The sequence below is a fragment of the Emydura macquarii genome, unplaced genomic scaffold, assembly GCF_026122565.2.
Source record: "Emydura macquarii macquarii isolate MOO-44397 ecotype Brisbane River unplaced genomic scaffold, CSIRO-AGI_Emac_v2 contig_1041, whole genome shotgun sequence".
In the NCBI taxonomy this organism is placed as follows: Eukaryota; Metazoa; Chordata; order Testudines; family Chelidae; genus Emydura; species Emydura macquarii.
The window spans coordinates 453069-525157 of NW_027131178.1; the positions used below are offsets into that span (position 1 = coordinate 453069).

The window sequence follows — 72089 nt, forward strand, 5'->3', positions numbered from 1 at the left end:
AGTATTAAAAACACCTAGATGCACTTTTTATTCCATGTAAGAAACTAAAAGTTAAGCACATGCTTAAATTCTGCTCTGGATGGAGTGAGCAACTTGTAGGATCAGGCCCACTGTCATTAAACAGGTGAAAACATTCCATATACATTTCTATAATTTCATTTTATAATTAGGAATTATTGACAGTCAACATTTCACTTCACTGCCCTGGAATAATCATCCTGAAATGTTCAGTCTCTAGGAATAGAATAAAGGTTACCACTGAAAGTCTTAAATGGGGCTAGATATGTGTCGATTATGCTGTTCATGGTAGCTATGATCTATAATGGTGATTTTTATTAATATGGGAAGTAACCAAGGAACATTTTTTCAATGTTCTTAAAATTTAGGGACTTTCAGCTTTCAGTCCAAGAAACCAACATTGATAAAAGAAATGTCAACAAAAATTCCTTTTCCACTGTGAGAGTATTTCTTTTCTATTGACTCCTTGATTTTTGTATTTGAAGCACAATAGAAACTCAAAGATTTGTGCAAAACCGGATCCAAAGCCCATTGGCATCAATGCAAAGAAACCTATTGACTTAAAATGCCCATTGGATCAGGCCCTTTATTCAAGAGAGCACCAACAGCCTAGATCTTCGCCCTTTCCTCTTAACTGAAATCAGCAGTCTCATGGAGGACAGCAGGACAACTGGTTTAAATATGGATTACCTGCATGAGCAGACTGGAGCTCATAGTTAGCACTATAAGCATGTTCATTATGAAACTCTACTAGCTTTTGTCAGGAGCTTATGAATAGCTCCTCCTCCAGCCAAAAACATCATGCCAGAAATATCAAATTTTGCAGACAAAATATCATTGCTGGAAACATCTTTCTCTTTGCCAAATAAATGTTAATGGCCAATGTTTAAGCAAGAAAAATGGGAAAAATGAATTTATGCATGAGATATTATGACCAATGGGGAAATTAAAATATGTTTTTAAGACATAAATACATATTCCCCTGGTGGACTCAACTGTCTCTGAAGTAACTGGCTTCAGTTTGGGGGATACAGCATATGCATTTTAATAGTAATGCCTGAATATTGAATCAACCTGAATAAAAATGTAGAATGATTCTTTTGCAGCTATCCTGGATTCTTGGGTCAATAAAATCCCATTTTAAAATGCATGAATAAATATATGTGTTCAATTAAAATATATATATTATTTAACCTAAATACTGATTTATTCAAACTATTCAGAGCAATTCCAAGCTCTTGAGGAAAGAATATCCTAAAAATATTAATAATATTACATCTAAATGTAAAGACTATAAATGAAGATTGGGGGGGGAAACAGATTTAAAATGAATATCCATAAATCGATGCATTGCGTGCACACACAGAGACTCACACACGCACTGAGAAAAGCCATCAAGACATGACTCATAAGTAAGGACAGCCATGTCAGCCTTACCTTTGAATTTACTCTTTTAACTTTGTGTCACAACCTTAATGTTATTTAAACATACTGTAGTGCTCTGTGTTTAATTAGGTAGGAAACGTGCTTGCTATTACTGCCAGTGAATAAATATATGAGCATGGTAGATTATACTCAATAATCCAAAGAACCTGACACTGTATTATTTATTGGAATGTCTGCATTAATTATGGATGATTCTAATATAAGGTACATCTTTAATACATCACAGTCTACAGATGTTTTCATTCTCCACTACCAGAGAGAAGTTTAATGATAGGATTCTGCTTCAAATATTGAAATGCATCCTGAAAATAATGTGGATAGTGTCATCCTGGTTTAATTTAGCTAGGCAGTGCCTCTGATTTTGGGCATTTTCAAGGGCCTATTTGATTCTATTCGATTGGGTGAAATATACAGAGTACATGGTTCAAAACTCTCTGGAAACCTGAGGTTGGCTTGAGAGTTGTTGTAATTGGGTTTAATAGCTAATTTTCAAGCATTATGTTTTATAATCACTGCTTCCTTCTAGATACCACAGATGTTGTGGTTTAGGTCCCCATTGAGAAATGGTGAACTCCAAGCACCTGATCCAAAGTTCCTTGATGCTAATGCGAATCTTTCCTTTGACTTTAATGGGCTTTGGATCAACATCCAAAATTAATCTTGCTCTTATTAGACCCTCTGCAGAGGTGGTCTTTGGCACATTCCTGCTAGAACTGGTAAGAAAAATGTTGATGATTTTTTTTTCTATTGAAAAATGCTATTTTGTCCCGCCCCCCCCCCCAAAAAAAAGCACCCACCTGGAATTTGGAAGACCCAGGTAAAGGCTGCTACTTAATGAGGCAGAACAAGGATTTGAACCTAGGTCTCCCCATGCCAGCTAAGGGTGCTAACCATTGGCTATTCTGGGGACTCACTTGCATGCGCCCCTCCCCAAGGAAAAAAAAAAAAAATTTGAAAGATCTCATTTGTTTGTTCCACATCAGAATGAGAACAAACCTGGAAACCTCAATTTTTTTCAGAAACAACATTGTTGTTCTCCATCCAGCCCTATTTCCTCCGACTGGGTCATTCCCTTATTAATTACAGGGGGGTAGACTGACAGTAGAAATTATATACAGAACATCCTGCCAGAAGGCAAAAGAAATACAAACAAATGCCTGGAGAAAGGGAGGGTCTTAGCTTGCTATTTGGACATAAGTGCCCAAAATATTACTGCGACATCTGTGACCACTGCCCTTCTCCAAACTTAAAAGAACTAGAAAGACATCAATCGTTAATTAGCAACAACAACAAAAATGTGACTGGGGAACTAGTGATGGAGGGATAGGCACGGATCCTGAACAATTATAATCTAGGTTGGTTTGTAATTAGAACATAACATTACTTTTCAGAAGAGCAGCTTAGATGGGGAGGGGGGGGGGGTGAAATTTAAGGTGACACAGCAATAGGTCAACAGGCGTAGGATAAAAAGATCCAAAGAAATTATCGTGATCCTATGAGCCACCTGTTACATCTAGCAGCCAATAGACAGGGAGTAAAGAAAAGTTGATTTGGCTGGACAAAAGTTCCAAAAGTATCCAAGGGTAGGAAAGGAGAAATACGTGAAGGAAAGAGATCAAGCAGAGAGTGAAGAGGCCTGAGAAGATTACCCAAAGAAGGGAAGAGAGTGTAAGGAATATGAGACTAGCATAGATGAGGAATGAAAGGATGATTGCACAGGAGATTACGGTAAAGTAATAAAACAGTCTTCAAGGACAGAAGAGGTCAAAGGAAAATAAAAATGGCCTCTAAGAGATGGCAGAAGTAATTGACAGAAGAGGTAGCTTTTGCTATTTAGGAGAGGGAAATAGGGGGAAGCCTTTATTGCCTCAGTGTCAGACATGGATGGAGGCCAGATGACACAAGAAGTCATGTTCCTCCTAAGGGACGCAGGAGAAAAATTGAAGGAAATTAAGATCATGCAAGAAAAGAAAAACTGAGGTGTCCTAAGGAGGATAGTAGAGACAGCCTAGATCTCCTGATGGATGGACTTAACTAAAGTATAGAGAAAGAACTAGTATAGACCTATTTAAACTGTCTCCAGAAAGGTAAAATCCATAAATAGATCAGAGATTGTCAGTTATCCCTCGAAAAAGGACTATGTTAAAGACCTAAGAAACTACAGACTTGTGTCACCGAGGAAGTAGCAAGAAGGTGTTCATGAAAAAAGGGCTCATGGCCATTCTTGATCATTGTGTAGGAAAGGGTCCTGTGCAACCCTTCACAATAGAGACTGCGGTCTCTCCTCAGCCCTGCAGCAAAGCTCCCCTTGAAGACATTAGGAAGTTCACTTGAGGAAGGCCCAAAGGGATTTGACACAAAGTAGTTAGGTACCGAAGAGAGCAAGATGTTCGCATGACTAGGAAGCTGGTTTGGAGAGAGAGACGGATCAGGGGGAGCGAGCAGCGAGGCTCCACCAAGGACCAAATTAGGGCCAGCCTGGTCTAGTTCCTGATGTGGAGTAAGCGACACCAATTAAGATGAGGAAATGAGTTCATGATGCCAGGCAAAGGGGTGGCAGCCAGTAGGAAGGAGGAGAGCACGAGAGTCTGTACAAACATTGCAGTCCCAGGAGTCAATAAAGAACAGAAAGGGGAGAACAAAGAGGGCGGGGGGGGGGGGTGACATAGGGCAAAATGAAAGAGGGGGGGTCTATTCTTTGTGCTTTCCAATGAAATCTGCTTTGAGGGAAGGGTCTCGGTTTGAAACCCCGGGGAGTGGTTTGCCCCCTGTCCTGGGCAGTTGAAGAGCTCAGCCTATGCGAGGAATGTTTCAAAAGGTCGCTGCAGCGGGCTGAGCCGTCCTGCCAAGGAGTCAGTCTGAAATACTGCATTGGGGGGGGCAGGCTGCATTCCGCCCCACCCCTCTTTTCTTTTTTTTTTTTTTGCACGAAAATATTGACCGAGCCCCCGGTGTGAACCATGCTCTGCTAGCTTCTGAACGATGGCAGGCACACGGCTTGGAGTAGCTGCCCCCTGCCTCAGTCGAAACCTCAGCGAGAAAAAATGTCCGCTGTTATCAGTGAAATTACTGGAGACTCGAGTCATGCCCTCTAATTTTAGACTAATGTAGGCGCGGAGGTTTCGTTGCTTGCAGGTGCATGTTCTCTGTCCCGTGGTGTTGCCTCTCGGCCGCTGTGCTGAAGCAGAATACATGTGGCTAGAGATGATGGAATGTCCTGGCGGGTACCAGTGTCATTTGGGGTTAAAAAGGGAAGAGGGGGAGGGGATCAGTGTCTCATTTTAATCTACTAGGAAGGAAAATTCTTCCAGAAATGTGAACTTGGCCACAACACCCTGCAAAAGGATATTTAACTTGTTTCCTCTAGCAGTGTAGGTGAATCGGGGGGCAATGTTTATTACCCCCCATCCCAGAGTAAGAAGAGGGGGGAAAAAACAACGATGTCATATGAATTAAGGTCTTAAAACAATGATCTTTAATAGGGAAAAAATCCAATATTCAAAAGGCACTAAGTGTTATATGATTTTAGAAGCATAGAAGATGAGGGTTGGAAGGGACCTCAGGAGGTCATCTAGTCCAACCCCCTGCTCAAAACAGGACTAACTCCAACTAAATCATCCCAGCCAGGGCTTTGTCAAGCCGCACCTTAAGTTTTCAGCATATTTACTTGGTTTATCCATCATCAGCACGATAGATAGATAGATAGACAGACAGACAGACAGACAGATAGATAGTGTACAAATCCTGCAGCGTTTTACCTGTGGTAGTGTTTTCAGAATTTATGCCAAAAGAGCTGTAATGGGACATAGCATCATCTAACCTTCTGATACTGATCACTTCCAATTGGATGGCTTGAAGGAGCTTTTAACACCTTTTGATAAGCCATATGCATGCAGGAACTGGGACCAATCCTGGACCTGAAGTCCCTTCTCCAAGAAGTCTAATGAATGGAACTTTTTGCCGGGGAACGACCTGGAGGTGGGAGCTCAGAGTCTGGATTTACCCTTCTGCGTCCAGCTTTCACTCTGTAAGGAGTCAAAAGTCTCGAAGTCTCAAAAGGAGTCAAAAGCCTGGCGGCTGATGAGACAAAGGATCTCAAGCAATCGGGCTCCCGAAAACAAGGGGTTATGAGGCTAAATCTTATTCGAAGGGAAACTAATGCAAGAGGAGGGTCCTCGAGGCTCACACCCTTAACACTTTAGAACTGCATAAAAAGCCACGGGGAAAAGCAAACATGCACTCCGTAAACAGCCTTTGTTGGCCAATGAAGGATAAAGGCAGGTCTTATGTAGGCGTGTAGCTACAACCCTCACAAAAGATCTTAAAGTGAATCCCTGCTGCTGAGTATTTCATCACATTGTTCATTCAAACTCCCTTTGAAAAGATAATTGGTCCTAGGACCTGCAAGTCTTGACTCGGGCAAAACTCCCATTAAAGTGACTGGAAGGTTTGCTCCAGTCAGGACTGGAAAAGCAAGCTCCGGATTAGGCACCAGAATAAACACTCCTGCTTGACTCTTTTGTGCAGTCAGACTGCCTTGTTACCAGAGGAACCAGGGGCTCTAATTATTTGGGGAAGGGAAAGGAACATTTAACTCCGGGCTCGTCTCTAAATACCTGGGAACATTTTTAGGTCAACCGCCAAGTCATTCTGCTCGCCAGTTCTGGGGACTTGTTATGGTACAACTGCCAGACATCCACACCCAGCTTTCTGTTACGGCAGCACCAGCTTTCTACAGTTCAGTGTGCCACCAGATGAATTAAGATGAGCACAGACAAGGAGCACTTTTTTTTTTCCAGAAGTCCAGGCTGTCTCGCCCAGAGTTCCCTCCGAAATTCACCATCTCTAAACCAACCGTGAGGCTCGGGTCTCCTGAAAGAAGAAACCTCTGCCCGATTGTCAATGGGAGAGCATGCTCTATTAAATAATTTACCCAGTTAATTCAATTAAGCCTCACGCTAACGTCCGTTGTAGCCATTAGCTTATGGCGATGATAGGAAAGCAGAAAGACACCAATTAACTTCCCTGAAAGAATTTCTTTTGGGGTAATTAATAAGTGATCTGCAGCTTGACTCAGCCTTTTAATTGGGTTTGGGGGAAGGCTAAAAACAAACTGTCTATATGATGTTCCTTAGAAAAGCCTAGGGGACGTCACCAAAAGTAACAGATGGAGCTGACCGGTACGTACATATGGCACGTTGAGTTCTGAAACTTTTCCTCCAGAGACCGCAACATTTTTGTTGTTGTTTGGTTAATTGATCAAACCTCCCCACGCGGGCGAAGTTCGGTTCCCACTTCGGTTCGTTGAAGACGGTGCGTTTTTGCGTGTGGTGGGGGGAAGGGAGGAGTCACTCCCTTTGTTAAGCGAGTACCGAAGGAATCAGTCCTTGTTTCGTGAACCTGCGTCCCCCTCAACTCAATTATGTGTGCGTTCCCAAAACGTAACAGCTACGTCCTATTTCGGGTGCAGAAAGTAACTACGGCCAATGAGACTAACAGAACTCGAAATAAAATAACTCCCCCCACCCCCATATGGAAGTTTTCCAAATAAATAAATAGAAGGCTGTGTTCTGGGGAGAAATAGCTCATTAAAAGCATTGATCTAAGGAATGGATTTACATGCATACGAGAACAGGAGAGAAAACACTGTATAATCGTGTAAGAAAATTGACTCCCATCCACTCTTTTCATAACCCAACGGCCCCATCCCCATGCACAGCCTACTCTACGGCGCTTTCTTTTTGCCTTTTTATTTGTTGTAGTTGTTCTTGGTTCCACCCTTTTAATATCATTTATGCTGAACAATAAACAAACGTATATGACAAAACAGGATCCTTCGGCGTGACTGTGTTTATAAACAATCGTTTGGAGACGATCTTTACGTGTAAAGAGTGTCGAGAGATCGGTTTCTGTTTTCTTGCTTCCTAGGTTGGTTGGCAATCCACATTCCTCCAAGACGGAAGGAAAGAGAAGCAAAGCCATGACTATATGGCAGAAGTGTTTATTCAAGATCTCAACTTTTTTAGGTACATGTCCGATTGTTTGTGTGTTTACTGTACACGCATATATTTCATTATTTGGGATCGGGCCAATAGTTTAAAGGAGTTTAGCTTGTTTATATACTCCACATTATTTCATCATCTTCTCCACCCTACACGTGAGAAGTCCAGCTATTGCTAGCGTTTGGAATAATTCCTGGGATAACATGGAGAAAGAAAAGGAATCGTTGATATTTCAGTAATTACGGTAGAATAACCACTCTCGCTATTCCCACTTAAAAGGAAAAAGTTAATAAAATTTCCTTGCGCCCGGTTATCTTCCTCCTTCTCTTTCTTCATTAGAGAGAGAGAGAGAGAGAGCTCTGCCAAGATGAGCCCGCTAATAAAATGGAGTGCTAGAAAGTGTTTGCTGCTGACCTCTGTGCACGCCTGGGTAATCGCACTTTTCCATTTCAGACAATGCATTTCAATTCTAGTCGTGTGCCTTTGTCCATTTGTATAAAGAAAAGAGGGCTGAATGACAGGTCCTGTTAGCCTGCATGAACAGATACCAGTAAACCCTCCCCAAAACCTGGACCTTAAAAAGAAGAAGAAGAAAAAAAAAAAAAAAAAGCCACATGCCTGTTTGCCTGCGGCTTATTATTAAGACACCTTCGCAGCTTAAACACTTAAAAGCAAACCAAATTAAATGGCAATTAAAAGAGAGTTACACCCTCTTCTAACTTCAGTCTTGTAATTTGTGGAAACTAGCCATCAGCAGAGACACATCGACAGGAAACGCCATTTGGCCAAGAACCTTTCTCAGAACATTTGCAACTTGCCACTGTGATGTTCGATTTAGAACGTTCGTTTATATTTTGATACTCCCCGTTCTAACTAGAACGTTTCTGCTTCTTCTTCTTCTTCTTCTCCTCTGTCAAGTGTGTTTCAGACCCATCCCAGAATGAAAACTCCTACGACTGATGTCAATAAATAAGTATATACATAAATAAAACCCTCCTATGTGCAATACAGTGCTATGCAACCTCAATTAATTTTCCACGACTAAAATGTATCAGCACTTCTTTGAAAAAAGAAAAATATATTTAAATGGGAAAAGGAGGGAAAAGGTCCTTCCTCTCACACATTCCCTTCTTTTTTCCTTGTATTATATATATATATAAATTCACTGCAAGGATATTTTATGATCTCAGCCTAGTTATTTGTTTGAAAAGCTGTTTTTTAAAACACTAAGGTTGTCTGATAGGTAGCCTTTGTAAAAAGAAAAGATTGGGGTGTGGGTGTGGGGTGGACTTAAATTCGATGTAAATGTAAGGAAAAAAATCAAGTCCAACAGCATTGTTTTCATTTGGAAAATACAGCTAAAGACACACACACAAAATGTGCAATCTTTTCTTTTGGTCAATATTTAAAAGCAGGAGAACCAACAGGAAGGAACACTTACCTATGTACAATGACGATTTAATTAATATAGATTACTATATGTATTAGATCTATAGCCTCCCGATCAAATGTGTTCAAAATGCCCCCTTCGTTCAGATTAGCTCCCATATTAGCCTGTGTAAGAAAAAAGCATTCTAAAGAGTGGAGGAAAAACTGTATAAAAATGTTGAAAGAACCTACAGTTCCTTATTAGGCGAAGATACAATATTTATTCCTTGTCTCCTGGGATGAAGCTCCTCTGTCTATTGTCCTCCCCAGTTCTCAGTGCTGATGCTTAATTTTCAAAACTTCTATATTACCAAGGGACCTACGACATCAGCCAAAGAAATATCCAGCAAGTACAAAATCTGATCCAGGGAGCTGCTTTTGTGCAGAGGGGAAATTTTGTTCCTACAGGTTTTTAAGGGGGTGCATGGAAAAGGAAGCGATCTGATCTATGCAGATACATTGCAAATTCTCTCTTACATACAGATTCAAACATTGGGTGGGAATACAAGGAGTTTGGATTTTTTTTAGATCCTTTTTATTTTATTTTATTTTTGTAGAGGACATTTTATCCTGAGCCTTTTTTTCGGAGAACCAAAAATGTCAACTACCTTCCCAGGACTAGTCCACGATGCAGAGGTATTTTGTGTGTGTGTGCGCGCGTGTGTGTGTGTGTGTGCATGGGTGTGAGCGTGTGTGCCTCTATGGTTGTTTCCATTTTTTTTTTTAAATCCATATTGGACCGTTACATTTAATTATAATCTGGCTTCAGAGATAATTTAAAGAAGTATAGGGGGAAAATTCGTTATGACATCTGTCACCAGCAAGAGCGACTCATTACTGCGTTAAAACAGTTGCCATCACGAAAACAGAATAATACCCCTAATCATATAATGAAGTTGGGGGAAATAATCAAATCGCCAGAAATGGGAAGATGTGGCACCGACGGAGCATCGCCTTCCTCTAGGAACATTTGAGGGGGGAAATGCGATGGGATTCGTTAGAAATCAGGGTTCCAAACATAAGAAGGCGGCAGCTCTACAGATAGATATGTAATGCTATATAACACGATGGCGAGATTTTCCCCTTCTGGGTGTTCCCGTGGAGTTAAAGCCCTTCTGTTTGATGACTTTTTGTTTCACTCCCAGATAGCACAGCTGTGTTCAGTATTTTTTTTTCTCTCCTTTCTGTATTTCACCAAGGTGGATTCATTTTGCTCGACTGTAATCAGGCAGGTTTGGATGTTTATTTTATTTTATTTAACAGACCTGCTTGACACCAGCCCCCGGTGCTGGGGGAGCTTCCTTGGAGTCTGTAAGCTAGGCGCCTTTCAATGGGGGGAAGCTATGCAGGAGAAGGTGCTCGGAAGAGTCGCGCACAGGGTTTTAAATGACAAACCTCCAGTTTTTGGGTCTCCTTTTCCCTTCTTCCTTTCAGATACGTCATGACGGATCAAACAGCTATCGTCTGATGCAGCTTGGATGTCTGGAGTCTGTGGCCAACTCAACTGTCGCCTATTCCTCCTCTTCGCCTCTAACTTACTCCACCACTGGCACCGAGTTTGCTTCTCCGTATTTCTCCACTAATCACCAGTACACACCACTTCATCACCAGTCCTTCCACTACGAGTTCCAACACAGCCACCCGGCAGTCAACCCTGACGCTTACTCCTTGAATTCCCTCCACCACTCTCAGCAGTACTACCAGCAGATCCACCATGGGGAACCCACCGATTTTATTAACCTGCACAACGCCCGCGCGCTCAAATCCTCTTGCTTGGACGAGCAGAGGAGAGAGCTGGGGTGTTTAGATGCTTACCGGCGCCACGACCTGTCTCTTATGAGCCATGGGTCCCAATACGGGATGCATCCCGATCAAAGACTCCTGCCAGGACCAAGCCTCGGGCTTGCAACCTCGGGAGCCGACGATCTGCAGGTAAAGAGCATGCAATATACTTTCGATGATGCACCCTCACGGCCTCTTTGCTTTAGGGTCGCTCTCACACCGCTCACATACATAGGGAGGACCCGTAAGAACCAGGGCCAGGGTCCCAAAGCATGTCGCACTCTTGCCGGACCAATGACCTTACACCTGGATTAACATTTTAGGTTGTGTCTGAGTTGAAACAGGTGCAGGTTGGTCAGCTACTCGGGAGATCTCCCTCGCTCTCTCTGTGTGTGCATCCCCTCCAAACCAACGGCTCCCGAAAGGGCTACAAAATAACCCTTCTAGAACCACTTTTCTCCCTTTCCTGACTTTGTGGCAAAAGGGCACATTTAAATAACACGAGGAAACATATCAAAATCCAAGTAGACCGCGGAAAGAGGAAGGAGAAACGCTCCAGAAAAGAATCGCTCTGCTCTGAGACATTAAAAAAAAACAAAACCCAAAATCTCTCGTGTTGTCCTGTAGATATCCTGGAGTTTTGCTTGCAATAGATGAAATATTAAAGCAAAACTGAATGATAAAATAAATGGTTAACAGTAAAATAATGAAGGTCTTGAGATATATAGATATGGATGCAGATCTATCTATCTATCTCCTGACAATCTGTCTGCTCACCATATCTCTCTACCTATGCAGATAATAATCTAGTTTATAGACAATTGGGAATCCGTTAACATCAATTTAGAAATTCATCTCCAGCCGTCTCTCTGTCCCAAGTTAAAATGTATCTTCAAACTGTCAATTATATCAATACATAACGTTTTTAAAAGTCGAATAAAAATACTTTGCCTTAAAACAGACTAAGGAGCCATGTTCACTTCAGAGGTAGCCAGGGTGAGACGTTTTGGCCGTATGTACTGTACTTACTTCCCTTCAATTCTTGCTTCCGTTCCCACATAACCTGCTATGTTGTCCTTTCCCCCAGCTGCTCTAAAAACCCAGAAGTTTGGAGAACTAAGAAGAGCCCCAGTAGAAAGCTTTTCCTCTCTATTTACCTCGGAGCAAGGGATTATTTAGGGGAAAAAATATTGTACCAACAAAAGAATATTATCTGTTCGATCCGTGAGGAGGAATGACTCTATAAACCTTGACTGTCTACATTTTAATTCACTAAATAATTGTATATGCTCCGGATATATATATATTTTTTTACATTTTCCATAAGGATCCCCTTATGTCCACCTCCCTTCTGACCCCCCCCCCCCCCCCCCCCCCCCGCCATTCACTGCTTAGCCCAACTAAAACCTATTTACTTCTTTTTATAACCACGTCTGTTGCTGATTTTTTTGTATCTGTACAAATTTTTTTCTTTTGCCGGGCACAAAGCCTTGTATCTTTCAAAAGAGGGGATTAGGAACGTTTGCAAGGCGGTGGACAATGCCTAAATCCTGTGCAAAAGAGCACCATAGTTTATCCAATTGTCGACTTAGTGCCATTCAACTGGTCATTGATGCAATGTCATCCGACCAAACATGTTTCCCTGACAAATAATAATCATAGTAATAACCCAGGTTGGTGAAAGTGGCCGATCCAGATTCATTTTTATTAAAAAATATAAATAAACGGCTTTCAAAAGATAGGGCAAATATGTTCATCCTTTGATCAAAATGCATTTAAAAAAAAAACCCTCCTTACATCTTGGCAGTCTCCTTTCATTTATTTCTTACCTCCTCTCTTTCCGTAGAGAAAAGGGAAACATATTGAGGTATAGAAAAGACTTACGGGGAGAAACTGATTATATGTATTTAATTGCTTCAAAAAACGCTTTGGGGTTTGTTAATTTCACCTCGCGTTTAGGAGGTGAGGTGGGGAGGTGTTTTGCTGGTAAACTGAAATAGAGTTACCCGGAGTACTATAAACCAAAATTGTGGTCTAACCAGTCTCCCCTTCTCCTTCATCTTTCTTTTTAAAACGTTCATCAGCATATGCCTCATTTCAAATGCAACAAATGTAAATATACTTTTCCCTGCCCAGAATTTTAAGTGCAAGCCCAATAGTTTAGAGGGTGGTTGAAGTCAGCCTAACAGATGCAAACAATCTTGGGGCTGGAGTGGCATCTTTCAGTCCCCTAAAAAGATTTTCCATGGACAACAAAGGAAACTGTCACACCTTTTCCCATCACCGCTTTAATTTATGCTCAGTCGCCAAGGTTTTTTTCATATTGATTTCATAATCACGTTAAGGCAGAACACTTAAAATAAAAAAGAGTCTTGAAAAGGAGGGTCTTACAGGCCAGCGCCAATATGGTGCAAACAGGGCAGAGAGCCAGGTCTGTAAAGGTTGTTTTGTAAAGTCGGGTTTTTATTATGCACCGACTCCCTCCGCATTTACTTAACTGTTCACGGGCTGTTGAGTAGGTTAACACCCTTAAAGGACTCTTTCATGTCAAATAGCTCGTTTGTTTGTAAAGGAAAATGCGTCTTTACCACATTTCCACTGGGCAAAGATTTAGTGTGTGTTTTTTTCCCCCAGTTTAAAAGACGGTGAAACCTTTCATGATTCCTACCAAAAATATGTATAAAACAGGACTAGGATCTAAACATAAAAGAGTAAGAGTTAGAGTAAGTATAAGAAAAAAATGTGTAGAAACACAGAACTCATCGTATATGTGCCAAAACACACACACGCATTCTCTTGAACACCGTACATGTGGGGCGATGTTATGTACACACGGCGTGTGTGTGTGTACACTCACACATATGTTTGTGTATAGATACATATATCACAGAATTATTGTCAGCTGCATTGTTGCTTAGATTTTGTTTAGATAAATAGATATTTTGGGGCATTTTTTTGTGTATACACTATTCACACACACATACACTGCAGAGAGAGAATCTAGCTAGCTAGCTATCTAGCACAAATTACATCTAAACAACAATGAACCTGACAATTATTCTGTAAAAAATACCTCTCCTCGGATGGTGAAAGATTCAGGGATTATACTGAGATTTTGTATGGAGTTGTCAGGCAATTTGAATCCCATCTTAGAAACGCGTTGCTGAAATATTATTTTACTGTTGTTACTGACCGAGCTCCATATTAAAACAAACACTGCTTTATCTAAAGAGTTTTGATATCTCTTGGTGTCTGATTCTGTTTATTTTTCATTATTTAAGGGGTCGGTGGAGGCCCAGTGTGGACTGGTACTGAACAGTCAAGGTGGGGTGATAAGGAGAGGTAAGCAGGTTAAAAAAATATTTTCCTATAATGTACATCTTTAAAAAAAAATACTCTCTCTCTCTCTCTCTCTCTCTCTCTCTCTCTCTCTCTCTCTTTTATCTGTGGGTGCGTAGCATATTACAGGTATATTGAAAAACTAGTGATGACTTGTATGGAAAGAGAAGCACAATATAACTAACAGTAATGTCCTGATGTCTGTATGGTGCACCAGTAATTTACAAATATCCCATTCCATCAGACCTATCCCAAATTAAAGGGGAACCGAGGTTTCTGTTTATTTGTTCGTTTCATTATTCCCCCTCCCCTCCCCTTTCTCAGGTAGATTTCTCGTTTTGCTTTAGAAACAACTGGGCTTGCTAGCGCCTGTTTGTTACGTTTGCAGTCTGATCTCCTATGGAAAAGGGCGAGAGTTCTGGAAATGTTAGTGCAATAAATAACTCCATGTGACAAAGTGGTTGAGAAATTCATTTCTGAGGAAGTAGTTACCTGCCTGGTAAAGACGTTCTTGATTCCATCTGCTACTGGAAATATCTGGTGTCCATGTTAGCAGGAAGATTCTGTTCTCTTTACTGAGTACCTGGCTTATGCATATTTGTGAAATATATCTGTTTTGATTACGCGAAGCCAACGTAGGCTGTATTGTCTAGAGGCCCACATATACAACACCAATATAGAGACATACTGCATCCCAATGTAATGCCTGTCATAAATCCATGCATTCAGAATAGAACAAATAGAAGGGATTTGTCCAAGACCCACCCTGCGTCTTGGAAAATATTTTCCCCTTAATTATTCAGTTTCCTCTTTGATAAAGTCCGTTCTAATTCAATCTACGACTGGGTGCAGTGTTGTTGAAGTAGAATAGAAACGCTTTTGCTATTCAGATCCCGGGACAAACGATAAATTTAAATAAAAACGAATTGCTATTGAAATCGCATTAAACTAATAATCTCTAGCGTTAAACATAGATTGCGATCCTACACCGATAGTGAGCCATTCCGATTTTTTTTCGACTGGTTTTAAAATCCGAGGCACCTACTGGAATTCCCAGTTCTAAATAGTGACCCAGTGACTGTGGGAGGGGAGAATCAGCCCAAAATGAAAGGGGTGGGGGAGGATCCGTTTACCTTTTAAGCAAGTTCGATTTGGTTAAAAATCTTGTGGGGCCAGCACACAGTTCAAGCAATGAAACCCGAACACAGAAACAGGCCTGTGCCTGCTAGTTTAAATGTGGTAGCTGAAAGAACCGAGAGCCAGGTCAGAGGCTGCTATTTGAAGCAATCTGAAGGATAGCATGGAAGGTACGGCGGTGATTAACAAGGCTGGTGACACTGGTGCTGAAAGAACAGCTCCAGTAATGGCAATCTTTCTCTGCGCTGGTGCCGCTCGCCCTTCTTTCGCTAGCACCTGAGGTTGCCTTTTGAGTCTGTCCTCTCTGTATTACACATTTCCCCTCCTTTAAAATGTAGTCCCCGCCAAACGACTCCGAGGCAAAGTCAGTTTTAATTCTGATTTCACAAAGGAACGACCCAGAGCAGCAAAAGAAAACAACCCCCCCGAACGATACAGAAGTCAGACACAAAGGGGGCGGGTGGAGGGGGGGTTAAACAGAAAGGGAAGTTGAGGGTAACCCATTCCTCCTACGGTTCTAGCTGCAATAGTATTGAAGAAAGTTGAAATGAAAGGGCGTTGCAGGGAATGTTTGTATATGGCCAGAGGCGCATGGATGTGGGTTAGCAATTCCTATCTGTCCATAAAACAGGGTGTGAGTGTGTGCCTGTTTCCCCTTGGTTCTTCCTCCTTGGAATTAATTAATTCCAAACTATTTCCAAACAAATTTCAAACTATATCTTAGAAAGTGTTTTCGTTTCTGAACCAAAATATGATCTCTAGGAAGCGTGATTCCTTATCAACGAGAGGCGGGGAGGGAACGAATCCCCATAAACTGGGGTTTATGTCTCTACTACTTAACTGGACTCTAATCTCCCGTGTGAAAGAGGATTCAAATCTCAGTTCTGTTCATATCCAGTTTATTCAATTTCTCCACCTCCTGGTAAGGAGCTTCCAATTACCTATGTGTTTGATTGTAGTCAAGACTCGCTCTTTTTTTTTTTTTTTAAAGCGATCAAGTTTCTCAAGGAATTAAAGATTGATAGTAAAGGAAATCCAGCATGGAAATGTTAGGTTTTTCCTCCACTGATCTGCAGCTGCACAAGAGTTATCTATCTCTTGGTGAAGTCAGGGGTAGATCTCAAAGACGAGTCTATAAGTTTCAAATGTATATTAAAAATACATAAATATTTTGTCCGACTTCAAAAAAAGCGATAGGTGTTAGTAATAATCAAAACACCGTGCGCCTAAGCGCTATACGGTATCACATATACATAAATCAGGCTTCTTTTCTAGTAATACATCAGTAAGAATATATTAACTCTGGGCTTCCCTAATATTCTAAACGTCTCATGTCAGATTTTTTTTTCTCGTTAAGACATACATATTTAAAAAAAAAAAAAACATGGTTGACTGTGTTTTTTGACTCGAGAACAGAAAAAGAAAGAAAGAAAGAAAGAAAGAAAGAAAGAAAGAAAGAAAGAAAAAGAAAGTGTGATTTCCCCTAGAAGAAAAATGTTATTCTATTGTTCTACCGGGGGGGAAGAAAAGAGGGTGGGGAAATCTAAAAGGCAATCCGGTTTTCTGTCTCCACCTGAATAATAATGATAATAAATACAAATAAAGCAAGAACAACACCAACAAACCAACCCCTTGTCTGTACCCAGCTCCGAACATCAGGCGTCCTGGCTGGTTGCGATACAGTTTAGTGCAATGCTTTTGTGTTTTCCTTTAATGCGGTTCGGAAAGTGAAAGACTTTTGCAGGACTTAGGTGGTGGCGAGATAATGACTAGCTAGATAAAATATTTGCCGCCAGTTCTGATGCAGAGATCCCCGTGCTATCACTTCCATTTAATGGTGTGCAGGATATAGCCCGGAGCTCTTCTACTCTAACCATCAGAACCAATAATCTTTACTCTCCCTACTGCTCGTGTATCGATAGCTTCTCTCGCCTCGGGCAGCTGCTTTGATATGTTAATATTTCTGAGTACCAAATTCTGCAGAGATCATATTAATGTTGTACATACAGAGTGGAGCTTCGCCTTAAAGTTGAATATTCAGATCGCCGGTTTCAAAAGAAATCACTGGAAGAAATGAAGTTTCTAGTTGCAGGAGTCGGCTGTGGTTTTTAATCAGGACAACAAAACAACAACAAAACCCAGACCCGCACCCCTCCCCTCTTCTACTGCCCCAGTGATTGTCTCGGGCTTGTGTTATTATAGACCCATTAAGTTGCTATTTTAAAGCACAAGAATCTGCTTCCCGTTTGATTGGGGGTGTGTGTGTGTGTGGGGGGGGTAGTTTGCTCGCCACCCCACTCCCAGCCCCCTGCACATGAAGTACACACAGCTTGGGTGTCCTCCCCTCCAAATATTTGGCTTAAAAAGACAACACGGTGACATTTGGCCTCAGCCGTTTTATGAAACCGAGATGGCAAACTCCAAAAAAAAGCGCTCCTTTCGCTTTGTGATCATCCATCGTTCCTGCCCCAGGCTAATTTCAAGAATCTTAAATACTGTTATCGCCTCTGGGCCATGAAGAGAGAGGGGCCAGGCTATCGGCAAGAGCTCTTTTTCGATTGCCCTTGGCAACGTAAAATACAAACTACTTTGAATCAAAACATTTTTGGGGAATTAATATGATCTGAACTCCGCACGTTCGCAGAGATCTTGAGTTTGTCAAATCGCTTAGAGGTGACTGACACGCGGATGCGGAGGCATTAATGCCTAACTAGGAACACTGTCAGATCTTATTTGATTAAAAAACAGTCTTAAAAGCTCAAGCATCAGTCACCCAAAAGTCTGCCAATAAAATCATGGGGAAGAAGCTTCCCCTTCCCTCTCCTGCCTTTTATGTATTTACTTATGGCGCTGCCTCCGATTTGAAAGGGACTCGCTGGAGCTTGATCATGTTCTCTGATCTTCAATTTTAATTCGAGGCACTTAACGACGCAACTGCAGCCTAATGCCTCACTCATTAAGGGTGAGAGTTTAAACAGGGGCCTGGTCGGGGGAATAAGCAGGGGACTCCTCGGGGGAATGTTGACACAAAACCCTCTTTACTTGGGGACTTTATTTTGTTCCCCAATAATGTCCCCCTGTATAATAACTCGCGGAATACGTGGAAGAAGAGGTAGACTAGAAAGAGATGGGAACCATATTTTCTAGATGTAATTTTCTCTATCATGGATGTAATATACTCTCTCTCTAATCTATGCAATAGTGTTACTGAACACTGGAGAAATACAGGAATGGTAGTATATTTTATTGCTTTCATTTAATTTAAATTGTAAACATAGGTTTGGCCGGAAAGTTAAGAGGAAATTTATTGTGCTTGCTTGCTTGGTAATTATTCTCTATGTCAAGATACATACATTTCCTATCTAATCTATCTATCTATCTGTCTGTCTATCTATCTGTCTGTCTGTCTATCTGTCTGTGTATCTATCTATCTGTCTGTCTGTCTGTCTGTGTATCTATCTATCTATCTATCTATCTATCTATCTATCCTCCCAATATAGGATATACTTATTCCTAAATTTCTCCAGTACTAAAAAGTCCTATTCTCTATCCAAAATAAAATATGTGTAGGAAAGAGAAAGAGGAAAATTCAGTCTTTAATAACAATGGACATTGTATTGTCCTACGATGATGTTGTGAAATTTTACACTAAAGCTTATTTTCTTCCTCTGATTAAGGACAAAGGATAAGATATTATGGATCTCTAGGAGCACTCTATGTTGTGGGCTAATAGAGCGCATAAAGGAAGGCAATTTCATCTTTCAGTGAATCGTATTTCCCTTCTTTTGTTGTTTTCCTGCCCCACCTCTTTTCTCCCTCCAGCTCTTATCTGTTGAAGAAGAACCTTACAATAGTCTTGATAATCCTGTAATATGTATAATTGTATCCCCAGTCCTAATGCACTGTAATTAACACTGCTGTCTCTTTTCAGGGGCCCAATTTGAATTGCATTAAACCCTAATCACTTGGTTAATGAATAGGTTTCGCGGTTCCAGCAGAGATAATCTCAAATCGAGTAACGACAACAACACGAATTGGTTGAGGAGTTCAGCTGTATGAGGCTAGAAGGAAGGGCCTGGGATCCTCGTAGCGTTAGGCGTTTGTGTTTAACAGTTGTCGGATAAACCACCCTGCAGCTTGCTTTTCTTTGCCCGGGACCTGTGCACACCGCGGGTTCGGTTGGGAGGGAGTCGATTGTGTCTGCCTGCAAAATAATCTTCCCTCGTTGTGTCAAAGCAAATGCCGCCACTGGGCAGGGTTTCCAGCAGACTTCCTGCGAAACTTTGGAAAGGCACCAAAGATCCAGTTTCCCTCCGATCTGCCTGGAAATGGGGCTGCTTTTCGGCTGTGTGGAGTACGGGGCAGTGGGTGGAGTACGGGGCGGTTAGGAAGTTGCTGGTGGGCAGGGCAGCCAGTTCGGTGCTGACCTTCTGCTATTTGCTTCACCTTCTGCTCCATTTCACCTTCTGCTCCATTTCAAAGTTGGGGGCTTTTGTGCTTCATAACGCGAGACAACAGCTTCAGCCTGGCCTGTCTGTGAACGGATGAAACAGGAGGTAGTTTGACCCACACACTCCTCCCCCCCCCCCAGCAAACAACACACACCAAGGAGCACCCATCAAGCAACACAAACAGAAAGTCCATGGCATAGACTCGGAGAGGGATCCAACCACAATGCACACAGAACACCACACACCAGAACACCACCGCAAGCAGACCTGCGCACACACGGACAGAACACACACAGCGGCCAACACACAGCCGCGCACAATACAAGCAACACAACCTTAACAGAGGAGTATCTTACACCACACAAACACACAGTCAGTACAGCACACAGACATACAATATGTCAGATACAAACCCCCCCCCCCCCACACACACACACATACACCAAGAGCACACAAACTAGCACAACGCCTAGCATGCAATCCGGCAATCCGATCAGGGGTTGGATTTAATGACCTCCTTAGGTCCCTTCCCACCCTAATATTCAACGATTCTATGACAAACCAAACGAGATGCACGGAGTGCAAAGGACAAGGCAACGGAACACAAAAGTACATAGTACAACATACGGAACACAAAATACACGACACAGCGGGTCAAAGTTTCATCAGCACAACACAAAACGCACCCGCACAGCGTGCCAAAGTCTCACCACCAAACACACACACAGCACAGCCTATAGACTACAAAACATATCACACAGAGCGTACCAAAGTCTCACCATACACACACACACACAACCCCTCCCCCCCCCCCACACACACACACACCAGGAGAGTGCACACGGAACACAAAATACAGCCGGACACATTTAAAAACTAAACCAAACACCGCCTCCATTTCCCCAAATCTCTGGCAGGATGAAGTGTGGGAACATCGACTGTTAACTGGGAACTTCAGCTTTAAACAAGCTTACTGGTTTAGGAGTTCATTGAGAAAGTTCTGCTCCCTTACTACACATTTGACAAGTAGGGCTTCAGTTAAAATTAATTAATCAAGCTCTAACCATAGGTAGGAGTTGTTTATGTGAAAGGGAAATAGACCGAGTTATTTTTTTATGGTTGAACATTTTGCATTTGAGCCCATGCCATTAAAATGAGATTTGTGTTCTCCTCACAAAGCACAAATCCTTTCAATATTATTGCATGATGTTGGCATTATCCCTGAGCAAGCTTCCATCCTCCTTCCATTGAGTGTCTCTGCCTTTTGTGCATGTTTGCAGAAATATTTACAGTAGTGTTGCTGTAAATTGGTGAAAAACAACAAAACAAACAAAAGCACAACTGTTCCTTTGTTTATTGTATTTTGCATCCTTATAGTTGCATTCTTACTTCATCTGAATTAACTTCTTAAGTCAAGATTTTCAAAACTGGGTGACCAAAGTTAGGCTTTTAAATACCTATTTAGGCATATACCTAAGGGATTTGATTTTCAAAAGCATTGACAACTCAGCAAGTCCCATTGAATTCAACCAGATTACTCATGATTTTACAGTTACACATATGCTTAAATTCTTTGCTGGGTCAGGACCTAAAGCTGGGTGAAAACCTCAAAAAATTTCCTGTATATATACAAAAGTGGCATGAATTCAGCAGAAAATATATTAATAATAATATAATAATATATTTTCTGCTGCATTCATGCCGCCTCTGTGTTTAGTTCACACAAATATTCTGGTGAATGAGTTTATTGCATGAATGTACATGGAACCAGTACATTTTAAGTGACTTTTAGAGATACGACAAAGTTTGTACTCATAAATATAAGAAGTCTGATTACACAGGCTATCTGCATCTAGTATGTCCAATCACAAATAACGAGCATAACTCAAATTTGGAATTTGGAATATTTGCAAGGAACTGCTCACAAATACACTACAGAGCAGGTGTTATTCACAGAGATTAACTGTTGAATAATCTGATGAATAATTCCGAGAAAATTGTAAATTGCCTAAAAATGACTCATAAACAGAAAAAAGAGGTGAAACAGGTCAAATAAATCACTTGTTATTTATTTTATCAGCTCTACTATTTATTTAATAAAATATAAGGATTTTATTTTCTCTATTTTATAATAAACTAAATTTGCCAGATTTTCAGAACAGGGTAAAAAACATTCTGAAAGGTGTCATGTGTTGTAACTCAGAAATTCATTTTAAAGGCACCTGTAGATATAAATAATAGAATAATAAAAGAGCAGAACCTAATGTTAATTGTTTACATAATATAAATTGTTTACATAATATAAATCCCAGACATATATTCTTTTTAAAAATGTCTCCAATGATGGCTGTAGTGGATTATGTTGGTTCTTATAGAAAAGCCCTTTTTGTTGTTTTCTTTCGGTAACATCTATTTATTTGTCCATATGTAACGTGCAGTGGGGACTGTCTCTTCTTGAATGCCTGGAAAGTGTCAACTATATTGTGGGTGCTGTTACCAACAAATATTAAATAATAATGTTATTATGTTCAGATACAAATGCTATTTGGTACAGGACAGACAAATATGAAATAACAATGCAGTGACAGCAGTAGAAATGTATGTATCACATTTCTGACCAATCAATAGTACTGTTTTCTGTTAAATACACAAATAATTAATGCACAGTATTTTAACTAATAGTGGGGGAAAGGGATCTGAGAACACGGATTTATTGATAAATGGTCACACATGTGCCCTATTCCACAAAGCACATAACCACATGCTTAACTAAGTATGCCAGTGAGATTTAAAGCTAAGCAAGTGATTAACTAAATCAGGACCTAAATTATTTCCCACTGCACTACATTGTGTACATCTTCTATTGATATTAAAAGGAAAAATTAAAACCAAAATATACAAACCTGTCTTTGCACATTAATTTGCTGACATATTCATTGTGTTGGCAGACTGAAATGTGTTTCTAGTAGGTTAGTGGAAACCACTGCTGTTCTCACTATTATTATTTGAAGCATTTAGCATCAGTGGTGGCTTAGAGTTTTGCACTGAATTGGCTCATATGGTGAAAAGAGAGGAATAAAGTACAAATACTCTCCCAAAGCTGGCACTTACTTCCTTTATGGCTACTTTGTCGGCTATTTAGCACAGCTCTTGATAGTTCTATTTCAAGAGAGGATGGTCAGATCAGGGGTCAAGGAACAAAGTCAAACCAGAGTCCAGCACAATGGAGCCAATTTTGCTCCTATTTAAGGCAATGGGAAGGAGTTTTTTCCTCACCACCTTCAGTGGGAATAGGATTGGGCCCCAAAATATTACAGCAATACCGAATACAAATCTTTCTCTGCTAAAGCACCACATCCTGCAAGTAGATTCTCAACAGGACCCTCATCTCCTAATGAAGTTCATGGTAGCTGAGGGCACTCTGTATCTTGAAGGATTGGACCGAGAATCTTCTGTTCCTCAGCTGGGTCTTATGTTCCCCAAATTATATATATATATTTTTTCTCTTTTCCTATGTACAATTGTTACTTGTTGAAATAGTCATGAGGATGACAAATAAGAAGACAAAAGTCATGTGCTAAAGAAAGACAGTGACTTAATAATCACATATATCAATGTGTTCTGCAGTGGGGGCTGATGCGCCATACACGATCCTACAAACACTTCCCCATATTGTCCCGAGAGCGGTCCCCTTGCAGTCAGCTGGTCTACTTGCTTAAGTAAAGACAGGTTTGCAGGGTCAGTTATGTAAAGAATGGGCCCAGTCCTACAAACATGTATTTATGTCAATGTCTGGCTAGCAGGGATAGTTCCGTTGGCACCCTTCCAATGGCACCACTCCCAAAGCACCACGTTCTGAGACCTTTACTCTCTAAGTATCCTAGTAGACCTCACTGGGACTACCCATGTGAATAATAGCTCCCCGGTGTGTATAAGTGGCTCACAATCTGCCACTTGACTCATGTCGAGTAGTGACTTTTCATGGGTAAAGCAGCACCTGGTCCATAATGACCACTGAAGGGAGAAAAATCACTCATGCAAGGAAGGATTTCCAGGATCAGATATTAAGCTTATGAGGGGCTTTGATTTTTTTGCCCTGTCCTCTGTTATTTCCACTGTTCCCGCTGCCTGTGGTTAGATATCAGCTAGAAGGACCATTTCTTTGAGGCTCTGTGGCAACAACTATGTTTCTATAGGTGAACAATGATGGGCCCGAGTTGCTGTCATTGCTATTTAATATGAAATAAGGCATAAACAGGCCTTTCACTGCTCACCTCCGCTTCTCCTCAACTTCATCTCTTCATTTTCATATATTAACTAAAAAAGAATTGGAAGCTAAAAATATGTGTGCATGCAGGAGGAAGCATAATCTGCGATCTTTCATTGTTGTCCTTCCCTTTCTATTCCCACCTACCCTCCCTTTGTTTACTGTCACTCCTTGGTCCCTTCTGTTGGATTTAGGGTCCAGTCCTTCAGTCCTTTCTCCCATTTGTCCCCAATGGGAGTATTCATGTGAGTAAGGACTGCCAAGAAGATTACCTGCTCCTTGAGGCCTATTTTTGGAGCGATCTTTGTCTGTAAAACTCCTCTCTCCTCCATGGTGCAGTATCAATGAATAATTAATGTAGTGCAATAATTATATGCAACAGATTTTACCATGTTTGAATTTGCATCTTGTTTCTAAAAAATGGATTTAGCTTTTTTAAATTTCTGTTCTGAAGAAAAGAACACTTTTTCTTTTTTCCTTGTTCCCCCTCCGTATTATTTTTTAATGGGATTGCTTTGAACTGTAAATGTGTTTTTAAACATTTAAGTTGTAAGATATGCAGATTAATGACAACGTTTTCAATAAACTTAGGTTAGGGAACGAAAGCCAAGGTGGGACCAAAAATATTTTTATATTCAATAAACAATTATTTATTCAGTATAAATTGCTTGTGCACATATGGGTTTAATTTGAGAGAGAGAGAAATATTAATATTCAATTAATTTCAGTACAGTCTCATTGTTTGTAAAATATAAAAGCGTTTGCCTCTTGTATTGAAATAAGTAGATCTATATCTATAGCTCTCTCTCTATATATATACACACATGTGTGTGAATATATCTGCACACATATAACAAGACTCTACTGAAATTAATCAGTGTGGAAAGAGAGATCAGATAAACATACAAAGCCATCACCAAATTTGTATTGCAGTTTGCAACTGTATTTTATAGACCAGAAATTTTAAATTGCTTGTGTGTAAATGTAAATGTGGACTTTTGTACAACCCTGACTTGCACATGCATAAACTCCACTGCGTGCATGTGGCACTTGACTTATCTGTACAAACACCTAGTTACTTGCTCAAATCAGGGTTCACGTGTGCATCAAAGCTTGTAGATTAGAGAGGGCCGATCAAAGAAATGCACCTAGCACTAAGGTGATCCTTAGCCCTGAGATACTGGGGGAGTTCATTCCACACTCTCTGACCAGCCCTCAAGAAAGCTCTGTCTCCTGCACAGATGAGCTTTATCCTAATGGTGGAAAGTTCCATTGTGCCCGAGGAGAGGAATTGTTGGCCCCAGTCTTCATTCCCAAGCTTTTGGTGATTGGGTCAAACAGATATTAATTGCAAGGAATAAATAGGTCCAGAACTCATCTGGGATAAATCAGTGTAGCTCCATTGTCTCCAATCAAGCTCTGGTGATTTATACCAGCTGAAGAACTGACCTAATGGAATGCAGAGTGGTTGAGGGTTCTGAGACCTCTGGAACCATTCATATAAAAAACCACAACTGTAACATGGCCTTTTCTCCTAGATTAGATAGGATACCACTGCTCCTGAATGATCTTATCCACTGTTGTGAATGTTAAGATGCAGTTTTTTAGCAGTGAGGGTAATTTACCATTGGAACAGATCACCAAGGTATGGGGTACATTCTCCATCATTTGAGGAGTTTCTAAATCATGACTTGGTGGCTAAAGCAGATGCTTTAATTTAGCCATAAATTGTCACGCTAGAGGCAGGAATCACTGGCTGACATTCCGTGGCCAGTCTTGTGCAAATCAGACTGGATGATCAAAATGGTCTCTTCTGGCTTTAAAATATATTATTTTTTTTTAATTGATTTATCTCCCCTTTCTATTAGATTTCAATCTAGAGTGTGTTTTCAGAATTGTAGAGTATTCGAAACAAAGAAAGAAAGAAAGAAAGAACAATTGTGCCTCTGTTTGTGAAAGCAAAGAAGAACATCTCAGAGAGGATACTTTGATTTCCCCTTCTAACCTAAACCATGTGTCTTTTGTTTTCTAGGCGGTACCTGTGTTGTTAATCCCACTGATCTTTTTTGCTCTGTACCCGGGCGCTTATCTCTACTCAGCTCCACTTCTAAATACAAAGTGACTATTGCAGAGGTGAAAAGGCGTCTCTCTCCACCTGAATGTCTCAATGCTTCCCTCCTCGGAGGCATTTTGAGAAGGTAAGCTGAGGTCAGGTGTAGCACAGTAATTCGTTTCCTTATAGACTTTTTTTCTAGATCATCACAGGTAGAGTAGATTAGAAAATATTCTTTTCATCAACATTTTTTGCAGAAAAAAGTTGACTTTTCTTAAAAAATAATTAAAAAAAATAATTTTAAAAAAATCAAATTTTCATTGGCAAGACAAAACGTTACATGGAAAGCAGACACTTTGCGTGAAAATTTTTGATTTTAGAAAAAAATCTAATTTCCTGTTGAAAAATAATTTTGATGGAAGATTTTCAGCAAGCCCTAGTCACTGCTGTTACTTAGCTGAATAGGGGAATTCGAGGGAGTAAGGCCCCCTGCTCGGCCCTGCTCAGATTTTTACTCCAGCCATGATGAAACCATCTGGGGTTACTTGCCTAATTCTCCCCACTGTGGGACAAAGGGACAGAGAAAAGGTCAGTGGGCATGGTCTTATTTCCCTCTGCCCACTCACCAGTCAGAAGAGCTGCCTAGGTGTGCAACAAGGGAGTAAACTGATGTACACCTCACACAGCAAAGGGGGAAATGGGAGTGGATTGTGACTCAGAGGGGTGTGAGTAAGCGGTATGTCGATACTCCATACTAAGTCTGGATGGTGACTCAGGTTTGAGAACAAGCACCCTTTTGTCCACACACAGAACCATCTGATTCAGCACCTGGGGTGTAGGACTCTGCTAGGAGGGTGGGTCAGAGCCCAAGTCTAAGGCCTGTCCTTTTGCAGTTTGGATGTAAGTAAAGCCACATACTCAAGCAAGAAGGTTTGTGTACTCAAGCATGGACACATTACTAGAGCTGTGATACCAGGGTCCAACAAGTGTAAGCCCAGGTTTAGAATGCAGTGTGGATGCTCAAACACAGGCTTGGAAACACTGATTTTATAACCCTGGGTGCCACAGATCCAGGTTTAGAATGCAGTGGAGATATACACAAAGTCTCTTGAATAGAGCTGGGTGAATAATGAGTTTTTTTATTCATTGGGGATTTTGAAAAGTAAAAAAAAAAATGTGTTTCAGGTTAGACCAAACAATTAAAAAAAAAAAAAATTTCAGAGAAGGAAAAAGTCAATAATAATTTTAGTTTTGGGTCAAACAAAATGTTTTGTTTCAATATTGGCCATTTTAAAGGATTTTTGAATTGCTTAAAATAGCATTAAATAACATTTTAAAACAAAAAGTTGTTTTAAGCTGAAAAAAAAAAAGGAAACTTTTCACGTAGAATACTTCAAAACAAAATGTTTCTATTTGTTTGGATTTTTTGGGAGGTGGGGGTGTTTCAAAATGAATCATTGGTTGAAATCAACGTGAATTCACAAAATGTTTCAGTGTTGCCCAATCTGCATTTTTTATCAGAAAAACTTTCTGCTCACTAATTTTGCCCAGCTCTGTTCACAAGGCTTCTTCTAAGATGGTGCAGTTTTCTGTGATACCATTTGCTCAGGACTGTGACAAAAGTCAAAGCCTGAAAGTCATTTAAAACTTGATTCTGATCACCATACTCATACTGAATATCATCTTACTTCAATCGGACCACTAGTAGAGTAAGTCACTACTCGATATGAGTGAGAGGATAAGGATCTGGCCCTGAGAGGATAGTCCCTGGATTAGCAAAAGGGGTGAATGGAACTTTTTGATTGACATGTAATAAAAAAACCAGTAAAATGAATGAAAAGATATGCTCTAGAAATTATTTTGGAGACGTTCAATGGCCTGTGTTAAACAGGTGGTCAGAATGGATGATCATATTGGAATTTTGGCTTTGTAATCTATGAACCTATGAATAAGATCAGAGTGGGTTTTTTTCCTCCCATTCTCTCATGACAGAGCAAAATCCAAGAATGGCGGGCGCTGTTTGCGAGAAAAATTGGACAGACTGGGACTGAATTTACCTGCAGGAAGAAGGAAAGCAGCAAATGTCACTCTCCTGACTTCCCTGGTGGAAGGTAAGCATTGTAATATCATGTTATAATACTGTGTTTGCAATGTTGTAGCAACTTTGGCCCCAGGATATTAGAGAGACAAGGTGGGTGAGGTCATCTTTTATTGGACCAACTTCTTTTGGTGAAAGAGACAAGTTCTGAGCTCTGAGTAAGCTCCAAATCTTGTTTCTTTCACTAACAGAAGTCAGTCCAATAAAAGATATTACCTCGCCCACCTTTGTCTATGTAATAATTTGCATTGCTATGACACTTTCCATCCCTAGGTTTAAATATCTTCAACCCCATTTTGTACAAAGAGGCAAAGTTACTTGCCTCATTTCATGGGAATCATTGACAGAGACAGGAGTTAAAACTCAGATCTTCTGTCTCCCAGTCCAGTAGAAACCGTGCTTCCCTTCACATTTATAAAGCGCTTTCTGACCAAGGATCTCGCAAATTAACCAAAGAAGCGTCACAGTAGATAAGGATTCTATACCTATTCTACGGATGGGATCATGGTGTCCTTTTTGTGTGTCTGTTCATGAATTGCCTAACGCTGGTTCAAAATATTGAAAGTTTTCCCCAAAAAAGGGGGGGATATTTTTCAACCAAGAATTTTTGTGAGAAAAATTCCTTTTTCAAATCTAGACTTGCCCATGAGCATCTTAAGATTTTCCAGAATGTATTTGCTGTTAGAAAGGCATTCAACACGCACTGCCTGCAGATTTGTTGGTCTGTAGCTTGGTGGTGAGCTGTTCTGTGAACCAGAGAGGTGAGGAACAGCTCTTCCTAGGCGCTAAGAACTCTCAGCTTCCACTGATGTGGCGAGCACTCAGCACCTGACATACACCGCCCATCTATTCAGAACTAAACAGGGCAGCTCAGCTTTGAAAATGGAAATATGAAATGGTCAGCACGAGTGTGGGAGTGGAGAACACACAGCACCTGGTAGGAGGGACCTAGCTCCTCATGTGATCAAGCCCAGTAAGCACATCTGCCTAGACTGCTATTTAGGCCTTGGAGAGTTGCTCAGATCACAGCTGGTTGCAATCAGGATGGATCCTACTGTAGACAATGACTTAGAATATACACCTGCACAGGGGAATAAAGACCATCCCACCCCTTGCACACCTTCATGGCCTACCCAGACTGTAGATCCTGGCACAAAGGAGTAAGCAGAGGTACATGGCCACTTACTTAGTAGGTAGTCAGGGACTGGGCAGAAAGGCAGCGGTATTGGCAGAGCCTTGGTTACATCCCATCCCTACCCCAATTTGTTGGCCAGCACAGCTGGTCATGCCATGGGACGGTGGGAAGAAGTAATTTACTTCTGGGATAAGCCAGTAGCCTATTACTTCTCACCTTCAGTAAGAGGGAAAACAGGACAAGGATTGCAACAGTCAGTGTTAACTCCCCACTGCTTCTTACTCAGGGCTAGTGGCAAAGGCACTATCAATCCCCTGGTATTGCTTCTGTTCTCTGGCTGGAAAAGTATGAGCCTCTAAGAATCAGGTTTCCAGAATGAATACTCACATATGTGATGCAAACTTCACTGTTGGCCAGTGCTCACTTAAAATTGGCTGTTTGCCTGAACATTGCTGCTATTAAACTGGTTTGCTAGGATACCGATAGAAAGTGAAAGCCAGTGGGGGTGGGAACAAAGCCAAAGTGAATCCAGGTTTCTATCTGAACAAATGTTCCTGGCAAATATTTGGAGGTATTCACTTGGTTGTGTTGGCACATAAGTCACAGTCTCCTTGCACCCCCACTGAATGCTAAATTAGCACAAATTGCACTACTTTGCCTTTTATAATCAAAGTACAAACTGTTTATGTTGCCGGTGAAGCTGTTCCCAAGACCTCCATGGAAATAGCACACGCTTGCTCCAGGAACTGGGAAGGATTACATTGGCCACCGTTGACAGCCAAATTAAAAATCTGGGTGTCTTGTTACACCCCCACATGATTGTGTAGACTACACCGCCATTACCCATACCCTTGTCACATCTACCATACTTATCTGTCCCCCGTTACTGTAGCATCTGAGAGGCTTTAATGCCTTTACCTTCACGACACCTTTGAGAGGCAGGGAAGAGCCATTACCCCTAATTTACAGAGGAGGAACGGAGCCGTAGAGAGACATGTCTGAGGTCACCCAGGAAGTCTGTAGGAAAGGAAGGAATTGAATCTGGGTCTCCGGCTTGCCCTCTCACCACTGCGGCATCCTTCCTTTCGTTTATTCGTTTATTACGAATTATTCGTATTCGTTTATTACAATGTGCATTATATGGGCAATTTAAATCAACTTGGAAGCTGGTGCAGAAGATGTCAGCCTGCTTGTTAAGCCATGCATCACATAATAAGCACTTGACACCTTCCAGGAGCTGCACTGGCTGCCTGTGGGTTTCCAGGTGGAGTTTAAGAGGCTGGTTGTGACCTATAAAGCCCTAAATAGTTTGAGACCAACCTACCCGAGAGACCGCCTCTCTCATTCTGTTCTAGAGGAGAGGAGATGTTCCCTGGCACATAACAAAGGAGCCAGCAGCAAAGAATTCTCCGTGAAGTCCTTAGGAATTTACTCTACCCCTTCCCCTGGGTCTGAAATTGCCTGAATCTGTTGATCTTTGGGGCACAACACAAGGCTCATCTAACTTTCATGGGTGGAGGTGGCGTCCGGCGGGGATGTGGATTTTGTGGAAGCCGAAGTAAGGGAAACGTTGATTTTTGTGACTCGGGTTCTTTCGTGCAGAGGAGGGTGGATGGTTTCCTCCAGCTGGTTTAGTTTTTATCGGATTGCATTTTCGCTTCTCTGTCAAGGGTGCTTGCAGCCAGGGATAGGAGTTCTTTTCACATGGCTTTGCTGAGATTGAAACAAATCAATGAAGTTGGTTGAATGTGATGGATCTCAAGAGGGAGTAAAATCCACACCTAGGTCTGCCACAGCAAAGGCACAATTTCCCATCAACTTAGGACATGATTGTAGTGTAGCCTGCAGCACAATGTGGTTCTTTGTCCCTTTCCAGGGGCTGGTTTAGATGTCTGCAACAGTACCCAGCCACTGGCACTAGTCCTTTAACTCAGCCTCTTGTAGCCAAAGTTCTCAGGGTCAAGTTTGTGGTTGACTGAAGAAAGAACACAGGCGTGCAAAGACCACATTTGCTTGGACATGCTCCTCCAAGGAAGGGAAAATCCCAGCCATCCAGTGATTTCACAAGATGAAAAATCCACAAGTGACTATCAAGCAATAAGAACTTTAAACAAAGCTAAATAAGATTTTAAAATCTTTAAAAAGACAACCCAGGAATCTTTCTACCAAGCCCCATTCAGACACCAGTTTTATTGTACCCTATATGTAACTTATCAATGATCCTCTCTTCGGTATCCCTCCACATGGGATCCCAAGTGCTGCACTTCCTAGTAAACAGGTCAGCAGGGAAAGCAAATCTTTCGTTTGCACTGATATAAATCATCATATTCTTTCTTATCCCTTCCATTAGCCTTTGTTTTCACATCCCTTCCTTCTCCCTTCCCATTTTGTGAGTGAGAAAACAACACCCACCCCCGTCTCCACAACTCTGCTGGGTAGTAGCATCAGATGGAGGTAAAGCCAAGGGGGACAGGAGACTCAGATCCAGAACTCTCCCCTCCTGGGACACTGCCTCTGCCTTCACTATGGATAGATGCATGCCTCAGTCTTGGCTAGGCCCAGGAGAGCTTCATGCTGCTCCTTGCACCTGCCGTCAGAAGCCTGTCAAGGTACACAGCCTGGTCCCTCCAGTGGGGATTTCCAGAGCTTCTTGTGCCAGACCAGTCTCAGCAACTGTCCCTTTCAATCATGCAGATCTTCCCGGTCAATTGTCAAACGTTATAGGAACGTGTTGCCGTTCAGCCCTGTCTATAGCTGTAAATAAGGCAGTGCCCCAGATTTAAGGGGAAATAATGAATGATCCCTGACACCATCTTTTGTATCTGGCTCAGGAAAATGCTCTGGCTATTAGCAATGAAATCATTTTTTGTGTTTAAACAGGGCAATTGACTGGAAAAGACAGAGCTTTTAATGGGAAGCTAGCTTCCATCATTACTGTGGAAGGACTAGTACGCCACTGTAATAAGCAATAACAAGCCCGGAAAGAGGGAAACCAAGGTGAAATCAACAAGACCATAAGCAGACCTTTAAATAGAGACCTGAGACAGCTCATCAACATTTTCCAAACTTAAATTAATTTTCCCATCAATATTTTTGTGAAAATTTTGGTGGGGAAAAAAGGGACACATTGTAAGGGAAATTTCATGCAATGTGTTTCTAATTTTTTGACCCTATGAACCGTTAAGAACTCCATCAAGCAGTAATCAAATGTGCAGCCCTGGCATGTATATAAAGACATAGTAAGAGCTACATCTAAATAAACAGCGTGCTGGTATTGGGACATAACCTCAGATTTGCTCAGCAATGAGAGTATGTGAAGAATCATGCCCTATAGGCTACAATATTTAGAACCTGAAATTTGAACTTAGAAAACCCTTTTCATACGGCATCTTTTAGTAAAGCACTATATATAATCTACATCAGTTTTCTCTTTCCAGTGAATACAACATTTTAAAGTTACGTGTATGTGTGAATATATACATATATACGAACAAAACATGTGCAGACACATATATACACATACATTTTGATAGATAGATAGCTGTCATTATGCCTAATTTGTACTGATACAGTATCCAAACAGAACTGGAGTCCCAACTCAAGATATAAAATTCAAAACTATAATCACCTTGGAATAAGTGTCAACACAGCTCAGTTCTCAGCAGTGATACAATATACATGCAGTCAATTGGTGAACAGCATTTACAACTGTGATCACATTTACTTTCCTTTCTCCTGCATGTATTTGAAAATGTTATCCAAATTCTAACTTTATGATTATAGGTCCTGTGATATAGAGGACCACTTCTCACGTACCTTCCATAGCCTGTGGTCACGTTACAGGCAGCCTGCCTCAGTTTCTCCTCTTGGACTGTTCAAGAAACTCAAAGACCACTTTTATCCATTCCCATCCCTTCTCGGACTGTGCTTTATTAAATTAACAAACATTCTAAATTAAAGTTTTCAGGTTTATCTGAACCCTCCCCACACACAAAGGTTACTCTTCCTCCTTCCAGGCCCTACTGCCTGGGGCCTTTCTGGATTGGCAGGCCACTACCAGGCCCTTTCTAGCTGGAGTCTCAGGGTATGTCTGCACTGCAGTGTAAGCCCAGGGTTAGTGGGACTTGAGTCAGCTGACCTATGACAGGAAACCTGGGCTTGAGCATCTATATTGTATTTTAACCGTAGGTTAAAAATATTCTGACCTGTGCTCGAACCTAGGGTTCTGACGTCCTCATTAAAGTGCACAGACCTGAATCAAAGTAACGGTATCTCAGACTTAGAATCATAGAATATTAGAGTTGGAAGGGACCTCAAGAGATCATTGAGTCCAACCCCCTGCTCAGAGCAGGACAAACTAGAGGTGGTGGGGATTGAACCCACAGCCACGCAAAACATGCACTCAAACCACTGAGCTACCCCTGAAATGTATCTGCTCTAGCCCTAGGGCTATGGTGCATTGTGGGAAAACTTTACTGCCCTCCCTGGACATTAACAGGAGCTGTTCACTTTGCAAAAGGCTTGATCAGTTCACTCTCCTTTGGGAACCTAGGAGGCTCTCTGATAGTGTGCCTGCTGATCGGTGATCAGCACAGAATGGTTCAGAATCAGCTGATCTGAGCTGCTGCCGTTTGCCAAAGGGGGTGGGGCAAATTTCAATAGAATGGGTTGCAGATTGTTGGGAGAGAGAGGATTAAGGACGTTGTCCCATGGAATTGTGGGATACTTCCAGATGACTCCCGGGACCTGAGTCAAGTGGGGCTGCGGCTACCCTGAAATGTAATAGGGTCCTGGTCTGACTCGAGCTCGGACCCTTCAGCCCTGCAGGGTCTTGGGACCCTGGGTCCAAGCACTGGGTTAGTTCAATTGCAGTGTAGACGCAAGGGGGGATAACTTTGAGCCCAGGCTCAAGCACCAGCTTATGTTGCAGTGTAGACATACCCGCAGTCCTAACTCTCAGGACTCTGCTAGAGCCACTTCATTCCTAGAAGTCTCTAAACCCTGAGTATTTCCCCTTCATTGCAGCCTCCTGCTGCTCTTTATAGGGCAATCACCCTGATAGCCACCAGATGTGGCTTATTCTGTAATCAGCCCTTCGACTTTTAAGGGCAAGCCGTCCTGTTACAGGCCCAGTAAACACGGGTCTAACTTTAACCATATCTTAAGTAGTTCTGCTAAACTCAGTGGGACTAATCACATGCTTAAAGTCAGATATGGTCTTAAACGCCGAATCAGGGCTGTTATGTGTATTGCAATAGTGCACAAAGTCCCCAGTCAGGATCAAGACAGAATTGTCTGGAGGATGACAATTCTGATTAGTGACAACTTTTGAGGTTTCAGAATATTGGAGGGTTTTTTTTGTTGTTGTTCCAATGTGGAACCAAAACTAAATCAATTGAATGTCTTGGAAAACGGAATTGTGTCAACACAGGTGTTTTCAGATTGAAGAACTGAGCTTTTCGATTCAGTCTCTCTCTCTTTCTCTCTGGTCTGACATGACCAAAGGTCTCTGGATGACACGTCTCCTCAAAACATTTTGGCTTTGATAAAATATCATAGCTTGATGAAATCAGATTTCATGGAAAATGTTTTAACCCGCTACGGATCAGGACTCTGCTATGCTAGGTGCTGTATAAATAGTAGAAGCCAGTTTCCATCTTCTAACTCAGCAGTATGTTTAGCATGCTGGGACATTTCCTTTGTTCCATTCAGGACTATATCTCTGCATTCCAGATCCAGAACAAATGTTTTTGAACATACAAGGAAAAATATGGTTTTGAGCAGCCAGACACAGATTGTGCTTACAAAAGCCGGTGTCAACTTGTGTCACATAATGAGTGTCATGTGATCAGGGTATGCATTCCGTTGATTCATGCATGCAATTAGGCGTATGACAGCCTGATTTATGCAGACAGTGTGGGGTTTGCATGTGGAAATTGAAGATGTTTCTCTGTCAGAAAAAAAACTTAAGGGAGAGTGATAGCAGCAGCACCCTGTAAGTGGAAAGAGGTATTAGGGTAATTTGCACCTCACTCCAGCAGGTTCAGGGAATCTGGCCCCACCTCTTGGTATTTGCTGATCCCTTGACTCCTCACTTAAAATAGGTTTCACTGGAAATTAAACTGGGGAAACCCACCCAATCAATAAAGATAAAAAGGAAAATTCAAAGATGTGCAGTTGAAGTGAAATCTACTACCTATCCTCACAAAGCCTCAGTAATCAGACGCCAGGGAATGGGGGAAAAATAGGAGGGGAGTTAGAGGGATGGAACGCCAGGGGAGTTAGAGGGATGGAATCTACCTTCTCACCATATGGGCTTCCCTGCAGCCTTTTCAGAGCTGCTATTCCAGCTGAAAGACTGGAAGAGTGGTCATTATGCCCCTCCAGACCTTACAGCGCCCCATATCTGGGTCACAAATAATGGCAGGTCAGATGGGCCAGAATTCGGTATCAGTCACTCTGGAATAACTGAGATCAGGAACGTATTCATACTGCAGTGACCTGTTCTTCTTATTTTCTTTTTCAATATAGCTGAAAAAAGTCTTTAAAAAAAAGTTCCATATAAACTGATTGACCTATTTTGTCTGCCTACAGGGGAAGCCTTGCATTTGGCCAGGGACTTTGGCTACACCTGCGAAACAGAGTTCCCAGCCAAGGCAGTCGGAGAACATCTTGCCAGACAGCATATGGAACAGAAAGAACAGACAGCGAGGAAAAAGATGATCCTAGCGACAAAGTAAGCAAGACAAATCATTAAACGCAAGAAACGTGTCCAGACGCTTTTCATTTGGAACATGGGAGGTTTATTATTATTTGTATTACAACAGCCCCTAGGGGCCACAAGTGAGATCAAGGCCCCTTTGTGCTAAGTGCTGTAGAAACACAGTAAGAGACAGCTTTTAACTCCAAGAGCTTACAATGGGACTGCTCACAGTGCATGAAGTTAAGCTTGTGCATAAATCTTTGCAGGATTGGGGCATAAATAGAAGGGAACATTATTAAAATGTAAGCTCTTTGGGGCAGAGGCCATCTCTGTGTTCTGTGTTTGCACAGTGTCCATAACAATGGGATCCTGTTCCACGATTAGAGTTCCAGTGTGCTACTGCAATACAAATAATAAATAATGATAATAATTATCCCAATTTCCAGATGTGGAACTAAGGCACTGGGGAGGAGGGGGCAGATCCACAGGAGGTGAAATTGTCGCAGTTCCAATGAAGCCCATGTAGCTATGACAATTTACACCAAGGATCTCCACCAGAGAGACTAAGGCCCAGATTTTTACAACAATGTAGGCGTTGCTGCACTCAGCATTGCAACGTCTAACTGATCTGGAAGCTTAACTAATTTTCCAAAGGGATTTAGGTGCCGAGGAGTTTAGATCTCGACTGTTGACGGGATTTACACTCCTAAATTTCTAAATCCCTTTTGAAAATGAGATTTAGGCTCCTAAATACATTAGGTGTTGTGTTACCAAGCACAGCAATGTCTAAATGCCTATAAAAATCTCGGCCTGGGTGACTTGCCCAACATCACACACAGGAAGTCTTTGGGAGAGCCAGGAACTGAAGCCAGCCCTTCTTAGTCCCAGTTCATAAGCTGATCCTGCCTCATTAGTGGCTGAAATAAATGGGAACAGAAGTGCCATAATATAACGGATGCAAAAAAGATGATGTGCTGGAAAGAAGGTATGGAGACTCATTGGACTTTATGGTCAATATACACCAATGGTTACAATTTTTCACATACTGTTGGAGCACAAGGATCTTTGTCCATTTAGAGCGGACTTTTGCTGTCATCGTGTCATTTTTATATCTATAACTATACGTGAGTCAGAGTCAAGACTTCTTCCAGTTCTAAGTAGTAAAGCACACCAACAGCTATTATCTAGTGTTCTGCATGTGGAATCCCTATTGATGCAAACGGGAGTTCCATGCATGGACTGGGAACAACACATGACTCAGGGTACATGTGTACATCATGGGCATGATGTGACCCTTTATTCATTCGTGGCACTAATGCCCTTTGAAAACATGGGGTAGAAAGGACGATGTGAGTGAAAAGTACTGTAATTATTATACTTCTGTTCTTCCCTCACGTATATCAGCTGTCTGATGCATCTCACAGCTGCAGGAATAAGTAAATAACCGAGAAGCTGCTAAAACACCACTTGGCTCGTTGAGAGTTGTGGAGCTACGTTTCTGGGTAAACCGCTGAGTATTTAGGGCTTGATTGTGCTTCCAGCATAGCCCTGAGCAAAGGGTGTTATATGCAAGCTGCACCACCCCAGGACTCCCCCAGGAGGGACGGTGAGTCAGCAACACCTCTCTGAGGCAACAAACTCTTCCACTCTCACTCCTTGCTCTCTGGAGATAATAAATTGCCTCTGGCCTATACCACCAACAAATTACTATCCTCCCCAGGCTGGTTCAGCACTACTGGCTGGCCCATCAGGGGACAGTTAAAGATCTGCCCATTTCCCAGCCCCTTTATCTATTTGCCAACCACCTGCTCTCAGAGAGGGTGGGGAGTAGTGGACACATGGAGTGCATTTACTTATGCATAACTGGACCCACAATCCAGCCAGTCCATCTGTGAGCCTAAAGAGGTTATTTTATCCGCCACACACTGCAGCACAGATGCATAGACCAAGTCACACTATAGCCCTTATTTATCTCATTCTGTATACACAATTCATTTAACTGGACAGAATAAAGAGGGAAGGAAACATCAGTTTAAAATGGAAGTGCTCTCTGATCCTTAATGCAACCATTGCTGTCATGATGCAGTCATGTTTGCAGGGACATAGAGATGCCATATTTCCACACCACCAGCTAAAAATACTAGCTAGTTAGTCAAAGTGGTCAGTTAATCATACCTTTAAAAGTAAAGATATTATTTATCATACTGCATATGGAGTGATTGATGTAGTGTAATGGACTGGCTGGTGTGTATGTTACCAGTGCCCTCTACTGGATGGATTTAGAATTACACCACACAGTATCATAGGCCCTATACCATTGTTGTCCCCAGATACTACAACAATGGGCATCATACAAGTTTTTATAATAAATAATACATCCACAACTACACTAATAACGAGGGTTCTCCATTAGCTCAGATGCCTAGGGCCTGTATTCATGGAGTAGGAGCGGAACTCTAGCCTTGCTGTTGCCATAGTTACCATTGTGTACACCATAATGACAACTATGAAGCTCTGGATAGTAATACTGCTATCAGAAATTGAACTGAAGTTCCTGAGTACCAGAGACACTCAAGGCTTTGTCTAACCTTACTCTACTTCATCCTATGCCATTTATACACTGGGCAGTCCAGTTCCTCCACTGATTACAGTCGCTTGCTAGTTGTAGTACTTCTTTACACATGAAGCCGGTGCATTCAATATCCTCTGTCACTGTCTTCTGCCAGTTTTTCTTTGGCCTTCCTCACTTTCTCTGCCCTCCTTTGAGTATCCAATTCAATGCTTGTATAGCATGCCTCCCATCTTCTATAAGGTGTACGTCTCAACCACCTAATCCTTCTTTCTTTGATTTTATTTTCTAACATGTCCAGCTCCGTCAGTTCTCTTACTTTCGTCTTGTTATTTTATCTTGCCATTAAACGTGTAGTTGTCTAAGGAAGTAAATGAACTGGTGGGTAGGTTGCTGCACACTGGCCTCTACTGGGCAGGATCAGAACTGCTTAACTGTATGCTCCTGATAGAGCTGGTGAGATTTTCTGAATTTCGAGTTTTTTTACAAAAATATGAAAAATGTTGACAAAAAAGTTTCCCAATGAAAATGTTCACGTTTTTCAATCAGCTTGTGGAAATTTCTTAACAATCGAAAAATGTCAGAGAGATTTCAACATTTTTTTGAAATTTTGAAAAATCAGCAAAAAAAATCTGCTTTTTGTTTGCTTATTTCACTAGACTACTCATTAGCATTATGCTGAAGATTACTCTTTAGTTCAAGTGATAGGGGACTTCACTTATGGAGCAGTAAGATTTGAATATTAGCCTCACTAACACTGTGAAGTTCCAAATTGTTTTTATTTATTATTTACATTTCAATACTGCCCAGGATGATCAATTCTGGACCAGGATCCCACTGTACTAGGCACTGTACAAACACAGAACAAAAAAACAGTCCCCAGCCCCAGGAGTTTATAATCTAATAAACTGTGATGCACTATCCAGGGACAATCATGAATTTGTAGGTGACCACGGATGTGCTACAGGCTCAAAAGCTGTAGAACCCCTGCATGGAATAGTTCAAAAATCATACCACTGACTTAAAGTGGAGAGAGAGGGTACAACTTTTATTGGTATTCACTGTAGATATAATCAAATGTTAAAAATCCGTAAACACACAAGAGACAGATAATTCAATTCCCCAAGGAGCCATAAAAACTAATTACTCTGTCAGGGCCACAAAGCCCGCATGGGATCTTCAGTTATTTACACAAGTCCCGCACAGATCCACTTCACACACACGCACTGTTTCAAAGTATCCTCTTTTTCAAAAGAGCCATCGAGCCTCAAACAAACCCGATGCACTGCAGGAATATCTACCTGGGCAAATCTGCGTGAAGTGCTTCCCATCTCACCTCTCAGACCTGCAGCTGGAGCCCACCTCAGGCTCTGAATGGCCAGTGGCAGATGCTTCAGAGGGAGGTGTACAAAACATCTAATTCTGCAATATTATAACATAGAGGAAATATCTTTATGACCTTGACTATTAATCAGCTGATGCATGACCATGAAAGACCGGAGAACTATTTTCCAAGTCAGAAACTTATTATGTGATGTCTGAGGGAGAGGAAGGATTGTGTAGCAGTTAGGGTGCTTGCCTATGACTGGAGATACCTGGATTCAAGTCCTATTTTGTGACAGGCTTCTTGAATAACCTTGGGCAAGTAATTTAGTCTTAGTCTCTGTGCTTCAGTTCCCCCTCTGTAAAATGTGGGTAATAGCACTGCCCTGCCTCACGGGGGTGTCGTGTGGATGAATACGTTAATGACTGGGAGATGTTCAGCTGCTAAATGCATCTTGTGGAAAGCCTAGTTGCCCCCAATGTAACCCATTACACAAGCAGTGTGGGAACATAGGTTAACCTGTCAAACCTCTGGCACAAAATAGGTGATGCCCTGCTATGCCATTGCCTCTATATCATCCACTCCCTTGCATGACCATCATTCAGCTAAGGAATAAAATACAGCTAGGGAACTAAGGTACTAGGCTTGTTCAGTCTACAGAAGAGAAGAATGAGGGGAGATTTGATAGCAGCCTTTAACTACCTGAAAGGGGGTTCCAGGGAGGATGGGGCTAGGCTGTTATCAGTGGTGGCAGATGACAGAACAAGGAGCAACGGTCTCAAGTTGCAGTGGGGGAGGTCTAGGTTGGACATTAGGAAAAAGTTTTTCACTAGGAGGGTGGTGAAGCACTGGAATGGGTTATGTAGGGAGGTGGTGGAATCTCCATCTTTAGAGGTTTTTAATCTGTGGCTTGACAAAACCCTCGCTGGGATTATTTAGCTCAGGTTTGTCCTACTTTGAGCAGGGGGTTGGACTGGATGACCTCCTGAGGTCCCTTCCAACTCTATGATTCTATGATTCTACTATGGTGATGTGTACATTAGCATTACTTTCATTGACACATAGATAGATAGATAACGTTTGAATGAGTTATTCTAAGTCACCAATGGATGATTGCTTGCTTGCTTGCTTTCTCCAGTATTTGCTTATACATCAATGAAAGTAATAAGAGATTTACTAAGAGTATGTTGTTCCTCACAATATCACCTGAATTCAGGCTCTGAATGGAGAGAAAATTTGAGAAAATAGTGACCTTACTCAGAGTTGCAGATATTCCATGTGTAGCAAATCAGACTTCATCGAATGACATGGTTTCCTGCAAATTCTTGAATCAGCGCTAGTGGGCATTGACATACACATAAAGTGAATCAGACTTTATTGAACTTCAGAACAGGTCAGCTAAGTCTGAAATGTGGGTGTGAGTTCTGACTGGTTCTAACATCACACAGCTTAGTTTGCCCATCCCTGGCAACAAAGGAAATAATGTTTTCAAATGTGAATTGAGCAGATTTGTGGTGGAGCCCCCAAGAGGTGTACATTCAGTGGGGTAGGCACCCAGCCTCCCATTTGCAGACCTCCTTTGCATCTGCAGAAATTGAAGAGTGGGATGTAAATCTGAGCACTTGCACCATCTGATTTGCACCTCAAATTCAGATGCAGCTGCGGGGGGGAGGTGAATTTGGTGGGTGCAGTGGAAAAAAGGGTGCAAATGTTGTGACTGCAACTTGCACCCATCACAGGAAATAACACTTATGGCAATGTACCCAACTAAATCATAACAGTCCTCGTATGGCCATGCGCTGGCATAAAGCATCGCTCACACCCCTGCTCGGTGCTGCTCAGACTGTGACGGTGGCCGTGGTGAGGGGCTGGGGCAACTGGCTGGATAGTGTTAGCTGCAAGCAAGTGACTGGGGAGACAGGGGGAAGAGAATCAGCTAGGAATGTAGCCAAGCGGGTGGAGAAGGGGTAAGCAGTGGGAGAAACCCCGGCCCCACCCTCTCACTCCCTGGTCTGAGTAGATGACTGGATGCAGAGCATGGAGTATGCTGCTCCATGGAAAGTAGCAACTCGTTTCCCCTTAGAACATGAGAGGGCCTGTGCCTCTTTGAGTTGCAATTCACTCTCTGGTCCGCTCCTGAGGTAGTGTGTCTATGTGCCAGCCCTTAGTCAGGGTTGCCTGCAGAATCACAGTTTAGACCACAGCGAGTAACTATGGAACCCCATGGTGTCGCTTTTCCAGAGACACTTCTCTGCCTGGGAAGCCACTTTAAAGTAGGTTACTGCTTTCTGTCAGTTTTCATGTATTATGTAAAGCTGTTTTTCTCCCCCTTCAATCTGCAGCCCCATTTAACAACTTTTGACATGCTAGGAGGGAAGAGATGAGAACCGAGCACTTGGCTCAGTTCTGACACTTGCCATAGTCAAATCCTAACAACTTTTAAGCTGAACGTTTCCAACAGGTAGAACCTGGAGGTGTGCTGGGGGGTGAATAGAACTGACAGGCATCCTAGGTGTGTTAGATCATTTATAAGCCAAAGCTCTTGACTGATTTGTGTTGTTAAAAGAGGTTTTTTTTTCCCCCCCTCTAAGGGCCTGATTTATTAAAACTGTATACTCCGTTTGCATACACTTCTGTGTAATTTTACTAGAAAAAGTGCTGAATGCCTCTCTTTGGATAAAAGTCTGCACTGATGCAATCCTTTCAAGTCAGCTCGCAGAGCCATAATCACTGCACCCATTTACAAGAGGTAGGCTGGGTAAACCCACACAAGCATGGCAGCTCCCACTCTGTTACTGCTAGTAGTTTATGGGGTTACACCTTTCTCTTAAGGGAGTTATGGTACCGAAGATCCCATGTTCAAACCCAGTAGATGAGACGAGGGAATTCATTAGAAAGGTGGCATCCAAAAGGAATTGAACTTTAGTAGGCCTCAGTTACGCAGGATGAGATTGTTCTAATAGCAGCGTTGTGTAATGGACACTTGTACACTTCTCTCCAGTGACTGTTCTGCAAAAAGATAGCAGCCCACTGTTGCTGCAAATTAATGGAGCTACCCCGTTAGCCCAATAGAAGAGAGATTAGAGCTGATCAGAACATTTTTGCTTAAATGAAATTTTGCCAGAGTTTTGTGGAGATCTATTGCTTTTGAATAAGGTTTTATGAGGCAGGGGAGGCAAGAGAGAAAGAGAGGGGCAACTTCTTTATACTCTGTAGCCTGATGGTGCGATCCTTTAGGTGGGATATGGGAGATCCCGCTTCAAGTCCCTGCTCTGCCTAATATGGGATGATATGGGATGAAATACTTTCCTCTGAATCAGGCCTAACTCCCAAGGGATGGGGACAGAGCTCAGATTTCAGCCTGAGGAGAACATTTTGACACACTTCCATTTTAGTGAAAACATTCAAAAGTTTTTGGTATCATTCCAATGTGGTGCAAAAATAGATTTCAAAATCTCCAAGGATGCTGCAATATGGAATTCCTGTCTTCTGATCAGCTCTAAGAGAGAGGTCTGTGTTGAGTTGTAATAGTTTCTGGGTTCAGACACTGCAGAGGACCCACAGGTAGTCAAGACATAGACATAAAGCACAGCAGCAGGGGCAAATAGCTCTGGGAACTGCTTCACAGTTCCCATTGCTGCATTTGGATGTAGAGCTGGGGTTAGCAGGACCCACAACACGAGGCTAGGCAAAGCACTTATGCACAGTTAGCCAATCTGCACATGCAAATACCATCTTGCCTGTACAGTATCCATACAACTTTTGCAGACAAGAGTAGGGTATGTCTAGTGTGCTAACAGGCTTTCAAACATACTCTGCCTCTAGTGTAGACACAATTTAACCCTTTAAGAGTGTGTTATCTGACCCAACTAACACATCTTTAAAAGGGGTTAAACTATTCCACACTAGGTGCAAAAATCATGTTTAAAAACGTCAGGAAACCTTTTTCAAACACAACCTATTTTCTTCGTCTAGACAGGGAGTGTTACAGAAAGACTTGTGATGATTCTGCTGACACGTCTGTCTACTGATGCTTTTGGTCATTTTTTGCTGTCATATATTCTTGCACTCTAAACCATCTTTGTGCTAAAGCTGGCCTGAAAGATGCTACGCACAGTAAAGTTACATTGTTATGATGTTTGGTGTGGGTATTAGCCTCACAACAGAGATTGCATGGATTCCTTTTAAATGATTACCCTTTCCTTTTAGACAAATATGTAAAGAGTTCCAGGACCTATTGAGTCAAGACAGATCGCCCCTCGGATCCTCAAGACCAACTCCAATATTAGACCTCGATATCCAGAGACATTTAACACACTTCAGGTATGACCTTTGAAGTCATTTTGTGGTGCAACTTCCCAAAGAAAGACAAAGGTTAAGGTTAACTGAATAGGAGAGATCTTGGCGAGGTGGCTGGGAAGTCTTTTAAACTGGATTTCTCCTACAGGAACTACTAGATATTTTGTTTCTGCTTTGGAGGACAAAATTCCAAAGATGGATCTCATAGAGACTCTTCATTCAAATACAGTGGCACCTGTTCTCTTATCTTCCTGCAGCTCAGACTTCGGGGGGGGGGGCGTGAACAGCAGTGAGTCGTGCTGTAACGCCTCCATGTGGATGCTGCAGGCGTGAACTAAAAAGTTCCTAGTTTGCCTTAGGTTGCCAGCCCTCCAGGATTGTCTTGGGGTCTCGAAGAATTAAAGATTAAGCTTTAATTAAAGATGATGTCATGTGATGAAACTGCCAGGAATATGTCCGACCAAAAATGGCAACCCTAGTTTACATGAACATAGTCCTCTTCAAACAGGACTACTTTAATGTGAAGTATGAACTTTTTACTTTGCACCTCCAGCGTCCATACCAGGGAGCTACAGGGTTGCACTTTGGTGCACCCTGCTATTCACACCCCTGTTGTCTAAATCGAAGGGTAGTGTACACATCCTCTAAGATCCACAAGAGGGGAAACATATTTAGCACCAGGAGGCCTTAATTGAGATTAGGGCCTCACTGTACATACACATAGTGACCGACAGGCCCTGCTCCAAATTGCTTATGGTATAAATAGATCAAAGGTGGAAGCAACGGCACCAGAACTGGTGGCCTACCCACTTCTACAAAAGTTCCAGCAGCCTTGGCTGGAAGAAAGGAAGTATTATCATGCCCATTTCACTTGAGGTACAGTGAGATTTCAAAGATAATCAGACACCTAAAGATGTAGGGAGACAGCTAGTGGGGTTTTCAAAAGCATCTACGTGGCCAAATTCTTTTTGACTAAAACAGGAGTTAGTTAGGTGCTTTTGAAAATCTCACTGGGTGCCCATCTGCATTTTTAGGCACCTTTGAAAATCAGGGCCTAAGTGACTTGGCTAAGGTCTATGGCAGAACTGCAGATGGTACCCGGGTCTCCCAATTCCCATTCCGATATCTTGATCACAAAAATCATCCTGCCTCCCTTCACGTGTAAACTACCCTGAACTTCATGTGAATTCTGTGTCAGCCAGACTGCCCTTGCGTGTTTTCCCACAAGACAGGGATAGTAGCAGTATGAGCTTTGCATCATCCCGGTGCCGCACCTCAGCCCTGACCTGGAAGACGGGAGAGGATAATTGAGTCTTCTTGGTTCAGCAGTCCCTGGCTTCTCTGCTGAGACAGCCAACAAAGCTGCTGGTCATTGCCAGTGGAGGAGCTGGTTTCTGTGCAGTGAACCACTAAATAACTTGACGGACATTCTCAATTTATTTCACGTAAGCCTCTGAGCAGCCATCAAATGGTAACTGCTAAGAGCTGCGTGAAAACAGTTGCCACACTTAGCCATTTGGAGTTTATCATGCCAACAAATGGCATTGGTCCTACAAAACCCAGGAACAATGCTGCATACTCTTTAGCACTGTCTACTGGTACATTATCTATTAGCTAACTACACATGCACCTCTCTTTTATGGTACACTCATATAATAGTAACGGCTTTCAGTCTTTACCATCCTGGACTGAGGTCCCATTAAGGCCATGTCTACACTAGTCAGCTTACAGTGGCACAGCTGTACTGATGCAACTGCACCGCTGTAAGATCGTTCCTGTAGCTGCTCTGTGTGGATGGGAGAAAGCTCTCCTGTTGACATAATAAAACCACCTACACCAGTGGCGGTAGCTATGTCGGCGGGAGAAGCTCTCCTGCTAATGTAGCGCTGTGCACACTACCATACATGCTGGCATGTATGTCGCCCATGGGGTGGTTTTTTTTCACACACCTGAGTGACATAAGTTTTGCTGACATTAAGTGGTAGGGTAGATATGACCTAATAGTCCTATGAGCCAGGCAGTTCTCAGTGCCTCAGAGGTCTTGTTTCCCCTTTACTCACACACACACAGAGCTCTAGTCAATCGTAAATGGGACCGTTCTGTTGAGGGAAAGGATAAGCCACATTATAGGCACACAAAGCAAATGTGACACAGAACTGCTAATCACTGTATGTTTTGCACATTCCATTAAGTGGGATTTAAAGAGGACACATGGGGAATGGACAAAATACTGAAGTCAAGTTTCCCATCCTTAGCTTCTGTGCCCTGCCATACAGACTTCATTCCCAGATGCCAGCATATCCTCAAGGATGCTTAACTTTACACCAGACCTTCAATGGGACTACTCAGGCGCTTAAATTTGGGTACATGCTTGAGTACCTTGCTGAATCAGGGCCTAAACACAGAGCTTCCTTCACTGGTTACTTGATTGGTTTGGGCCCTGAGGGGGTGTACATCAGACATCCAAAGCCAGCTAGTCGGTAGGTGAGGTCAAAGGGGGTAAAAAATCTAAATAAGGGGGTAAACAATAAAATAAGAAATGGCTTTCAACCAGTTTATGGAAGTGGTGGTTGTAATCTGAAACTGAGTCAGGATTTCAGATCTGGCCCCTAACTCTATAATGTGACAAACCAATTCCTGGATCCAAACACCCTGAACTGTTGGTATGGGCTTGGACCCACCTTTAAATTCAATGTTGTCCAGACTTTGATCCCAGACATGGATACTAACATTCCAGGGTGCTGCTATGCCTTCTAGTGGTCATGCAGAGAAGCAGTTGCTCCTCACTATCCTAGCGATAGGAAGGGACTTGATCGAAAGAAGCAGAAGACTCTGTGTGTTCTTGACTCCCAACACAGGTAGTTCAGCGGGTCAACATCCACTACATTGATAAAAGAAGAAAACATCCATACCAATGGGAGACTCCCAAACTATAGACTCTAAAGGCCAGATTTCTTTTGGCATTGAGTTTTCCCAGGATTTGCATGCTCGCTTCCTGAACTAAATGTGGATTCTGTCTTCAGTTGTGGAAAAGTTCTTCCATAAGGCCTGTTTTTAACTCATGTAGTTTCTCTTAGGTTTAGTATATAGAAAGGAGACTGGAAGCTTCTGTTTACTCTCTCCTAAGACAAGAACAAGGGAATGTTGAATTAAATTGCAAAGAAGAGCATGGTGAGAAAAGAGTGTAACAGGATTCAAAGAAAGCCTGCACATTTACACGGACAACTCAAATGTCCAGAGCTAGAAGAGTAAACAAGAGATTTGGAAGGGATATAAACTCTCAAGCACAGAGCAGAATCTAGCCTTTATTTATTGGGTACTAGGAGGAAATTTGCTCTAGGAACAAGGCTATCCCATAGCTGCCAACTGCAGAGTTTCTTGCATCTGGTATTAGCCAGCATCAGTGACCAGATGCTGGGCCAGATGGACCACAGGTCTGACAGAGTGTGGTCATTCCTATGTTCCAATGTTTTAATTGTTCAACATCAAATCAGGCAGTGGCATTTCTCATTTAGGCCCCAAATCATCAAGATACTTAAGCATATGCTGAACTTTAAGTACAGGAATAGTCCCATTGAAGGAATCAGAGTTTCTAGGTTTGCTCAGACACAAAACTCAAAGCTCACACAAACTGAAAGCAAGGAAAAACTTCAAAGAAACCCCCTGTGAGCCTGAAAACTGCTGAGTTTCACACAGCTGTAGTAGAGAGGCATGAACCACAGGCTCACCTACACTACTGATTCAACCAATTTTGTGCAGCTAGCTTCTGACATGCCTATCTGACCTGAATACAGAAAACATGGTTTCAGCAGCTCTACACTGCAGGTACAATGGTGTGTTAACTGTGTTCGACCATCCACTGATACCATGCAGCCATGTTTATATCTGTGCACTACGTGAAGCTCTGAGCAGTTATTCTATACTGTGTGAGTCTGGATGGAGGAAGTGGAGTGTTTTTCAATATTCCTGTTGTCAATGCACTCTGAGATGTCCCACTGCAAAGATAATGGGAAGTAGAAGTGCTAAACTTGGTTGCAAAAGCATAGTTAGGTTTTGAGATCTACACTACTAAAGGATCATGTGAGGTCTAAGTTAAAGGATAACAATTACATGAGATATGTGACAGGCAGCAAATGTTGGTAAATGTTGCACAGCCATGGGCTAGGAAATGTGCTACCACATTGTGTGTGGCTATGTTTGGAGTTATCCATTCCATAATGTGGCTGTAAACATAATGAAAGACTTTAGTATAGACAGGCCTTATAGGAGAGCTCTTCCACAGCTGAAGGCACAATCCATAATTTAGTTCAGGAACCAAACAGGCAAATATTGGGAAAACTCAATGCCATCCAAAAGCTCTGCCTCTAATGACTGGACCACATATAGAGGTTTATGAGTCTGCTACTACTATCTTTTAGTGCAAATGGTGGGTACTCATGCATCATGAACTAGAGACTTCAAGTTCAAGCCCTACAGTGGTGAGAACCTGTTGATGAGGTCCTAATTACTCTTGCACAGATTTTTATGTCATCAAACCTTCTGCAGGAGCTCACTAGTGGTCAAACATGAGTATATGAATTTTCAATAGGAAAGAAAAATCTCTATATGTACAAAATTATATTAGCAAAAAAAAAAAAAAAAAGGGGTACCCAAATGGCTTCTATAATCTTGAAAGATCAGGGTCCCCATTTCCAAACTCACTTTCACATTCTGGCTATTCCCAAAGTCTTCATAAGCAATGGAAGCAAAGTGAAATGAAATGTTTAATTGGGGGATTTAAGGAAAATGCAGGCGAACATCAACATAACAGACTTTGCATGCTTTAAATTTAGGCCCTAGATATCATAATGATGGCTGCTTTCAAAATAATGTGAGCATCATTTGGATGTGAACAGAAAGAAGGAGGTTGCCAAGGTAAGTATCATAAAGTACAAATATGACTAGTGATTTTGGATGCCTCAGGTTTTGGGTACCCAATCTGAGATGCCATAAAGATGCCTGATATTCAGAGGGTGCGTGCTCAGTATTATTTTTTAAATCAACCACCCTCAGGATGTCCCTTATGAAGCACCCAAAATCTGAGGTCCCCCAAATCACTAGTCACTTTTGAAAATCTTGGCTTAGGGCTAACCTTATATCTGTTGCTCACCCAAAACTCCCATTGAACTTGATGGGAGGGGTTTGTGTGTGCATGCGTGTAGGTGTGTAAAATGCAAGACTGGGCCTTTAACTTACTGAATCTGAAAGAATTTTAAAAATCTATGGTGAAATCCTGCGCTATTGAAGTCAATGGTGAAATTCCCATTGCCTTCAATGGAGTCAAGATTTCAGCTCTAATTCGCTTTTCAGTTCATGAAAGATATAAAAATCTTAAAATAATATAAAATATAAATAATATAAAAATCAGTACATTACTTATCTATTATCTTTGGATTTGGAACAGCAAAAAGCGCCCAGGCGCAGGCTCCGGGCCCCTCACCACTTATTTAAAATTACAAAACCACAAATACAAATTTCACTCAGACCGTTCCTTTTGCCAAACAGAGCTTCTAATCAATGCTAGCAGCCTTCACCCCTCATTGCCATTTATTGGCCTGTAGCTCAATCCCTCTTCCAAGGCCAGGTGAAACAAATGCTTAAGGAGTTGTTAAAGATACAATTCTGTCACAGTGGTCACCATTTATTTCAACTCGACCATGAAAGGCCACTACTGTCACAGACCCATCAATTTTTGCCATGTGTATGGACTAGCTGGCATGCATTAATAGTTTGTTAATTTGTTTTAATGTTGTCCTGTTTCAAAGAAGACTAAAGCAAAGTGAACTAACAAATTGTTAATGTGCTGCTGCTGGGTCCACGAGAACAGTTCATTAGTTTGCTTTGGTCCAGTCCCATTTCAAAGAGGATTAGATCAAAGCAAACTAACCAACTTCTAATTCACGGCAGCAGATACCACCTGGTTGCTGCGACTGTCGTGTGAAATTATCTATTTTTTACCATGACTGTGCCATGGATTATCCATCATTTTACTATGACAACATCTTTTCTATAGTAATGGTACATGACAGGATATGTGTGATGCTGTGGCATCACAACCACAGAGATGTACCTTGAAATGTTCTGTATAGGGTACTTATATGTTACCCATCACTGTAGTATATGACTTCACAATTATTTCATGTATTTATCCATCTCCACACCCCTCTGAGGTAGAGAAGTGCTATTATCCCCATGTTGTAGATGGGGAACTGAAGCACAGAAAGACTAAGGCCTAGATTCTCAAACGTATTTAGGTTCCTAACTCCCACTGACCTTTCAGGATCTGGGCCCAAGAGACTTGCCCAAGATCACACAGGATGGCTGTGGCTGAACTGGTTTTTGAACCCAGGTCACAGACTAGCACCCCAGCCATTGGACTATCCATCATCTCGTAATGCTTCCGCCAGACTCCAGCAATATGTGAACGTTACAAACCTTTCTCTGAACTCGATTGGAGTTTTACATGATGGCCCCCATAACCAGGCCAGTTATGCATGGTGTTGGGATTGATTATATGTTTTTCATAGCTTTAATTGTTTGGGGAGGATGGGCAGAGGGGACATGAGATGCCAGGGCCACCATCATTCTTTTCAGAGTGGCTCTTTTAAAACCATATTTACATTACAAAGCCATTGAATATGGTGACATTTCACCAGGGACCATCCCTGAGTGATGAACTCTTCCCAGAATGTCTTCTTCATTATCTCTTTGTCCCCAGATTATATTTAATCAAAGCAAAGGACCATATTTTTTTTAAATTTAGGTACAAATAATTCGTCATGGACTAAGGTCACCAAAATAAACAAAGAAGTGAGGTTTTCAAAAGCGCTTAAGGCCTGATCTACATGCAGTTTTTGTACCAGAGTAACTATGGCCTGCTGTACACTTAAAATATAGGTCTACATAGCTATGGTGATCAGGGGTGTGAAATATCCACATGCCTGAGTACGGCAGTTATGCTGACCTAAATCCCTAGTGTAGTCACAGCTAGGCTGATGAAAGAATGATTCTGTGGACCTAGCTACCGTTGGTCAGGTAGAATTACTACCGTAACAGAAAACCTCCTTCTGTCACCGCAGCATATGTCTACACTGAAACATCACAGTGAGATAGCTATGGTGCCGTATCTGTGTCAGTAGTATAGACATGACCTATGTCTGTTTGGCATGTGATTGTTTTACTGATATAGTTATATTGGAACAACCCCTATTGTGTTTATACTGGTATGAATTGTTCCTCTTCATCTACAGAAGTAAGCTATATACATCTAAGCACCTTTACAACAGTATAACTGTGTCCACACTAAGGGTACTGTACCACTTTAATTATACTGATATTGTTAAAGAGAGACAACTTTTGTTTGTAGACAAGGCCTAAGTGATCTAGGAGCAGAGATCCCATCAATGGGACTTTTGCTCCTAAATCACTTAGGTGCTTTTTAAAAACCCACTCTTAACTTGTATTATTTCTTTAAAAAATGTTTCTGTAAAGGTGACATCTCAATGTTGCCAACGCTCACAATTTTATTACTGGTTTCACAATAATTGGTATGTTACCTAAAGTTCCAGCTTCTGGAATCAGGTGATGTGAAAAATGGCATGGTGGCATTAGAAATATTATTTTCTTGCAAGTGATACTTGTATCAGTGGGGGGAAATGACAAAAGAAGCAAGAAGAAAACCCTTGGAAATCTTAAGTAAATCGAGAAATAAAATAGGTTCAAAACATTCAGCAAAAACAATCAGCATACTTGTGAATGAAAAACAATCAGCTTGTGAAAAAACAATCAGCATACTTGTGAATGAAATTGTTTTCTGCCTAACACTCTGGATGATACAAAGCTACTTTCAACTGGCATTTTTTCAGCAGGCATTTTTGTCACTTGATAATCTCTGTGATGGAGGTTGTCAGTTTCCTGTGGCTGGCTGGCATGATATTGACTTGATGACAAGGAAAGTGACATGCTAGAAACCAGAGGCATAAAGAAATAGGAAGCAGGGCGACTGTAACTTCCTTCTTTTTCAAAGTTAAGAAAAAATAAATACAATAGGTTTTGGGAGTCAACAAGTTTTTAAACTCTGATATTACACCCAAACTCAGAGCCTTACTGATGTTATCATTGCACACACCCCTACTCCATTTATACCACTTTCCCTTTGTCACTTTACCACCAGAATGTGCAGCAGCTGCTGTCTTGATCCCATTCCTCTTGCTTACTGAAGCCAGCCTTCAGTGTAGACACATGAATTGGAAGACGCCATGTCCATTAAGAAGTTTGTGATCACATAGCTCTGGCGCCATCTAGAGTTTTCCAATTTCCTAGAGCTCTTTCATTCTGGCTGTAGGTCTGATTATGCTACAGAAATCGCATTGGTTTCCTTGGTCAGTGATCTCCTGGGGACAGACAAAGGCTGTCCATACTGATCCTTTCTTTTTTTTATTAGCTGTCTTCGACACCATAGATCTCATAGCGTAGACTGTACTACTGGTCCAGGCAGCAATGGACAATAGAGTTCCTTTGGCTAAGGTTTTTTTTCATCTGCTTTCCCAAGGTCTCTTTCATGTAGCTTCCTGCAGCTGTCATTTGTCACCCTCTCCTTGGGCACTAGAAGTGAAAGGTTTGGGGTAGGAGGAGGCTGTAGTACCAGTGTTGCCAGCTCTCATGATTTTAATGTGAGTATTGTGATATTTGGTGCTTTCCTTAAAGCCCTAATTCCAGGAGTCAGGTGATTACATCACAATCTCAGCTATCATTGTTTTGAGAGAGTAAATGTCTAGCCCTTCTGTTTGTGGAGAAAAGTTGAGAAATGTCACCCCTAAGGTTCAAAAATCAGTAGGCAAATGAAAAGAACCTATAATTTATTATTTTTTAAAATCTTATAATTTTTAAGTAAATCTTGTGATTCTGGGGGCCTGACTCATGTTTTCTGACCATTTGGGGCTGGCGATACTGCAGTGCCATCAATATACTGATAATAGATACTCAGCTCAAACTCTCTTTTTCATCAGACCTCTAGAATGCAGTCCCTCTGCTGTACAGGTTGTCTGCCCAAAAGAGGGGTGCTGATGGTGGATGGGTTTAGCAGTGTACCCTGTAGTATTGTGTGTAGCAGGCACTAGCTTTTTATTTGTTCTCAAGTGAAATTCAGAGTGTTGGCAGTCTGTTAGAAAGCATTTTATGGTCTGGGTCTGGGCTGCCTTGGAGACAGTCTTTTTCTATATAGACACTCATGACGGGTGAAATCAGCCACAAGATTTGAGCTCTGTGGAACTGAAGCAGGATATTTTTGGTCAAGGTCCCTAGACTCTAGAGCTCTCTTTACTGCCCAACAGACTTCATATTTGCTCTCTATGGTGAGAGAAAGCCCATCCCTTTCTGATGGCATTTTTCTAACATGTGTTTGGCTATGCCGGGAGCTGACTGGGGGTAGCATCTTTGAGCCTGCAGGTTATCTGTATAGTTTTATAGGTTCTCTAGCCCTGAAGTCTCTGATACCTTTACTCATGCTCATAGGCATCTTACTACACGAATGGTCATGCGGTCTTGGTTATGCCACTCAACCTCAGGAAAGGTATCCAAATCAAGTCTTTCGATCCTATAGGCAATCTGCAAATTAAAAACAAAAGGACTCTTGGAGTCAATGGGACCACTTGTGGAGTAAGGTGCCACTCTGCATGAGTAAGGAAATCAGGATCTGTTTTCGTTCTCTCTTCAGTTGCTAGGATCTCATCTGGGAGCTGTCTTTGGTTGCTGCCAGTCATCTGCAGTGTGTTGTGAATTTTGGACAGTCGCTTATGTTTTTAGAGACGTTAATGTTCCCAGAAGCATGGGCAATTGGTGCAAATTTTATTTTTAAATGAGAGTATTAAAAATTGGTGCAGATGGCACCCCCCACGGAGAGCAAGTATGTTTCTTTCGCAATGCAATGGCGCTTCACCCACCTGCAGTGAGCAAGAGTGCTTGAGGTAGCTGCCAAACTAGAGTCCAAGCCTTCAGGCACACTGGGATATTTTAATTTTAAGTAAAGACATCATTAAAACATGAGCAGCCATAGCTGCATCATAACACTAGGCATACTTGTAGGCAGGAATATACGCTGGGTGTATTAAAGCATAATGGTTATAACACATTGACCCTATGTAACTTCTTCCATGTGAAGATTTCAATGCATGGTACAAAAACCAGTTAATTTGGCCTTGAAATATTCTTGTGATATAGTTCTGCCCCCATTTTGGAAAGGTGAAATGATTTGCTTAAAGGTCACCAAGGAGGAGGGTAGCAGAACTGGAATATCTGAGGCCAAGATTTCCAATCTCAACTGCTTGATTTTAGTCGCCTCAATCCATATTTAGGCACCTTAAAAAAGGTGATTTGAGCCACCCCAGATTGTATTGACTTCAGTAGGAGCTCAGCACCTTTGAAAATCAGGCCATTTTTCTTTAGGTCCATTGGATGCTATGGACCTGCAGTTAAATACTTTGCCCCAAGTCTTCCGTCTCCCAGGCCTGTGCTTTAAACATAAGGCCATCCTTTCTCCTCTGATTGAAATAAACTTACTGTTATTGGTAAATGGAAATTATCCAACCTTACCAGCATTTTCAAAGGATTAAAAAAAAAGTTGGGGGGGGGGGGGGAGGGAGGAAATTCACCAGAATTAAAGCCAGGTGAACTACTGTGATAAAGACTAATGGATATCTTCACTCAATCTCACTGTACCTCATCAATAAAATGGGGACAATACATTAGACACAGTGAGACTGGTCAAAAATTTGTCTTCAAAATTGTTTCTTTTGGGGAGGGGAGGCAGTGTATTATGGCAGTCATGTGGCTGAGGTGCATGATGGGAAATATAATCCTACCAGGGAGCCCAGCCTATAGAGAAGAATGGTAGTAGGAAGCACCTGAACTACAACTCCTGTGAGCAATTGTGATGCCATTTCAGAATCAAAATATTGGGGGTTTTGATTTTTTTAACTGAAAACTTGAACTTTTCCACAGAAAAGGAAACCATTTTCCAGTCAGCTCTAGTTCTGATGCTGAATGGTTTCACACCATGTTTTTAGCCCTTTTTCCAATCTGTGCATGGTTTACAGGTGGTGTACAAACAGTTCTCTTCATTATTCAAGATCATTCAACAAATGGCTTCTGCCTACACATATATACCTATGGGCTGCTGGCGAGCTATTCCCTGGGAGCCTTCAATGCTGTATTCCCTCTTTGCTCTTCATAATGTGACAGGCCAGCTGAGTCACACGTGGTATTGTTTCTATTCCCTGACTGGATGACTGGAATGTTTAAAAACAGAGAGGGGAGAGTTTGAATAAATCACCTCCACTCAATCCTTTGCTCAGGCTCATATTCTCACATATTCATGGGCCTTGGGCTTTACCACACTCACATGGGAAACAAACAAAATGACTGCACCATACTGGCAACTATGAAAGCAGATTCATAGCTCCCACTTGAACATAAGCTAACAAATATTTCTTGTGTATTCTGTTATACACAATCCTGGCTATTCCAAAATCATGAATCAGGCCCTGAAAGATCAGGAGAGTGTCTTAAAAATAATGAGATTAAACTTCTCCCTCCCCTTGACATTTGGGGTTCCTTGTATTTGCCTTCTGATGTTACAGCTGTTAGGGTTTGTATTTTAGATCTTTTCTCCACAGTCATGAGAGCTTGAAATTTACTCTACAAACATGTCAATTAAGATCCTGCATAATCACATGACTCCAGCAGCTTGGACTTTAAGAAAAACAGCAAATATAACATGAGTTGGCAATACTGGTATTCTTCTGTAAATAATAATGTTTTCTCCAGCGTGCCAGGCACTTTTAAAAAGTAAAAGAAGACACTGCCCCTGCCCTGAGGGGAAAAGATGCTACTGTATGAAAAATAGATTTGCCTTATTTATTATAACTAAAATAAAGGCCCAATGGTGCCTCCAGAGATTAGCAATCAGTAATTGTTAAGTAGTAATTTTTACTGTTTAATTAGTATTATTTCCCATCTGTAAAATGGGGATAATAACACTTTACCACCTTTGAAAAGTGCTTTGGGATGTATGTCTGAAAAATGCTACATAGGAACTAGATATTCCTCTGTTATTAGTGGTGGTGGTGGTGGGAACCCTCAGAGGACTGGGAGATTCAGATTCCAATGTCTAGGGACTTCTTCAAGGTGACTGAATGACTGAATTCTCCACATTTCAGTTGGATATCTCAAAAGAGCATGACCCGCTGTAAGATTTCTGGTACTTCCTGCTTCTAGCCAAAGCAGAAAATCAAGCCCGTCCGAAGCACAAGTGCCCTGCATTTGGAACTTTTCCCCTGCTCCCCATTCAGCCTCCTCCAACTTCTTGTCAACAAGCTCTGCCCTACCCAGCCTCTTCAGGCCCTTTCTTTGCTGCTTTGCCAATCTGTCCCTCACTCACACTTACTTCTAAAACATGTGGCTAGATTGGGGGAGCTAAAATGTGGAGGAGAATTCTCCTTGCTCTTAGGAAAGAGGAGGTGCTTTCCTGACAGAACTGCAGGTGTTTCAGTGCATTAAACCCCTCCCTTCAATCTCCACATCACAGGGAATCCCTCTCGGTAGCCAGTATTGTCAGTTGTTGGCTGCGTGTGTGTTCTCCCAGTGTGTATGCTATCCCAGCTCTGCACAGGTAACCGAGACACCAACCTACGATTGGATTGTCCAATAAGACCACAGATCTCTTTCAGCAATGAAAGCACCAGTCCAGCTTTATTGTCAAACAAGCACGGTAAAAAGCGTCTTATATATGCTACAAGTACACTTAATACATTTATGCCCCTGACAATGGTATTGGCTCAGTAAACGGCAGGACTTTCCATTCCTCACTAGGACAGACAAAGAGACTCCCTTTGAGGTGTGTACTGATACAAGCAAGTTGCGTATTGCCCCTCTGATGTGGTGAGATACCACCTTTTACCTTGTACCAGAGGGTTTGGCCAAAACATCTCTATCCAACATATTGTCATTTTGAGGGGTCAGTCAGCCCTTGTTATCTTTGGGGTATTGGGATGTTCTGGTACCTTTCTGGAATGTGCTTACGTGAGTGCTCTGTACCTAATGCTTCTTTAGGATTGTGTGTGTTTGCCAGTTTCTGTGAACTTACAGGCAGGCTCACAGCGCGACTCCTGCTAACTGTACTTTCTAACAGCAGGGCTTGGTTGCTATTTTAGCGCAGGCCTCATACCTGGCCTATTATACTGGACCTCATGTCTCAGGTTTCTCACTTTCTGCTAAGCCAGTTGCTTCTTAGCTGAAGAGATCTTCTTGGTGGCTCTTTGGTGCTTGTCAGTGCAGTTCCTTAGCCAGCCAGAGGAGTCACAGTTGAGCAGCAGGAGGCATTCACTTCCTGCAAGTATAATTCAGTGGTCAGTGTGTATATGTGTCTGCCCCTGATCCACAGAGGATGTGAGTCTGTTACACCTTGCTTGTCTACACTGCGTGGCTCCGTTGATGTAATGTACACAAGTTACATTACGCAAGTAAAGTAACTGACATCGACGTACTTTGCATCAAGTAGCCGTGCTGCCTTCACTATGGGAGGTGCTCTCCCATCGACATAGCTTATGCTTCTCGTTCCAGTGGGGTACCAGAGTCGCTGGGAGAAGCGCTCGGTAATTGATTGAGCGTATCTTCACCAGACCCGCTCAACTGATGCTGCTGCATTGATGGCTGTGACACCGATGGAGCTGCTCAGTGTAGACAAGCCCTGGGTCTTTATCTCAAGCTATAAAGACTTATGCCTTTAGCCTGTGAGGTCCCTGACTCAATCTTTGGTATTGCTCAAAACAGCAGCTGTCACATACCCCTGAATGTGCTCCCTCTTCAGTGCTCCCCCAGCAGGATTTCACCTAGTGTTATATCAAAACAGATGAACTAAACAATAGATGTGTGTGGCACTTTTAAATCTCAAAGCACTTTATAAACTATATCTGTGCAGCACTGCTAAAATGCAGCCACTTCTGGGGTGCAGAGTAGGAGCAGCAACAGGAAACACACTGCTATGATACTAGGAAAAACCTTTATCATGACTAAAAGTACCTTAGGATCTATGATGTCTTTGCATAACAGTCAGGCCGTTGGTTTTTAAAGGTCTCATCTGGAAGACTCAATAAACTACACAGAATTTATTTAATCTACCACAGAAAGATGTTGTTAACCTTACTGTGATTGAAATGCAGCAATTCCAGTGAGTGTAGGGGACGGATTCTCAGCTAGCATGAATTGGCATAGCCCCATTGAAGTCAATGGTGCTACATCAGCTGGGAAGCTGGCTTTAGGTGTTTCAAACCTGATCCTCTTATGGCAAAAACACCTCTTTGAAGTTGATCCAGTCTGGTTTTCTTTTATTTCTTTCCCCCAAAGGCAATAAATATTTTAGGGCAAAAGTCTTGAATTTCGCTATAAGAAAATCAGTGTACAGTAAACTCTTCAATATTTTTTTACTTTCTGTCTCTCTGTCTCTCTCCCATTCATAGTTTGATCACTCACGGCTTTGGAACGCCTGCAATATGTGCTGCCCTAAGCACTTTCCAAACTGTTCTCAGTGAAATGCTGAACTACTTGGAAAAACACACAGCGCACAAAAACGGAGGAGCAGCAGAATCTGGCCAAGGACATGCCAACTCAGAGAAAGCCCCCCTGCGGAAAACTTCAGAAGCTGCTGTGAAAGAGGGCAAAACAGAAAAGACAGACTAGCTACATCAAACAGAATCTATTTCCAGAGAGTCTTGCTGCTGATATTTTTCTTTTTTAAATATATATATCATTGCGGGTGATTTATCTCCAGTGGACCAAAAAACAAAAAACAAAAAAAAAAAAAGGAGGGGGAGAGAAGAAAATGATAAAAAAAAAACCCAACCCTGAGAAAAGCGGTGTAAAGTAATTGTGTGATGAAATTGTCACTTTTTTATTTATGTTGCTCTAAACTATTCTTTTGTGCACGTAGTGTTTGATCGTTCCCAATGATACACTATCACTCTTTTTTATAAGCACTTCTGGACTCAGATGAGGTGGTGCACGTGATTCGTCAGGGGCTAACTTGAAGCACTTTCTTATCCGGCAGCATAGTTAGGGATGGGGAAAGCACAAAGGTCTTGGGATACACGGATCTGGTATAACTTCACCCATGCAGCGGATAAAATGGAAAGAGTGCCTGCTTTGAGTGACCAAGCTGGCCAAATCCACTGACCATCAGGAGACAGTATGGAAACCTGGAAAGGGGAAAGAGGTGAAACTTTATGTCCTGGGAATAGTGAACCACTCAGTGTTTCCACTGCACAGCCCAGTGTGGGACTTAATGGTAAATCTGCATTGGAATTATGCCAAAACATGCCAGGGAACTGTCCAGATTGTTCAGGAAGCAGCCCTGGTGCTTCTCATCGCATACTGAAATGAAAGAGCCTTGATAGTTTCAGCAAAAGCCCCAGTATCTCTGGTCATCGGAGGTCAGATGAAATGATAGGTTTCTGTCCATCATCCCCTCAACCCCTAGTATTGGCAGCTGAATCAAAACTGCAGTGAACCATATCCGAATCTGCATTCAGATAGATCAATGCAGGTGGTTGGAGAGGTCTTTTGTTTTACTTTGATTTTATGATGCTTTTCTTTTCTTCAACGGCTTGTTTCTGCAGCTTGGTTGTCTTTAGCAATGCAGCTGGGACTCAGGAGGTTCCAAAAACACCTACTCACAGATCAGCGGTTCTTAAAAAAAAAAAGAATCCCATTTAAAACAAATGTCTAGAATAGATTGGTTTTATCCACAGCAGCCAAAGGTTTAAAGGCGTTGCTTACATGTTTCAAAAGCATCACTTTAGTAACTGCCACACTCATCATCCTAAATGGAGTCAGCCATAGCATCCTCCATGCTCAGCTCACATCAAGCCAAAAGTGTTTCCGGTCTGATTCTACTTTCTCTTGACTTGGGTTAGTTCCAGCCAGCCAATTCACGCCAAAGGATTTTTATTTCATTAGTTCACCACTTCTTTTTTGTTTCCATCATGTCTCTTTATTGAGGAAGGAAAATACTGTTGCAAGAGTGTCTTGGCAAGTAGATAGGACAAGCAAGATGGAATTACAAAAATTAGCCTTCAGAACATGTTGAAGGAAGTGAGTCAGTTGTGGCCCAGTCCTTTTCCCACTGAGGCCAGTGGGAGTTATGCCAGTTGTTTACTGGAAGCAGGATTCTAGGCCCTATTTCATAAATTTATTGAGAGCTGACTGAGTTTCAAATAAGCTACCAACTGTTAAATGGTCACTACTGAGTCAAATTTCGTCCCATAGTTAGTCTTTGTAGAAACAGGGTTTCTTTATATAGAATCTGAGACCAGTGCAAAAGTTTCCTTGATATATATATATATATATACATTCCTGTGGAAACAGTTGCTAAAGACAAACAAACATTTTTATGCCGTGTTTGCAACTCAGACATTGCAAGATTGTGAAAGAGCATGAGAAACTTGAAAATGAAATTCACTAGCCACTAACGATAAACAAAACAGAAACTCATCCATCGATTTTCATCCCCAAGCTGAGAGAAATACGAGAACACCTTGAAATAAATAAACAAAAATAAAATCTTAAGAGGTGCTAAGTACCGTGAGCCCAAACCAACTCCCCCAAACTATTGGGAGTTACAGGTGCTCAGCATTTCTCAGGATTTGGCCCATGATTTTTTTAAGATAACAGTACCCTACTAATATCAATTTCCTTTTTAAAAATATCTCCAGATTGACCACATTATGAAAGTATAATGAAAGTCAGTGAAAAATAAAAAGAAGCACATTTCCTAGCTCCAAAAAACTTGAATACGTCAAAATTAGAAATGCTGAGGCAGAGAAAAAAAAATCTAACATTTTTGAAATTTTTTTCATCAATATTTTGAATTCTGAAAATTTTTGATGAGTCATGTAGCTTATTCTAAAAAATGGTGGTGGAGGGGGAAAAACTCTATAAATATGTTTTCAATATTTCCCCCTATTGTTTTCCATTGATATTTCAAATTTTGAAATATTTCATACAAAGGCACCAAAGTATCTGCAGTCACAAATTCTGCCGAGGTATTGCATTCCATCATAATACTGATCAAATATCAGTCCAGAAATAATGCTTATATGACACAATTTAAAGTAATATGGTGTTCAATATACATCCCAATGCCTCTTCAATCTTTACTTTTTAAAAATACTTACATTTTCTGTTGGAGCTCAGTCACTGCTATCAATGGAAAATATTATTTGTATCTTGGGTTACACTTCTGCCCACTTAGCACTAACAGAAATTATGTGTTGCTTATGCTCCAGAATTCCACACTTATGCCCTATTGTCCAGTAGAAGTTCTTAGGAAGGAATCACTTAAGGCCTGATCCAAAACCTGTTGAAGTCAGTGAGATTCTTTCCATAGATGGTCTTTGGAACAGGTTCTTATTGCTCTGCTCATACTCCTATGTCGCTTCTTTGGTCCCCTGACACCTTTTGAATGCAAAACACTTCAGAATGCTATTTGGGAACCCACTTGAAGCTCATGTACTCTCTGTGGTGGTTTTTTTGTTTGTTTATTTGTTCTCGGTCTTTCTGATTAATTTATTTACTTTATTTGGAGGGGAAAATATTTTTAAATGCTGTTTAGATAGCTGGAATTCTCAAAAAAATTAAGAGAACTGGGTACCAACATATCTTCGGATTTCAATGGGATTTGAGCAACTAACTCCTTTAGCTTCCTTTAAAATCCCAGACTAAATTCTTATCCACCTACACATGCGCACATGGACATGCACACAAATATTTCCCCTTCTTTTCCTTTCTCAGGCCTTATCTACATAGAAAAGTTGCATCGATGTCAACAAACTGATTTAAAATCAGCCTAGTTACACCAACGCAAACCGCCACTGTAGGTGCACTGAAACTGGTTAAAAACTTCCTTATGCCAATTTAGCTTAAGTTAAATCACTTTGAGGGTTGCTACTTAGGTTTCAAGATTGCTACCAATCAAAAGCATCCCATTCCCATTCGTATATTAGATCAGCCCGAATGATGGGCAATGGCTCAAAGTTGGGTTCAAATATTATCCAAAGCATATCCAAATATATGCATAAGTTTTTGATCTAGAAAATAAGATTAGAATCAACTCTCCCATCAGATAGCCAGGAAGTCCTCATTCTACCCAGGTTAGAAACATCTTTCTCATGGCTGAAATCCAAGACAAAATATGAATTAACATTTTCTTTAACCCCCAGAACAGATTTGTGATTCAAGTTTTGTGTGAATTTTTGGATCAGGTCTCATTCTAATTGAACCAAGTTGCCCAGCCATTGACATTTCAGTAGCTCTGTTAGCGTCTGCTCTTTGTGACAATACTATTAAGGATGCTTTGCACTTATAATGGCATCTTGCATCCAAGGTGCCTTACAAAGCTCTATTAAGTAAGCCTCAGAAAACCCAAGGAATGCTAAGTAAATGAGTATAATTATCCCTTTGAGACAGAGATTAAAGGCCAGATATTGCTACTCTTACTTTGGTTCAATAACAGTTTACTTCATGAGTAGTCCCAGTAACTAATAGTGGTGACCTGACTGATGGTGTTAGGGTATTATTCTTTGGAAGCAAGGGGATTGGAATCTGGCTCTAAGTCACTTGCCTAAAGTTAGACAGTAAATCAGAGGCAGAACTGGGAATAAAATCCCGTAGTCCGCACTTCAGCCGCTGCTCTAAACAATAGACCTCAGTGTTCACATGTAGCAGCCCATAATATTATTAAGAGCTACAGATGCACGTTAAGCAGAAAGTAACATATGCCCGTTACACAACAGGTAGGGAGAGCATTAATGGAATTCCTATACGCCTGTTGTGGTGAGTGAGCCCAGCAGATGAACCGTCATAACTAAAGTTCAAAGGCTGCCGAGGGACTTGTTCTTGATGTTGAAATCCTAGCAAGCAGACTGCTGCTTTAGTACCTAACTCCTTGCAGGTGTCACTCCATCGTTTTGATGGAGTGACAGCAAGGATGAATTTGGCCCCTAGATATTTTCCCCTTCCCCCCATAGGTGAACTCCAAATATCTATTGGGAAAAGACTGTCAGATCTCCAAACCGACAAGGCATCCGTTCTTTGAAGTTTCTCGTCAATTTTTTTCTAGAAGATACAACAACCACACACAATGTATAGTCCTCTCAAATTATAGGCCTTTGTGTAAATACTGCCCCCTGCTTTTCTCTTCCATTTGAAATTGACTCCCTGGCACAGCTGACACGTGACATTTTGTAGAAAGACTAATGAAATGGAATTTTTATTTCCTGATAGTTTGTTGTCTTTGAAAGCTTTTACTAATCACATTAGATTTTTTTTTTTTTAGCCTTACAAATCAGCAATTCAAAAGGGCTGGTGATTAATTCCCTGAGAATCTGACTTTCTTTTATCCTTCAGAGAGATAACTCTGCTGCTCTAATTATTTACTTTAAAGGAAGAGAAAAAAAAACAGTATTAATAGACGATACAACCTTGCAACACAAGGAAAAATCAATGACAATAATTATACAGGACTGTAATTATAATTTTATCCTCTCCTCTGCCCCCATTACAGATTCTACAAGACTCAAAATATAGCTGATTGGGAAATGAAAGGAAGATGAATTCATTTTCCTTTGCCAAGTGAAGGTCACTTTGAAAGAGCTGACCTTTTATATTGCTATTCTTTTTAAATTTTTATTTAATTTGTATGATGAATTCCATTGTGTACAGCAGCTGTTGTGATCGTATTTAAATGTGACTGTGCACTTGGTCACAAATGAGCAATGTCCCAATTATTTTGGTTTTCTCCTTCAGTTTAATTTAATTTTATTTATAATTCAGTGGTAAAAACAATAATCTTTTATATTTCTATTTCCTATATGACCTGTCCGTTTTACATGAGTCTCTAAAGATAACGACCACATTTGATTGAACATTTCACGGCAATAAAATCTATGTTGATTTAACCTGATGTCTGGTGCTGGTAAATAATTTCTGTTTATGGAGAAATCTGAAAGATTTAACTGTTGGACCATGTGACATTATTATATTATGTACCTGTATTGTAGTAGTACCTAGAAGATGCCCCAGCTGAGAATAAGGATGCATTGTGCTAGACACTGTACATACATGCAGTAAGAGACATACTTGCCTTGAAAAGCTGACAACTTAGAGAGATGAAATGGACAAACTGCAAGTGGGAGAAAGGAAGTATCATAAACCCATTTTACAGATGAAGAACTGAGGTCCAAAGAGATGAATTTGCCTATGGTTATGTAAGAAGTCTGTGACAATACCAAGACCTGTACTTAGATCTCATGAGTCCCAAACCATTGCTTTAGGCACACGACAACCGTTTCTTTATGAGGGAACCCCAGAAGGTCTGAAATTCAAATTCTGTTTTGGATCAGTAATCAATAGTTTCGATTAGGAAAGGGCACAAACTGCAAAATTCCAGTTTGCATTCAGGTCCAGAGTTCTGGGAAGCATTCAGATCCAGTGCTGTGGTTCTTCACAGTATAGAAATAAAGCGTAGCCACAAAAGATTGTTTCTAAATCTAAATCCCAACTTTTTGGAGGTTTTGGTTCAACTCAACTCTATCTTAGAAGGTTATCTGAATTATTGAAAGCACTTGGGTCTGCAGAGTTTTGCTGGATATCCCACAAGAAGAGGCTTTGTAAAGGCATTTTCTGGACATCCTGCTTCTAGCCTTGTTGGGAAGGTGGTCTGAACTACCTTTTCTGCTACGTGTCAATACTACTTCCAGGAGTGGCCATGTAGAGGTGCATAAAACTGAAAGACAATATGGAAATGTAAAGTTTCAGAACGGTCAAAAGTTATGTCTTGAGATCACCCCCTTGGGGTCAGCGCAGCGTGGCACCTCGCTTAAATTATATTCATATTCTCTGGGCGACAGCAACCCCATGGTCTGATTCTGGGATATGGAGTAGAGCTCTCCAGCTGTGCCTCTTAGCAAGTTCAGCTCATTCCAGGGCTATAAAGCAGTCCAAACAAAAAGGAAATACTTCTATAACCCTCAAGAAGTCAGGCCCACTTCCTTGTTCAAGGGAGAGGGAAACAGGCTTTCAGGTCCCACAAGCAATCTCTGCTCCAACACTACTGTATAGGAGGGGAGGAGAGGCCCGGTGGGGGGTTGGAGAGCAAGCCCACCCCATGCTCATCCTCATCATGTGGCTCCAGTCCCATGAGGCTAGGCTCAACTCCTAACTCTGAGCATTACGATCCTGTGGGCTAGATCACAGCATCACTCAGGGTTGGCGCATCTGCTCCGCTGGCTCCATCTACGGAAGGGTAGACAAACCAAACCTGAGCAGCATTGCCAATCCATGGACTAGGTTACAACGACAATCAAATTTTGCCCATCCACGCTGCCATCTCCTTCTGAGGAGAGTGGTGCTGTGACCTGGTGGGGGGTCGTATCGCGATGTCCAGAGTGGGAAGCCAGGCTCCCAGGAGCTGCTGTTGTGGAGCTCACAAACTTTATTAAAATGCACGATTGCCATGAACACCAGGACTCCCGTGCCAAAATCATAGCTTTGCCAATGAGGGATGAATAGCACGGTGCACTGGGAAATACCACTTCTGCAGTCTAACTGCTTTTCTCCAAGTCTACAAGTCTCTGCCGTTTGCTATGTACCAGAGAGTCAGAAGGAAATCAGTGGGACAAATTCATCCCTGGCATGAGCTCAACGCAGTTACAGCAGGGATGGGCTCAGCCTGTTAATTTCACTTTGGGATATGAATCATTCTCCCCAGCCACAAAAAAACAAGAACAGCAACAAGAGAGCTTTACAGGCAGATTTGTGAAGTGCATGTTCACTTGTACATGCATTAAACGTCAAGGTGCAGAAGCAGCCTCTGATTTGTACACACGGATCTGTATGTGTGCGTGCAAAGTAGAGGGCGGGTCATCCAGCTGCATCAGAATTGGCTTATAAGCAAGCTAGGTGCATGCCAACATGTGTGCTCTGCTTTGTGCATGCGCTGCTTGAAATTCTAGCTGATGGTTTTTCGGGGGCCTGATTCAAAGTCCAATGAAGCCAAAGGGAGTCTTTGATATAAAATGATGGAAGCCATCAGAATAATACATGAAAATATTTTGTCATGGACCAGCAACAGCATCAACGTCAAAGGCCCATAGGCCTTAGGCCAGGAAGGCAATAAAACACAACAGGGGACCTGATCCTATGACGTGGTGAGCACCTTCAACTCCTAGTCTAATGGGCATTCAAGATGGTCAGCAATTAGCAGACTGAGCCCAGCCGCTATAAGGTAAAATCCTGGCCCCATGGAAATCAATGGCAAAACTCCCATTGACTTCAGTGGGGCCAATATTTCACCCACAATGTGCGGAGATATCACCACAGTTTGGGTAGCTAGCTAGGCTCCAGGTCTGTGGTTTTGTGATGTAACTACGTTTGAAAGGATGATGTAACCCTAGAGGGGACATCCCCTCTGGATTTCTGAAACAACCAGAGAAAAGACTGCCCCCAAATAAACCAACCCAGATTATACCCTCAGCCCAGTGGGACAAAACTTTGGCAGCCCAGTGAGCAGTGTGAGATTGAACAGCCTGCACAAACATGATGAATGAATCTCTTGGTTAAGTCCATTATCATTAAAGATCATTAGAGACGTTAGGGTATCACTATGGAGTCCCGGGGCTTTCATTTAAGGAACACCCCTTAACTGGGAACACAACAATCTCACCATTGAAGTATCTTCACTTTTCTATTTAATGTTTCAATGTACAGTTTTCATGTCCCAGACAGCATCCGCTTGCCACTCGCCCAACACCAGGACTGCACACTGACCTCTGCATTAAAGAGAGAGCTTGACTTTGCTTTCCAGTCCAGCATAAGCTAAATTATGACTGGCATTGTGTGTTCCAGGGGAGGGACCGCCTCTTTTTAAAGCAGTCTATTTTTCCATTTCATAGAGCACTCTCTGTCTGGGGCATCATTAGCTATGGGGAAAAGCAGTTGCCTCCCCTCCTCCCCCGACCTTGGTGTGTCTTCCCCATCTCCATCCCCACCCACCACCAACTTTTCATAGGTCTATGTGCTCCATTACGTCTTCCATTTCCCACTGCTCCCCTAACTTTGCAGGATATAATATAATCAGAGATAACGTCCCAGAAGCTGACCACTCCCACACCTCCCCCAGAATTTTTCTGAAATGATGGCCTGCTCCCAAAATATGAATAGCAGTAACGCTGGATTTAATGGCTCAAATAGCACATACTCTTGTTCAGTTTCTAACATTGATGTCACTGAAGGGGGAGTAGAATCATGGCGAGACACACAGGAGGGCCAATAACTCTGACCCAGGTCAAGTGCCAGGGGCTGGGATATAGTTTAATACCTTTGTCATGTGATTGGCATCAGTCTTCACTGACTCTAGCAGTTACTGTTAAAATGAATGCCCCCCAATTTTCAGTACTACTTCTTCTATCCTGAACTAAAATATAAAAGTCATCGTCTGCATAAGGGGGCAGCAGCGAGTTTTGATGTAGCGGGACAAGACTTTTTGAAAGAGGCAAGAAATGACTCTCCCTGAAAAATGAAGATGCCAAACGCCTCTTCAAACCATGCTATCTGACTCAGCCAGAATTCCTTTATGAGGCTCCCAGGAAGTGCACATGAGATGGGACCTCCTTGGTTTTACGGACAAAAGGGACCATTATGATCATCTAGACTGACTTCCTGCAAAACACGTGCCTCACATTTCAACAAGTGGTTCCTGCTTCAAGCTCATCATTTTTGGTTGAGCTAGAACATAACTTTTAGAAAGATATCCAATCTTGATTTAAAGACTTCAAGTGACAGAGAATCCATCACCATCCTAGGTATGTTTTTTCCAATAGTTAATTACCCTCACAGTAAAATATTTGCATATTATTTCTAGCATGAATTTGTCCAGCTTCATTTTCCTGCCTTTGGATCTTATTATGGCTTTGTCTATTAGATGCAAGCGCTCTCTACAGTCAGAAATCTCTTCCCTGTGTAGGTGATTATATTCCGTGAGCAAGTCACCACTTAACCTTCCTTTTATAGAGCTAAATAGATTGATTATCTTCAGTATCTCACTGTAAGGCAAGTTGCCCACACCTTGAATCATTCTTGTAGCTCTTTTTTTACCCCTTTCCAATTAGTCTACATTCTTTTTAAAGTGTGGACATGAGAACGGCACAAAGTATTCTGGTAGTGGCCTCATTAATTTTGTATACAATGATAATAACATCTCCTTATTTCTATTTGATATTCCCCTGCAGATACATCTTAGGATAGCATTTGCTTTCTTAGATGTCTGATCAACCAGGGAGCTACTGTTCATTTGGTTATTTACTATGACTCCTAAGTCTTTTTCGGAGTCTCTCCTTTCCAAAATACAGTCCCCCCCACACATCCAGTATGTATCATCTACATTCTTGGTTTCTAGATATATGACCTTAAATTTAGCTGTATTAAAATGTCGTGACCGCATCTTAACATGAGATCCAAATCACTCTGTAGAATTAACCTGTTCTTATTATTTACCATTCCACCGATTTTTGTGTAATGTGCAAACTTTGCAAGCAATATTTTTTCTTACAGATCATAGTTAAAGATATTTAAAAGCACTGGGTCAAGAACAGATCCTTGAGGGACCCTCCTAGAAACGCCCCTATAAAAAGATGATGCCCCATTTACAATTAACTTTTTCAAGATCTATAAGTTAGATAGTTTTTAATCCATCTAATATATGCTGCATTGATTTTGTATAATGCTATTTTTTTAATCAGAATGTTGTACAGTACTAAGTAAAAATGCCTTACAGAAATTTACTGTCAACACAGTTACCTTTATCATCCAAAGTTGTAATCTCTTTAAAAAATGGGTAAAATGATCAAATGCTCTTAGGTTTTTTAGGATTCAGATTTTTAAAGATATTTAGGTGTTTAAAGCTGCAAATAGGTACACAATGGGCTTTTAAAAAAACAACGCAGTGCTTAACCGTCAGTGTGACACTGTGGCCAAAAGGGCTAATGTGATCCTTGGATGTATAAACAGGGGAATATTGCATAGGAGTAAAGAGGTTACATTACCTCTCTATTTGACACTGGTGCAACCACTGCTGGAATCCTGTATTCAGTTCTGGTGGCCACTTCAAGGGGGATGTTGAAAAATTAGAGAGGATTAATAAGAGAGTCATGAGAATGATTAAAGGATTAGAAAACCTGCCTCTGAGTGATAGACTCAAGGAGTTCAATCGATTTAGCCAAACAAAGAGAAAGTTAAGAGGTGGCTTGATCACATTCTATAAGTACCTACATGGGGAATAGAAATATGATAATAGAGGGCTCTCCAGTCTAGCAGACAAAACAAAGGGTAAAATAAAAGCCAATGGCTGGAAGTTGAAGCTAGACAAATTCAGACTAAAAATAAGGTGCACATTTTTAAGTGAGGCTAATTAACCATTGAAACAATTTACCAAGATTTGTGGTGAATTCTCCATCGCTGGAAGTTTTGAAATCAAAACTGGATGTTTATCTAAAAAAATATGCCCTGGTTCAACCACAGCAATAGGACTTGAATCAGTAACTAACTCAGGGAACTTTTATGGCCTGAGTTATGAAGGTCAGAGTAGATGATCACAATGGTCCCTGCTTGCAATCTGTGAATCTTGGTGCTTTGGAAAACGTTACCTAATATCAAGTTTATTTGGCAAGACCTATTTTCCCCAAGAGCATGTTGATTGTTATTAATTATGTGATCATCCTTTCATTCTTTACTGATGGCATCCCATATTAGCATTCTCACGCTCTGACATCCCTTTACAGTGCTTCTCACCCATGCCTGCTCAGTTATGCTGGTGCTCATGCTTCCTCACTTGTGTCCGACTACAAGGCCAGCTGCAGTCAGGCCATATTTCTTCAGACTGTTTTAAGGGGATTTCATGAATGTGAAAGAGGTTTGACTGGCAGCAGTGAAAACCCAGTACATTGCCAGAGCAGACTGAGAAAGATTGATAGCAGTGCAAGTTCTCCGAGCCTGCTTTCATTCTTGGGTCTGCAGCTCTGTAGGCTAGCTGTTAGAGGGACAAGATAGTTCAGTCTTCGTGTCCATAAAATTATTAGCCTCTGATGAAACTATCAAAAGATGTGTATGCGTGACCTAGATACCTGTAATGGGGATCACAAAACTCATTTAAAAGAAACCACTATATAGCCATGAGAAGGTAATGACTTTTGCTTATTACTGATCTGGCCTGGATTTGAAATAGTGACCTAGATGAAATAGTCTACAGCCCATTACTGTTCCCACCTTTGAGCCATCTAGTCTCCATATGTTTTTATTAATATGTATTTAATAAAAATATTAATGAACCACCCTAGGCAATATCATTATGACCATACGAATGAAGGAGTCATCAAGACATAAAGGGTTTGCCAATTACCATATCCTGTGAAGTGGGTAATAAACTTGCATGAGGAATTAGGAAGTCAGCAGCCATAGTGTAAATGGAGGTTCAGGATCTACAGTTAGACTGTGAGGCTACCGAGTAAACACAGGCACTTTCAACCCCGATGTTATCACCTCAATGTTACCACCTCATTTTTAAAATTAAAATGGACCAGTAAAAAAAATAAGGATTTGGCTTCCATGAAAAATTTCCAATGTAATAAAAAATGTTTGTGTCTTTGGAATATTTTTTTGGTAGAATGTACTGGTTTTTCAGTTAATTTGAAGCAAAAAAAAAAAAAATCAGTTTTGTTCAAATTGTTTCCACACTTGTTTGTTTATTTATTTATTTATTTTTTGATTTAAATCCTTTTGTTGAAGAAATCTGACCATATCAAATGACAAACCTTTTTTTCATTAATTGTTTTTTTCATTTAAATGTTCATATCTATTTTCATATCTTTTTGGGAAAAAAATGACTTTAATGTCACTTTGCAAGGGAATGAAATACTTTGAAAGGTGTCAGGTAGAAAACGTTGACTACAAAATGAAATGATCCAAAGTCTGTAGGTAAGAACTTCTGTTTGTGAGGCATATAATGAGCAAGTATATTATGAGTATTCTCAGCTATAGCTTTCTCAGAGGGAAGAACCAGCTTGAAGAGAGAGAGAGAAGTAATTGATTGAGTCTATAAGGTGGCCAATGTTGCTAGTTAGTGCCAGTCGTGATGGTGTTTTTTTGTGATTTTCCATTGGTCTCCAAGTAAGCATCAAATGGGAATGACTTTTAGTCATTATTGACTTGGACCACATTTGAATTGGTGACCTAGTGTGAACAGTGATCCATATCCCTTTAAATACACTACAGTTTCATCCAATCCCCCCAGATTACTGGTTCTATAGATCAATCCGAAAGCAAGATATCTTAAATCTATTTTAATTAGCTATAGTAGCTTCCTCTGGGCTAGATCCTCAGCTGGTGTAAATCAGCATACAGACTTTGGTCTTACTGGAGCTGTGCTGTATTTTCCCACAGCATCATTAAAATGTTTCACTAATGCACATGCCCACATAATATTAGCTACAGAAAAATGTATGTCCTTTAAGAGGAACAATATGTCTAGTACTGCCCTCTAGTGGACTATATGTCACACCAGCTCTTCGGTATAAGATCGTCAGCAATAATACATACTCAAAAATTAGGTAGTGCTTTTCATCTTCAAGCCACTAAAAATATCAACTAACCAATAATATCACATGCTAAGCAGGACTGTGTGAACCCATCCTATTTTTCTCATTTGGTAGATAAGATCAGAGAAATGAAGTGACCTGCCTGAGATTACACAATAAATTTGTGGCAGAGCCAGGAATTGAGCCTCTAACTCCCCGGTCCAGAGGCTTAACAATAAGAGCTTTCCATTCAATTGCAATACAACGGTAGCAGTGTTCACTCAAACTCAAATTGAAATCGTGAATTCAATGGGATGGTTCATAT

The 72089-nt window shown here is 41.5% G+C and overlaps 1 protein-coding gene across 1 annotated transcript; it reads left to right on the forward strand.

Annotated features, from left to right (window-relative positions):
* The first annotated feature begins 9491 nt into the window (after positions 1-9491).
* TFAP2D (transcription factor AP-2 delta) lies at positions 9492-58823 on the forward strand. Its single transcript, XM_067544976.1, has 8 exons — positions 9492-9530; positions 10329-10826; positions 13958-14018; positions 25903-26068; positions 27916-28034; positions 35751-35892; positions 43962-44075; positions 58604-58823. The coding sequence occupies exons 1-8, from the start codon at positions 9492-9494 to the stop codon at positions 58821-58823; spliced, it is 1359 nt and encodes a 452-aa protein (XP_067401077.1).
* Positions 58824-72089: the final 13266 nt, after the last annotated feature.

Bases quoted from the DNA above. Each gene is read 5' to 3' on its own strand.
- TFAP2D (XM_067544976.1), top strand. From the start codon at position 9,492: ATGTCAACTACCTTCCCAGGACTAGTCCACGATGCAGAG. The intron at 28,035-35,750 runs GTAAGCATTGTA...GTCTGCCTACAG, and splicing joins CCTGACTTCCCTGGTGGAAG to GGGAAGCCTTGCATTTGGCC. The intron at 35,893-43,961 runs GTAAGCAAGACA...CTTTCCTTTTAG, and splicing joins AAGATGATCCTAGCGACAAA to ACAAATATGTAAAGAGTTCC.